This window comes from Eulemur rufifrons, chromosome 17 (genome assembly GCF_041146395.1).
Source record: "Eulemur rufifrons isolate Redbay chromosome 17, OSU_ERuf_1, whole genome shotgun sequence".
Taxonomy (NCBI): domain Eukaryota; kingdom Metazoa; phylum Chordata; class Mammalia; order Primates; family Lemuridae; genus Eulemur; species Eulemur rufifrons.
The window spans coordinates 95,780,668-95,852,756 of NC_090999.1; the positions used below are offsets into that span (position 1 = coordinate 95,780,668).

Consider the following 72,089-nt stretch of genomic DNA (forward strand, 5'->3'; position numbering starts at 1 on the left):
ACAGAAAATAAACAAAGACATAATGGACCTAAATAGAATGCTAGAACAAATGGGCATGGCTGACATCTATAGGACATTCTACCCAAAGTCCACAGAATATACATTCTTCTCATCAGCTCACGGGACATTCTCTAAGATTGACCATGTCCTAGGACATAAATCATGTCTTCAAAAATTCAAAAAAATAGAAATTATACCATGCATCTTCTCAGATCACAGTGGAATGAAAGTAACAATGATCACAAACAGAAACCCTCACTCTTACTCAAAGTCATGGAAGCTAAATAACCTTCTCCTGAATAATTATTCTATAAAAGAAGAAATCAAGATGGAAATCAAAAATTTCTTTGAATTAAATGACAATGGAGATACAACTTATCAAAATCTATGGGATGCAGCTGAAGCAGTCCTGAGAGGAAAATTCATATCCATAAATGCCTATATCCAAAAGACAGAAAACATGCAAATAGACAACCTAACAAATAGACTCAAAGAGCTGGAGAAAGAAGAACAGAATGATCCCTAACCCAGCAGAAGGTGAGAAATTACTAAGATCAAATCAGAATTAAATGAAAAGGACAACAAAGAAACTATAAGGGAAATTAATAAAACAAAAAGTTGGTTCTTTGAAAAGGTAAACAAAATAGACACACCCCTGGCTAGACTAACCAAGAGCACAAAAGTAAAATCTCTAATAACCTCCATTAGGAACATGAAAGGAGAAATCACAACCGACGCTACAGAGATACAAGATATCATCTATGAATTCTACAAAAATCTTTATGCACACAAACTGGAGAACGTGGAGGAAATGGACAAATTTTTAGAAACACATAGTCTTCCCAGGCTCAACCAGGAAGAAATAGAGTACCTGAACAGACCAATATCAAGAACTGAAATCGAAACAGCAATAAAAAACCTTCCCAAAAAGAAAAGCCCTGGTCCAGATGGGTTCACACCTGAATTTTACCATACATACAAAGAAGAACTGGTGCCCATCCTACATAAACTATTCTCCAATATTGAGAAGGATGGAATTCTCCCCAACACATTCTACCAAGCCAACATAACATTGATACCAAAACCTGGAAAGGACACAACAAAAATAGAGAACTACAGACCAATTTCCCTCATGAATATAGATGCAAAAATTTTCAATAAAATACTAGCAAATCGAATCCAAGTACTTATCAAAAAAGTAATCCACCCAGACCAAGTGGGCTTCATCCCCGAGATGCAGGGGTGGTTCAACATACGTAAATCTATAAATGTAATTCACCACATAAATAGAAGCAAAACCAAAAACCATATGATACTCTCATTAGATGCAGAAAAAGCATTTGACAAAATTCAACACTCTTTTATGATAAAAACGCTTAACAAAATAAGCATTGATGGAACCTACCTAAAAATGATACAAGCCATATATGACAAACCCACAGCCAACATCATACTGAATGGGGAAAAACTGAAAGCACTCCCACTTAGAACTGGAACCAGACAGGGCTGCCCATTGTCTCCATTACTTTTCAACATAGTATTGGAAGTCCTTGTGAGAGCTATCAGGCAAGAGAGCAGAATCAAGGGAGTCCAAATAGGGAAGGAAGAGATCAAACTCTCACTTTTTGCTGAAGATATGATGTTATATCTGGAATACCCCCAGTATTCAACCATGAGACTCCTGGAATTGATTAACGAATACAGCAAAGTCTCAGGCTACAAAATTAATATACACAAATCAGAGGCGCTTATATATGCCAATAACAGTCAATCGGAAAACCAAATTAAAAACTCAATACCCTTCAAAATAGCAACAAAGAAAATAAAATATCTAGGTATATATCTAACTAAAGAGGTAAAGGACCTCTATAAGGAAAACTATGAAACACTGAGAAAAGAAATAGCAGAACTGCAAATAGATGGAAAAATATACCATGCTCGTGGATCGGAAGAATCAACATTGTTAAAATGTCTATACTACCCAAAGTGATCTACAGATTCAATGCAATCCCTATTAAATTACCAACATCATTCTTTACAGACATAGAGAAAATAATTATACACTTTGTATGGAATCAAAGAAGACCCCGTATAGCAAAAGCAATTTTAAGCAACAAAAACAAAATGGGAGGTATTAATTTGCCAGACCTCAAACAATACTACAAGGCCGTGGTTCTTAAAACAGCCTGGTATTGGCACAAGTGCAGGGACACAGACCAGTGGAACACAACAGAAAATCCAAATATAGAACCATCCTCATATAGTCACCTAATTTTTGACAAAGCGGGAAAGAATATACTCTGGGGACAAGAATCCCTATTCAATAAATGGTGCTGGGAGAATTGGTTAGCCACTTGTAGAAGACTGAAACAGGACCCACAGCTTTCACCTCTCACAAAAATCAAATCACGGTGGATAACAGACTTAAACCTTAGGCGTGATACAAACAGAATTCTAGAAGAAAATGTAGGAAAGACTCTTACAGACATTGGCCTAGGCAAAGAATTTATGAAGACCCCCAAGGCAATCATAGCAGCAACAAAAATCAATGAATGGGACATGATTAAATTAAAAAGCTTCTGCACAGCCAAAGAAACAGTCCAGAGAATAAACAGACCACCTACAGAATGGGAAAAAAATTTTGCATACTACACATCAGATAAAGGACTGATAACAAGAATCTATTTAGAACTCAGGAAAATCAGCAAGAAAAAATCAAGCAACCCTATCAAAAAGTGGGCAAAGGACATGAATAGAAATTTTTCAAAAGAAGATATAAAAATGGCTAACAAACATATGAAAAAGTGTTCAACATCTCTAATCATCAGGGAAATGCAAATCAAAACCACAATGAGATATCACTTAACCCCAGTGAGAATGGCCTTTATCAAAAAAACCCAAAACAACACATGTTGGCGTGGGTGTGGAGAGACAGGAACACTAATACACTGCTGGTGGGACTGCAAACTAGTGCAACCCCTGTGGAAAGCATTATGGAGGTATCTTAAACAGATTCAAGTAGACCTGCCATTTGACCCAGCAATCCCATTACTGGGCATATACCCAAAGGAAAAAAGGTCATTCTGTAACAAGGACACATGTACCCGAATGTTTATAGCAGCACAATTCACAATAGCAAAGATGTGGAAACAACCCAAATGCCCATCAATACATGATTGGATTAGTAAGCTGTGGTATATGTATACCATGGAATATTACTCAGCTATAAGGAATGATGAAGATACGACATCTCTATGGTTCTCCTGGAGAGAGTTGGAACCCATTATATTAAGTGAAGTATCCCAAGAATGGAAAAACAAGCAACACATGTACTCACCAGAAAATTGGTTTCCCTGATAATCACCTAAATACAAATCTGGGAACGACACCAATTGGACATCAGACTGAGGTGGGGGGTGGGGAAGGGAATGGGGGTATGCCTACACAATGAGTGCATTGTGCACCGTTTGGGGAGTGGTAACACTTGAAGGTGCTGACTCGGGAAAGGGGGGGTGGGGAAAAAATATGAAACTGTTGTTTTTAACTTGCATTGTTCACTTAATAATTTATCATGAATATTTCCCATATTATTTCATATCATTGTATAAGAAATAATGTATACATTATGAGGACATACTGTATCTAACAAGATATACTGTTAGACTCTTTGATTCTGTAAAATTAAATTGTTATTAATGATAAAAAAACTAATAAATAAAAAAAAAAATAAAAAATTCACCAAATTGTATGCTAAATATGAGCTGTTTATTTTATGTTAATTATACATCAATCAATTTTTCTTTTCTTTTCTTTTTTTTTTTTTGACAAAGCATGTATAAAATCTGGAGGAAAAACAGTACTCGAGTGGAATGAGGTAAACAGGTATTTGTCCTCAGGGTCCTGACGCCCCAGGTACATGGGGAGCCTTGCAGGACGCGTCTGAGCACAGCCATTCCTTCCAGGCTGCCCATGGCGCGCTCTCCTCAGGTCCTAAATGCTCTGGTGTGTGTAGTGCTCACAGCAGTCACCTCAAACTTGTGTTTCCACACACAGCGTGACTTTGGTTTCCCTGCGTGCTGCGGCAGGAGCAGGGCTAGAGCGTTTGACACTCGGTGTTTATGAACGTGTGTTCTGTGGGCTCAGTCCCTGCACCACGAGGACGTCCAGCTGGGACACAGGTTTGTCAGCAGCAGGGAGGATGAACGCAGACAAAAGTGTCTGGAAGAAGGGGCAGCAGGGATCCAGTCCCTACTGGGTATTTCTATAAACGTTCCATGTTGGTGCAGTGAAACGTGGAGAGGACAGATGCCCAGGAGCTTTGCACCGAGGTGGGTTTGCTGGTGAAAGAGAATTACTGCGAGAGCGGGGAGCGAGGGCTGACTCCAGCCCTGGGTTCTGCCCGCTGCTGTTGGAGAAGAAGTAAACTGCATTAAAGCCTTGAGCCTCAGTTCCTCTATCTGTAAGACAGCCACAGCAATATCATACAGGGTTGTTGGAAGACTACAAAAGAAAATGGCTACAAAAGGTTTTCTTTTTTTTTTATTTTAACTATTCTTTGCAAACATTGGTGTTTCCAGGGGAATGTATTAGTTTGCTGGAGTGCCCATAGCAAAGCAGCGCAGCCTGGGGGCTAAAGAATAGAATTTCTTTCTCATGGTCCTGGGGGCTGGAAGTCTGAGATCAAAGTGTCAGCGGGGTTGGTTTCCTCCGAGCCCTCTCTCCTGGGCTTGAGGATGGCCATCCTCTCCTGGGCCTTCACATGGCCTTCCCTCTGTGTGTCTGTGTCATAATTTCCTCTTCTTACGAGGACACTGTCACATGGAATTAGGACCACCCATATGACTTCATTTTACCTTAATCACCTCTTTAAAGACCTTATCTCCAAACAGTCATGTTCTGAGCGGCTGGGGGTTAGGACCCTAACACGTGAATCTGGGGCAGGCTGGGGACACAACTCAGCCCCTCACAGGGAGACAGGCAGGGGGGATGGGCATCTGATCGCAATATTTTTTCAAGTCACCAATCGTGTTGGAAAACAAACAGCATCAGATACAGCAAAGCCAGCGTGATGTGCCGAAGAGGAGGAGGCCGTCCGTCACCACGTCTCTCTCACTCTGTCTCCATTTCTATTTGCGCCTCTGTCCTTTCCTGTGGAGCCACCGAAGCCATGGCGAAGGGCAGAGGCAAGTCTGATACCACCTACAAGGACACTTTTGACTAAGCAATATCTCAGTCCCTGAAGACTTTGTCCCCTGCCCCGCCAGCCTGTCTTCCTGAGGAGCAGCAGGCAGCAGCAGGAGTGACGCGGAGGGGCTGTGGGCACCAGGATTGGGTGCAGGTGTGGGGCCATCAGCCTTCCCTTGAGGGAAAGCAGTGTCGTGCAAGCCAGGGAATGGTTTTATCTGTTGAGTTTTTTCTGCTCTGAGGGGCAGTGAGTGTTTTAGGAGGGGGCTGCTCCAGTTCAGGCTCTGCCCCTTCCAGAGAATGTGGCAAAAACCCATCTGTCCACAGGCACCTGCAGCAGCACAGCCTGGTGTCTGCAGATGGGACAGGTGAGGAAAGCCAGGGAGTGGCCGGCTGCGTGACCCTCTAGGGTGAGTGCCCCGATCGTGGGGGTAAAATGACTGGGGTGCATAGGGGAGTCAGGGGCCCAAGCCAATCTCCATGCTGGATGTGCAAAGTGCAATTGCAAACTGTCAGTAATAAGAACTCCACACGGTCAGTCGTGTTGACGGAAGCTGTGTAGTGATGTCACAGGCAGTCAGCAAGGAAGGCCAGGCTCCTGCTGTCTCGCCGCCTGCTGTAGAAGAAAGCGGTGAAATTTCTTGACTCTCATGAGTCTCCCTTTTCTTCTTCCTCCCTCCATTCACACATGCCTGCTGCTCCATTTTGAGCTCGAAATCCACTTCATTCTGTTTAGAGAAAAAAGTCTCTGGTGGATGCTGGTCATTGAATTCATGTGCCACTAAACTCAGGAGACACGAATGAATAGGAATCCCTCTGTAGGGAAGTTTAAACTTTCCCTCTGAAGGTTCGAGTCTCAGTCTGCAGAAATGAATTGGCAATAGACCTGCTAATAGGAAAAAAAGACATACAAATTTCCCAGCACACGCACGGACGTGGGAGTCCCGCGCATTTGAGACTCACGGCAGGGCCAGGTGGTTGAGGTTCATACACGCTCTGCTCGGGGAGAGGACGCTGTGGGAAGTGTGGGCAACGTGAGGGCTGTAAGTGATTACCAGGGGAGTTGAACAGACGGGAGGCAGACAGTACCTGGCAAACGCTTCTCATGGGAATGAGGGGGGCTGGCCAACTAGGGAGAGGTGAGGGGCAAAGGGCACTGTAACAGAGGCTGTCTTGTCACGTAGATGACCTCTAGGTGCTGCCCTGGGAAGAACAGAGAAAAGTCTAGTAGGATGGAGATGACTTTCTGTCTCTTCTCTTCTCCTTAGTCAGACAGGGAAATCCCAAAGAGAGTCCCTCCCTGTGCCGAGGGCCGTGGGGCTGGGGGAGGCGAGAGAAGACTGGAAAGTCCTGGATTCTGCCAGGCGGCTTCCGAGGCCTTCCCACTTCTCCCAGTCCGAAGCGCTCAGCGTGTCAGAGCACCATACTTTGGGGTCTTGTTCTCTGTGCCCGAATCCCCCGACCCCCAAATTTGATACTTTAGTGTAGGTGAATTTGTTTCTATTTTTCTTCTCAGAATTTTAGCTTTAGTATCCACTAAATCCACAAGTCATTCCCGCTGGGGATTACTGAAAGTACGAGATAGGAAGGAGTTGAATGAGAAGACAAGGTAAGGAAATGGGTTTGGCAGTGAAATTTAGGGACAGAGATCGGGGACTGAGGAGGGTAGGGCCAGCCTTGAAATCCCCCTCAGCCTCTGATGGGGGCCAGGGTGGCGGGGAGCAGCCCCCAGGGCAGCTTTTGGGTGAAGCGAAGGCAAAGAAAGCTCAGCCAGACACCCTGGCACTGGGGAGAGGCCCTGAGAAACACCCTCGCCCTGGCTTGGTGGCCGGGAAGGGCCAGAGCCGGCTCCTTGGATGTCCCCTCTGCTGTTTCTCTGGCTCCACGTGGTCGGAATGAGTCGGGACTTAACAACTCTGAGTCACAGTCAGGGAGCTGTGGACCCACACGCTGACTTAGCAACAAACACGGAAGGGGGAGGGAGGGAGGGAGGGAGATTTCCTACCCTGCCCTGATCTGGAACAAGGCAAACTGAATATAAATATCAATACAGAAACACGTTGCAACTAAAGGAAAGAAAAAGCCTGAAAGTTTTTAACAGATAAAACATGACAAATGGGGAAAAGCCATGATAAATGGAAATTAATTGTAAAATAAGTATTTCTTATAATAAAGTTATGAAACATTATTTATAGACTCTCTTTCTTACCCATAATATGTGTGTGTTAATTTTAGTGAATGTTAAAAAAGAAAACACGTTCTCTTTCTGCCTCGGGCTCTCGGGCTGTGACCAAGGCGGCGGGTGCTGGGCACAGAGAGCTGGGACAGCCCAGCCCCCGTCCTCACGGAGCCCCGGTCCTCACCAAGCCCCCCCCCCCCGTCCTCACTGAGACCCCCTGTCCCCACCGAGCCCCCATCTTCACCGAGCCCTCCCTGTCCCCACCGAGGCCCCCGTCCTCACCGAGACCCTGTCCTCACCGAGGCCCCCTCCTCACCAAGCCCCCCTCCTCACCGAGGCCCGGTCCTCACTGAGCCCCCGTCCCCGTCCCTAACGATCCCCCATCCTCACCGAGCCACCGTCCTCACCGAGCAACGGTCGGGCGGCCCGCATGGCTGGCTTCAGAGCCGCCCTGTGACCGTGCACATTTTTTAAAATATCAAAATTATTCTACCACGTAAGTATAAGTATACTCTCATACTAGCTAACAACTGGGAAGGTGGAAAAAATGTGTACCTCAGACTTAGCACACATTAAAAAAAAAAAATCGACAAGTTCAAGTGGTGAATTCAAATATACTTAGTGTATTTTGCCAAAGGCTTCTGCTTACATAGCCAAAGACACCTAATAGTTCATTAAAACAGACAGGTTTGCAAATTCATCAATAACATCCTGCATGTAATTGTTTGTGTATGAGAAAGAAATGGATAAGATATATGGACTCTCTTACGAGAGCAAATTATAGGCCCCGCCTGTGACCAGTGACATGTTTATCCCAGCCATAGTTCTGAGCTGCAATTTCATATTATGACATTACAAAATGATGACCCTGGGTCATTAAAACAAAGTCAGAGGGCAGCCAGTATGCGTTGCTTATTGTAACACTCTTCCCAGCTTTCTTAGCTAGCAGAGCTTTATTTTTTAGTTCATGTATGGACTACTTTTGCTTAGTTGTTTATTTTAAATTACTTTATTTAGTTGTTTTAGTAATTAAATAAGAATTTATGAGCCCACCGTACAAAGCAAAAGCTAGTTTTATTGTGAGCTACATTTTGCTATGTGATTTCCCCATCTACCTGCTTGCTACAACCCAAGTTAATCAGCATCTTGAATTTTCCTGCTTATCATTGCCTTGCTTTTTTTTTAAAAAGCATTTTATTGTAAGTTCTGTATATAAAATAGGTATCACACCAAGGATAATCTCTTAGGAGTTTTTCACTCAGTGTTATGTTGTGAAGATTCATCCATATAGTTATTTGCTTGTTGCTGTAGTTCACTCACACTGACTGCTATGAATACGCTGCAGTTTATTCTTCCACTCTGCCTGAGTTGGCTGTATGTGCGTGAGCCAGTACCAACACTGCTTCATAATGAGTCTTGATATCTGCTTTTTTTTTTGTTGCGCAGATATTTTTGGCTGCTACTCATATATTCAAATTTTATAATCACATTATCAAATCCCACTTATAAAAAGCTCTGTTGGAAATAGCACAGCATTTTAGAGATCTTGACACCAAGAAACCCTTAGGATATCCTTACTTAAAGAAAATTTTAAGCACTTTGTATAATTGCCCATTGCCACAATAATACTGCAAAACCAACTACCTCAAAATATAAAGGTTTAAAGCAACAACCCAACAGCTGTTTATTTTCCCCCAAGTTCATGTGTCAGTGGGTGCTTCTGCTGCTCTGGGCTGGATTAACTGTTCTCAGCTGGCTCAGGCAAGTGTCTGTGGTCAACTGCTGGGTTGCCTGGGATTAGTGGGTCTAGGCTCTACTCATCCTGGACTACCCACTTCATCCTCTAAGCAGACAAGCCCAGGCTTGTTGTCAGGGTGGTATCAGGGGTCCAAAGGAAGAAATGGAAATGAGCAAGCACATTTTACACTTCTGCCTTGTCAAGCTTGCTGTTCCCATTGGCCAAAGCAAAAGTGACTGGAAGAGGGGTGCACCAACAAAAGGTGTGGTTACAGAGAGGCTTACAAAACTGCAGCCAGCAATGCAATCTGCTACACAGTTTTTATCAAGTATTAGTTCTCATTTACCTTGTGCATATGTGAATTAAAAATAACTCATTTCCCCCAGGGGTTTTAGAAAGTTGACTCAGATTCTAGAGATGAGCAAAAACAGAACAATATTTAGTCCCTAGATGTAACAGCCAACTCACCTGTGTGGTCAATGGTGTTTTGATTCACAACTTATGGTAATGATCAGTATGATTTCAGCTGAAAGTGTATATGAGCATTTATGTACCAATGCTCATAATGTCATAGACTTAAGGGTCCTAAAGCAAAATGCAGTTTACAGGTGTGTTTTATAATCCCAGATAGAGTGATACAAAACCTTCAGTAGAGTCCACAGGTGTAACATAAATTATCCTAAAGTACCTCAGGAAAATTTAAGGGACAAAATTTGTTTACACACCAAGAGTTGCTTTTCTTTATAATATTACAATATTCTGTTTTTTCATTTCTTCTCAGAATATAAATGAAGGAGTTACAAATTAGTGTAGAAATTGGCATTTCTCTCCTAGAAAACCCAAAATACACTTACATTCAAAGAAAAGTTTCTTTTTTTAAACTTTACATAAAATAAATAATGCAATGATGATTCCTTACTGGTATTCTTCAGTTGGATTATCTATACAAAACTTAGGTTAACTGCAATCCTGTTTGTGTACTTTGTTTAATTGCAATTAATTACAACTATTTACTATGTACAAGCCTTTTTGTTGTATTTTTTAATTGCAATACCGATAGTGCTAGAAAATTATTACCATGAACTGTCTTCAGCTGCAGCTTATAGAGTAGAATGAATCCCTTTTTATGCTAATTTGTGAGGATAAAACTAATACTGGATTATAAAATAATGACACTACATCATCTCGTTATGCTTCCCCAAACATGATTTCACATATAGAATGTACAAACATTTGTAAAAGCCAATGTTGTGTGTGATATACTTTTTCTATACCTATTATTCCTTGATTTGAAAGAAAGAGAGTTGGAGCTTTAAAGAAAAAGATAAGGAATTAATATATTTTTTATTTTCATGTATTATGCAACTTGTGAACAAAATATCAAGTGAATTTCAAAGATGCTTTAGTATTAGCTATTTGTATGCATATCTCATCCAAACGCATACATTTCTGAAAGCGGAAATACATATTTCTAATCTCTAAATATCCTGGTAAAGCTTTGGACAAAATTCAACACCTGTTTGAGGAAAACAGAACTCAAAATAGAAATTAGTGAGCACACTATGTGATAAAAAATATATATAAACTGCATTAGCACAACAGAATTTTACTTGATGGGGAAACACACTAGAGGTATTTTCACTAATATCAGAAATAAGTCAAGATTTCCTCCTATATCTACTATTCTTCAACATTGTTCTAGAGGTTTTCTTTGATGTAATTTGAAAGAGAAATCAATGTTGGGCATAAGAACTTGAAAAGAAGAAGTAAAACTATTTCTATTTGTAGATGATGATTGTATGCCTAGAAAACCTTAGATCATCAATGATAAAACTAACTCCAATAATAAAAGAATTCAATAAAGCAGCAGTCTATAAAATTAACATACAGGAATCAATATCTTAATGTATACAAACAATACTTAGAGAATATAATTGCAGAAAAACTCCATTTATAATAGCAGAAAAATAAAATATACAGGAAAAAGTTTAACAAGGAATGTGCAAAAAAGTTAATTGTGGTAAATTTTGATACACTACTGAAGCACATAAAAGCAGATATAATAAATGAAAAGATACAACTTGTTTTGGTATAGGATACTCAGTGTCAGGTGTCAGTTCACACTAAGTTAATTTATCCATTTTTTATGTTTTATAAATGTAATGACTCTCCAAAATCAATATTAAATGTATTTGGTGGGACTAAACAAGCTGATATCAAATGTCATGTGGCAAAATAAGCATGCAAAAGGAGAAAAAAAATCCCAAAAATCCAAATAGTAAAACATACAAAGGGTGAATAACCCTACCAGACATTAAAATATATTATAAAGTCTCTATAATTAAAACAGTATGGTACTGACACGTGAATGTAAATATAGACTAATGGAATAGAGGAGGAAATCTGGAAATGGACTCAAGCACATATGAATGTATAATAAAGGTGCCATCTCAAATCACTAGAGTAAAGATGAACCCTTTTAATAAATGGGGCTGGAGACCCTGGAAAATGTTAAGAAAAAAAATGAAAGCATACAATACTAGATAAAAACATGGATGAATTCCTTCTTAACTTGAACTTTTAGGGAAAGCTTTATAACTATGACTCAAAATCCAGATTTAATAAATGACAAGATAGACAAATTTTATTGCCTACATGTAAAAATATTTTTATTGTTTTTATCTCAAAAGTGATTTAAATAAAGTCAAAAGACAACTGGGAGAAAATATTTGCAATATTTATCAAAGATAAAGTGGTACTATTAAAAATATATCAGAAATGTTTAATAAACGAGGCAAAAAGATTTTTTAAAACCTGAGAGAAAAATGGGCAAAAGGCATGAACAACTTATATATACGTGTGTATCAATATACATACACATATGTACATATAATACATATACATATATGTATATTTACAATATTTACATTTGTTTCTTAAAAACATATAAAGATATTGAGTGCAACTTATAGGAAGGGAATTTAGCAATATCCAACATATCTACATATTATGTAAAGATGTTCAGTTTAACTTATAGGATAAGATTTATTAATAGTAATATCTAACATATCTACATATGCATTGCATTTGCCCTTTTACTCAGCAGTTTCTTTTTCAGGAATTTATTCTGAAAACACACCTTCAACAATAATGCAAATGTATACGCACATGTTATTCATTTCAACATTATTTGTAATTCCATAACATTGGAGAGATCTAAGATGTCCATATATACGCAGGTGGTTGAATAAACTATGACATATTCATAGAATTGAGTTCTGTGCACCTGTAAAAAAAAAAAGAAGAAGAAGAAGGATGATGTCTATGAACTGATATGAAGTTATTTTCAGAATATATTATTATATTAACTAAAAAATTAAAGTACATAAAGGATATCTATAGTATTCTACTTTTTTAATAAGAAAGAATAAGAAAAAAGAAAATATAGATGTATTTCCTCATATGAATAAAGAGAAACACAGGAAGAAAATATAAGAGACTAATGAGGTTACTTAGAAAGAATGAGTGAACATGAGATGGACAATTTTAAATGAAGAAGTGAGGGATGAGATTGTATCCTCTTCGAATATACCTTTGTGTATAGTCTTGACTTTTGGAACCGTGTTAATATTTTATACCTAAAAATAAATGAAAAACAAAGAATGGCAGAAAATTCTGAAACTGAATATAAGGAGAAAAAAATAGATGCAATCATTTTATAAATGAATAGCATGATTTCACCAAAGACAAAACAAGCAATCAACCCAAGTAATCTTGAACACAGTATTTGCTCTTTTTCCTTTGGGAAAAAAAAAAAAAAAAAAAAAAAAAAAAAAAAAGCTCTAAATGTGTGTTGAATTCTAGTAATTCTTTTAGAGGCATGTGTCGGTAATTCTGAAACTATCTTCTATTCATTCTGTGATTAAGACATTATATCCATATCTCTTGTGGATAATGGGAGCCAGGTTTCTCACTGTTGGAGAAGACAGTTACAGTTACAGAAAGAGGGAAGGATAGAATGACCCTTCAGATGTTGGATTTGTATTTGATGTGCTGGTATGAACTAAGGGTTTGAAATATAGATAGCTAGATACAATCTCTTCCCTAGCTCTACTCTATGAGGTCTAGCATCCATGACACTGTATTAGGAATACACCTAGTACCTAGATTTTGGTTACTAAATACGATTCTCTGCTAAAAGGACCAAGACTTCTTGGAGAAATGGCTGATTTCAGGGCTGGGCAGGGAAAGTCCAAGATTATCCTGTATGCTAAGGAAAACTTTTTGTGCTGAAAGATGAGAAAGTGTTCAAAGAATGATGAGGATATGTCAAAAGGACACAGGGGACAGCATGTAGGGGCTTCCACTGGCCAAATCTTCGATAACATGAACATCAAAATTATGATAGCAGAAGATTATAACTATTGAGTAAGGTTAGAATGCATGAGCCCATAGTGGGGAAGCTCTTGTTTCAGCAGAAAGTCATCTGATAAATGTAGAAGGAACGATGGAATTAGAAAAGCACCGTTTGCCAGCCGTTGTCCTAACAGTTGATTCAGGCAAGAAACATCAATGGATGCTAAAAGAAATGGGTGAAAGTTTAAGAAGTAACAGAATACTCTCTTTGTTCAGAGATCTCTTTAACAAGTTATTTATTAATTAAACAAGGTAAAATAATTTTAAAGTGGAAAAACATGGCAGATACCACCCTAACCAAATAATCAAAAATAAGGCCGGGCGCAGTGGCTCACGCCTGTAATCCTAGCACTCTGGGAGGCCGAGGTGGGCGGATCGTTTGAGCTCAGGAGTTCGAGACCAGCCTGAGCAAGAGCAAGACCTCATCTCTACTAAAAATAGAAAGACATTATATGGACAGCTAAAAAATATATATAGAAAAATTAGCTGGGCATGGTGGTGCATGCCTGTAGTCCCAGCTACTCGGGAGGCTGAGACAGAAGGATTGCCTGAGCTCAGGAGTTTGAGGTTGCTGTGAGCTAGGCTGACGCCACGGCACTCACTCTAGCCTGGGCAACAGAGGGAGACTCTGTCTCAAAAAAAAAAATAAATAAATAACTGCCAGTTGACAGCATGTGCCTTGTGATAACGATGTGTTGAAAAGGACACAGTAGTACTTCTGTGATATTCCTTCCAAAAGTGCACAAACTGGATCTAATCATGAAGAAAATTCAGACAAACCCAAATTGATGGTTGTTATAGAAAAAATTATAATAGGCCTTTACTCTTCAAAGATGTCAGTGTCATGAAAGAGAAAGACTCGGAAACTATTTCAAAATAAAAGGGGCTAAGGAGACATGACAGTGCATCTCATGAATACAATGCATGACCTTGGGTTTTCATTTGCTCTTAAAGACATTATTGGGACAACTTAAAAACTGCCTAAGTTTTGTAACATCTGTGGATTAGATAACAGTATTGTATCAACATCAGTTTCTTGATTTTAATGATTGCATCTACGTTATATAAGAGAATTCCTTGCTTTTAGAAAATACACATTGAAATGTTTAGGTAAGAGAATATCATGTCTGCAACTTACTCTGAAAGAATTCGGGAAAAAAATACACACACACAGGCATATGGGAGAAAGGGAAAGAGAGAAAAATAAAAACCAATGTTATAAAATGTCAAAATCTTGGTAAAATGTATTTATAAATTCTTTGTACTATTCTTACAATTTTTAAATTATATCCAAATATTTATAAAATAATAGATCCACAAATACACAAATAGGTATTTGGTCACATTGCTCATCAATATCTTTAATGAATTAATTAGTATTGGTCAATCCTAACTTAAAACCATATGAAATGAAGAACCTATGTATATAACAGCTGTGATAGCTATTTACTAATCACCAGCAATATTACACTGGCTGTACATAGTGAAATCTTGAGACATCTCTTTTAAACCTAAATTACAAAACTACAGCAAGAAAGGTAGTCACAGCAAAAGAAGAAAATAATCATTATTGTTTTACGTTTTAATGAAAATGTATTTCCTCATTTGAGGTTAAGCATGTGTCCACTGCCTGCACAAAGTAGTCAAGAAACAAAGCAGTTTGGTGGTTAGTTACAATAACTCTGGAGCTCGACAGATTTTGTTGCCAATCCTGATTCTGTACTTAATTTTTGAAATGTAGACATTGATCTCCACCACATGGGGTATGGATGTGGTTTAGCAAGATAACTTAAGGAAGTACAGGGTTGCCATTCTTGTTATTCCTTCAGTTTTCTACATATAGAAGTGATACAGCCCAACCAGCTGCTTTCTGATCTCATATGTTAAAAACAATTACATAGGAAAGAAATTTACTCTTTAATGCATTAACATTTTAAGTGAATGATAAGGTGCTATTCTCTTTCACTTAACTGAAATGTTCATGGCAGTTTCACACATATAATTCTCTCTCCCCTGCAATCTTATTAGCATTATTCCCATGAAACAACCAGAGAAATAAAGCAAAAGCATTTTAGTTAACTGAGCTTTAATACCTTTTCCTTATCTGCCATTGCTGCAAATACCAGATGAGCATAACTGCTCTATGTATTCAAAATCTTTTAGTTGATTAAAGAAAGCAGTCTGCAGGAAATCCAAGACTAGAAATTCATTTAGTTCTAGTTAGATCATAAGCATGAACAGAGGCCATTTATCCTTCAACATATCTTAAAATTTCTGGTTTTCTACTTGAATCTAATAATTTTTAGAATTTGCCTGGCTTGCTACAGGAAACAAATGCACTTGGCCAACCTCATTGTTTTCTTCCAGTCTTGTTCTCTTACTAAAGGAGGTCCTTTATGGTAAATTTGGAGATACTTTGACTAGACTTTAAATGTATGTGTGTATGTTCATGTGTGCTGAATATGATTGAATTCTAATGAAAGATTTTCAAATTTGAGGTACCTTTGCTTGTTTCTTCATATATATGAAACAAGAAAAAATAGTCAATACATCTTTAAATGACTATTTAATAAGGTCAGAATAGTTATTCAATCCATTAATAAAGAGTTAGCAGTTATCTACTCTTTGAAAAGAAATGAGTTTCAAAGTGTAATTCAGAAACACCACAAGGTCTTGATTGACCTTGCCTCAAAAAACACTCCCCAGAATGTCCACGGATGGAAATAGCTCCTTTAGTATTTACATGGATACTCTACTTACCTGGCAGGGAAGATGCCATGGTCACGAGGGTTTCCCAGGGCAAGGCTTATCCATTGCACTCTGAGTGTGCTGACCCCTCTGCTGTCCCCAAATGTGGAAAACTGGACTGCTTAATTTTTGGTAGTGTGGGAACTGTGTTCCAACTTTCCCCTGTGTTTTAAATTTTTTTAAAAAAGTAATAATAATAAATAAATAAATAAAAATATGCAGATACTGAGAGTAGGTGTATAATCATGGGAGCTGACTTGACACAAAAACATACATTGCATTTCATTTACAAATAATGTATATATTTAACGTATCTAGGGAGAAGACTAAATGAATGCTACAGTGCTTTCCTTCAGAGTCTTGAGACCTGTCATCTTCATACTGTACTCACCTGTGTCCACCAGCACCTAGCACAATGGCTGGCCCATATTTGGTCCACAGTTACTATGGGAAGAATTGAAATATATGATTTAGGGTGGAGAGTAAATATTTGGAGATGTTCAAACCAAATTCTCCAGGAATTTGGTCATCTAAGTACTTTTACTTTAAGACTTCAAGGAAGAATAATATTGGAGCTAATTCTCAAAGGGCGGGTGTGATTTGATCATGTGATTTGTTCAGATGAACTATGTCAATACTATCTGGGCTCGATCAGTAATGCTGACTGAGCCCAGAGCTGTAGACAGTGACACCAGGGGATTTTCTATCATTACCTTCTAAAATATGTTTATGAATGTGCTCAAAATACCCTCAGGATTCTTTTATAAACTCCTAAAATTATAACAGGTATTAATTTATCATAACACTTTTTTTATACTGGGGTAGCTCTGGGTGTTAGGTCGGGGAATTTATTCCCTACTGTGTAAAGTGTTATTTCTCATTACTTGTCTGAAAGCTACTATGACAGCGTTACATCGTCTCACTTGGAGCTTTACTGAGTTCTCACTCCTCAGATTTTACAGTAATGAGACCAGACCCACCATAGATCCCTGAAAGAAATACATTGTTAGCACTTCTTTATCCCTTAAAGTATCTCATCATTTCTAACCTCTCTGACTATATATGAAAAAGCATTCCATCCAACTTAATTCAACTGTGTTTTTTGGTATTTTTAAAATTTATTTTTAAGTTTTTGTTATAGAGCCCCAGAAAAAGGATTTTTAGTGATTTTTAACAAATCATGGCTTATAATTCCCATCAGAGTATATCAAAAGCTCTTGAAGATGAGGAAGGTATGGCATTGCTTTATAAAATTTGGTCATTTTCCTCCATTTTTACTAGGCCATGTTGCTGCTGCTTCTTTATGTTTCAACAATAAACATACTTGCAACTTTATATCTTGTCAGTCCATGCGAATTTTTATATAGGACACTGAATTTTCCAAGTAAAAATTAAAATATCTTAGTTAACCAACCAGATATTTTATCCATAATGATTGGAACAATTCAGGTAACTGTATTTTTACCCTTTTACTTTGAAAGTGTAGTTCATCCAGGATGTTTATCAGCACTTCCACTGGATTGCCTTGTAAGCCCGGTCGAGGTATTCATCACCTGGTAATTTAATGAATAAACCCAGCACACCAACATAGGTTTAGGTGATGTCTGTGAAGTGTTTGAGCTCAGTGGGAAAGGACACGCTGTAAAGACAACACTATTTTATTTTCTACCTTATGAACACATTGTGAAATTGACCCTAAAGGGTCTATTTTTGGATCCTATGCATGTCCTTGTACTTCGATCACTGACTTCATGTGCAAGATCTCAGAGTCATGGTCTGCATGGGGTAGGTTCACAGTGAAGCCTTTGAAGCTCAGTGGGTTGGACCCCCAAATCCAGACTCTGCTATTTACCATGAAACCCTGAATGAGTTCCTCACATTTTCTGAAGTTGTCTGCTTCTTTCTTCATTCTTCTCCCTCCTTCCATTGGTCCTCCACTCTCCTCTTCCTCTGCCTTTTGAGGTAACATAGAATTTTTGATGGGGTTGCATTTAGTGATTTTTTAAAAAGTTACTCTCTAATTTTTAGGATGAGGAGTCTGTGATTCAATGATGTTCCCAGAATCACTTGTCTGATTATTACAGAACCCAGATTCATTACTTTCCCCCTCTGCTTGTTTATCAAAATAAGTATTCTCTCTCTCTCTATCTCCCTCCCTGCCTTTCTCCCTACCTCCCTCTCTCTCTCTCTCTCTCTCTCTCTCACACACACACACACACACACACACATCTACAACAGCATCATAGAGGGGAAGATGAATCATTAAAGGACTCTTCCATAAAGGACTCTTCAAGAGGTTTCCTGTTTTACCTTAATATTCATGATAATGGTGTATTGCCTGAGTATGTGTATTTGTAGAAAGTTCTCAAGATCTTTTGCTTTAGGAGAAAACTACCTTTCTTACCTCAAATGCCTGTCCTCATTCTGTAATATTTAGCAGCATAATTGAATGGATGTCTGTTAGTCCTTTCCAAAGCTTGGAGCCTGGGGCAATTGCCCTAGTTTGCTGGATTTCAGGGGAAGCTCCTCAAAGTATTTATATAACCCAAAAACTTCAAAATTAGAGCGTTTTTTAATTTTATTTTGTTGTAGTTTAGAGGAAATAGACATTCACAAAGTTTCTAAAGAATAAAATTAATAGCACTGACAGATACTCTGTTTGTATCTCTACAGAATGTTGCATATCTAATAAGTAAATTCATTAGCAAATCTGTTGTGGATAATGGTGATTAATCTTGTTAAAGATATGTTTGTTTTCTCCCCTTAACATGAACTTTTCAAACATGCCCCCTTGTCAGTAGGAAGTAGCTTTGAATTTACTTTTCTTTTCTTTCTTTTTTTTTACTGCAGCCATTTAGAGGATGTTTGTAAGAACATAATAATCTATTCTCTTTGTGTGTCAATTCTCAATTGGTTAGTGTTGTAAATTGAAGATTTAAGTGGGTGGATAAGCATATTTAATTTATATCAGTTATTATTTCTAAGACATTCTGAGGTATTGAGCTGCCACCTGGATATTTTTACAGCCTAACAAAGATAATTTATTTTTTTATTTCAGCTTATTATGGGGGTACAAAAGTTCAGATTACATACACTGCCCATGTACCGCCCATCCCCCCGAGTCAGAGCTCCAAGCGTGTCCATTCCCCAGACGGTGGGCAATGCACTCCTCATGTAGGCATACACCCATCCCCTCCCCCCACCCCCATCTCAGTCTGATATCCAATTGGTATCATTTCCAAATGTGCATTTAGGTGACGATCAGGGAAACCAATTTTCTGGTGAGTACATGTGATGCTTGTTTTTCCATTCTTGGGATACTTCACTTAATATAATGGCTTCCAAGTCTCTCCAGGAGAACCATAGAGATATCATATCTCTGTTATTTCCTTTAGCTGAGTAATACTCCATGGTATACATATACCACAATTTACTAATCCATTCACAAATTGATGGGCATTTGGGTTGTTTCCATATCTTTGCAATTGTGAATTGTGCTGCTATAAACATTCGGGTAGAGGTGTCTTTTTTATAGAATGACTTTTGTTACTTTGGGTAGATGCCCAATAATGGGATTGCTGGATCGAATAGTAGGTTTACTTGAATCTGTTTAAGGTATCTCCATATTGCTTTCCACAGGGGTTGCAATAGTTTGCAGGCCCACCAGCAGTGTATGAGTGTTCCTATCTCTCCACATCCACGCCAACATTTACTGTTATGGGACTTTTTAATAAAGGCCATTCTCACTGGAGTTAAGTGATATCTCATTGTGATTTTGATTTGCATTTCCCTGATGAGAGATGCTGAGCATTTTTTCATATGTTTGTTAGCCATTCTTATATCTTCTTTTGAAAAATTTCTATTCATGTCCTTTGCCCACTTTTTGATAGTGTTGTGCGATTTTTTCTTGCTGATTTTCCACCAGTTTTAGAGAAGAGTGAGGAACGTGGAAAGTGTCGGAGTAGAAAGGGTGGGAAGTGGCACTGACAGTGAGGAAGGCTGGAAAGCCCAGGTCACGCCCAAGTCTGGGTTCGTTCCTACTCCAGTGATGTGAGCTCTGACAGGGTAAACTGAAAGGCATACAGGGGGCCTCTGTCCTGTCTTTGGAACTTTTCTATAAATCTAGAACTATTCAAAATACGAAGTTTATTGAAATTTAAAAAAAAAAACTTTCTTAGTGGCACAGTAAGGTTAGAATCTGGCAGAGGGATAAAAATGAGTCCTGAAGATATCAAAAGGTAACACACCTGGGCTAAAACCTTTTTTCCAAGTCCCCCAGAGGGGTGCACACAGGGGTAGCATGGGGAGGCTGCTGAGCTGGAGTGAAACGTCTGGAGGAGTCCAGGGCTCAGGATTCTTTCACCCAACAGAACCTCAGGTCGCTAACCGCAGCCTGGGTGCTCCCAGCTGAAAATGCCTCCTACGAAATGCCCCAGGCCAAAGCACAAGGCGTCAGAAACCGAGTTCCCATGTCCCCCAGCAAGGACCTGAGGCCTCCCAGGGCTGGCTTGGCTTCCTTGGGGGCTCTAGGATCCTCCCGCTTGTCCTCTGGGCCTCCTCCCAGATGGCCAGGATCAGGGCCACCTGAGAAGCTGCGACCCAGGACACACTTGTTCCCCTATCCATGGCAGTCTGGACTCAGTTTACCCTCTTGCCTCCTTGGCCCAATCGGGAGGTAGAGCAGCATAGTGCTGATAAGTCTCAAAATTGAATTAAAATGAGAAGGAACTGAAGTAACAACACAGCCCAGGGCACATGGCAGCTCCACAGAAGCACAGTCCCTAGTCCGGCCTCCGGGGCCCGCTGTGTGTCTAAGTTTCTCCGTTTGGAAACCCCTAACAAGGCAGCGGCCTTCACGTGCTGAGGTGAAAACACAGAGTGTCTTACTAGAAGGAGGATCACTGGAACCCAGGAGTTCGAGGCTGCAGGGAGCTATGATTGCACCACTGCACTCCAGCCTGGGTGACAGAACGAGACCCTGTCTTTAAAAAAAGTAAAAACTAAAATAAAAAATTTGTAAGAAGTGGTCCCATAAGGTGGAGCCAGCCCGGAAAAGAGAAGGCTGCGGAGGGAATGTCTTCAGTCCACCAGGGACCCTCCCCACAGTGCTTCTCACCAGAAGCACACCCGTGCGTTGACTTGCGCACACACACACACACACACACACACACGCGTGCACGCCCCTGCTCACTGCCGGCTCAGTGTGCATGAGCCAACCATGCTGGCCATGCAGAGAGAGGCCGGCCAGCCCGGGGCCTCCCCTCCTCCGCCCCGTGGAGGTGCTGCACGCGTGCACGGCCCACAGGCTGCACCTCCAGGGCCCCCCGCTGCTCACCAGGTGTTTGCCTTCCCGTTTCTCGGAACCGGAAGGGAGTGCAGCGCTCTTCAGCTGCAATCTGTGCTTCTTTCTTCCGCCTGACTAGGGGGCTTCCTGAGCACCCCGTGCCCAGCAGTGCTCGCTGGGAAGCAGTCAGGGACTCTGAGCAGGCACGCAGAAGCCCGCCATGCAGGGAGGCTGCCTGCGGGTGATCCCAGCAAACAGGCCCACCTGCTTTCACAACAGTGGGATGGGGACAAACTACTCAACTCAGCCAAGAGCCTGGCGAGTGGCCACCTGCCATCTGCTGGTCGGGGCATGGGCAGCCGGCGGAAACGTTCTCAGACCAGGCACTTTAGGAGCCAGCGGGTTGGTCAAGACCCACAGAACCAACCCAGTGGGCCCTGTCCTGCTGCCCTCACCCCTGCATTGTCACGTTGGGGATACACTGGTATTAGTGCCTCACTGTCTGCATTTTCCCTCAGCACCGCGCCTCTCACCAGCTTCAGTTCTGTCTTCCCCAGTACTAACCGAAGCTTTTCCTCTCTCGCTGCCAGCAACGTCTTTCATCTGCCTGTCTTACTGCTTCTGAAGCCACCAAATAGTGAATTTATCCTGTGCAATGTTTGAGAGTCCCTTGTGGACTGAAGAGACTCCCTCCACAGCCTTCTCTTCTCCAGCCTGGCTCCACCTTATGGGACCACTTTTTAAAAAGTTTTAAATATTTATTTTTTACTTTTTTTAGAGACAGGGTTTCATTCTGTCACTCAGGCTGGAGTGCAGTGGTGCAGTCATAGTTCCCTGCAGCCTCGAACTCTTCCCAAGTAGCTGGGATGACAGGTGTCAGCCACCATGCCCAGCTCTGTGACCACTTTGTTTACCTGCTCTGGATGCTTTGATTTATCAACATCCCTTAAAATTAAGAACTCTGTTCTTAGAGCACAGTTTGGAGTTTAGAATAGGATTAGCACCAAGGTAATTGATCTATCCCATTGCTATAGTTTGGACATTTGTCCCCTCCAAATACCATGTTGAAATTTGATCCCCAATGTTGGAGGTGGGGCGTGATGGGAGGGATTTGATTCACAAGGGCAGATACTTCCAGAATAGATTAATGCCCCTCCTTGAGGGTGAGTGAGTTCCTCAGAGAGCTGGTTGTTAGAAAGAGGCTGACACCTTCCCGCTCTCTCCCTTTGTCTCTCACCTTGTGATCTCTGCACACACCACTCCCCTTCACCTTCCCCCAAGAAGCAGCCTGAGGCCCTCACAGATGCCTGTTCAGTGCTTCATATATACCCTGCAGAAACAGGAGCCAAATACCCCTCTTTAAAAAAAAAAAATATATATATATGTATATATATATATACATATATTTTTAGGTATTCTTGTATAGCAACACAAATGAACTAAGATACCCATTCTGACTTTTTTATTTTTTATTTTTTTTATTTTTTTTTTGAGACAGAGTCTCACTCTGTTGCCCAGGCTAGAGTACCATGTCATCAGGCTAGCTCACAGCAACCTCAAACTCCTGGGCTCAAGAGATCCTCCTGCCTCAGCCTCCCAAGTAGCTGGGACTACAGGCATGTGCCAGCATGCCCAGCTAAATTTTTCTATATATATTTTTAGTTGTCCATATAATTTCTTTCTATTTTTTAAGTAGAGATAGGGTCTTGCTCTTGCTCAGGCTGGTCTTGAACTCCTGAGCTCAAATGATCCACCCGTCTCAGCCTCCCAGAGTGCTAGGATTACAGGTGTGAGCCACCATGCCTGGCCTGACTTTTCCCTTTTTTTTGTTTTTTTTTTGAGAAAGAGTCTTGTTTTGTCATCACAGCTAGAATGCAGTGGCATCATCATAGCTTACTCCAACCTCAGATTCCTGAGCTCAAGTAAACCTCCTGCCTAAGCCTCCCAAGTAGTTGGGACTACAGGTGTGCACCACCACACCCAGCTAATTTTATTTTAGTAGAGATGAGGTCTGTCTCTTGTTCAGGCTGGTCTTCAACTCCTGAGCTCAAGTGATCCTTCTGCCTCAGTCTTCCTGTGCTAGGACTACAGGTGTAAGCCACAGTGCCTGGCCATTTTAATGCTTCTTGATAATGATTTCCTTAGAAATTTCAAATCAATGATTTTTCTAATTCTATCATTCCTTCTACATTTATTGCCTGGCATTCTTCTGTAAAGCTGAGCTTTCCTTTATCAGCTGAAGTTATTGGGCTACCATGAAATATATTTCCTATTGGAAGGGTAAGATTAATGATTATGCTTTAATGAATTTCAAATAAGTTGATTATTGCTGCAAAAAATAGTGAAAATGGAGGACTTTCTTCTTTGCTCTCTTTTAATCATTATTAGGAATCCATAGATTTTTTTTCCATTTTAGAGATTAAAGACATAAAGCTAAGACATAGCTTCCTTTTCTTAATGTTATGCAGCTAATAAGTGGCAGAGCTGGGACTAGGACCCAGGCCAGGCTAAATCCAAGGCCAGTCTCCTAACCATGATACTTTACTGTTTCCCTCTGGCCCACGTTTTTTTTTTTTTTAAGTTTGCAAATACTGAGTTTGATAGTACAAATTCTTGCAGTTCAGTTGGTTAATACTAGGCCCAAGGCTTATGGGATTATAACAAAATATCTAATATTCATGTCATCAGAGTTTTGGAAAGAAAGAAGGAAAAGGGCAGGATGGGAAAATGTACTCAGAAAAAATAATGGCTGCAAAATTCCCAAATTTGGCAAGAGACGTAACCCTACAGATTCAAGAAGCTGAATAAACTCCAAGTAGAATAAAAACAGTGAAATCTACACCAAGACACACTGTAATTAAATTTCTGAAAACTAAAGATTATACATAAAACAAATGACAACAAATTTCTAATTAGAAACGAAGGAGGTCAAAAGGAAGTGGCACAATATTTTTCAAATGCTGAAAGAAAATCAGAATAAAGAATTCCCAGCCAAAAAAAAAAAAAAAAAAATCCCTAACCAAACAAACAAAAACACCCATCAAGATTAAAGAAAAGGTCGGGCGCGGTGGCTCACGCCTGTAATCCTAGCACTCTGGGAGGCCGAGGTGGGTGGATCGCTGGAGGTCAGGAGTTCGAGACCAGCCTGAGCAAGAGCGAGACCCCGTCTCTACTAAAAATAGAAAGAAATTATATGGACAACTAAAATATATATATACAAAAAATTAGCCGGGCATGGTGGCTCATGCCTGTAGTCCCAGCTACTCGGGAGGCTGAGGCAGTAGGATCGCTTAAGCCCAGGAGTTTGAGGTTGCTGTGAGCTAGGCTGATGCCACGGCACTCACTCTAGCCTGGGCAACAGAGTGAGACTCTGTCTCAAAAAAAAAAAAAAAAAAAAAAGATTAAAGAAAAAATCAAGACACTGTCAGATGAAGGAAAACTAAGAGAATTTTTCACCAGCAGACCTATTCTAAAAGAATGGCCAAAGGTTTTTCTCTAAATAGAAAGAAAACAATAAAAGAAGAATCTTTGGAACATCAGGAAGGTTGAAAGAACACAGTAAGAAAAATGTAGATTTTCCTCCCCTCTTGAGTTTTCTGAATAATGTTTGACAATTGAAACAAAAAGTATAGCACTGTTTGATGCGACTCTCAATGTATGTATAGAAATATTTAAGACAATTATATGACAAAGGGCCGGGGAAGGAATGTAAAGGGAGGTAAGGTATTTATGCTTCACTCAAGCCGGCAAAATGATGACGCCAACAGACTATGATAAGTCATATATATGTAAATGTAATACCTAGAGAAACCATTAAGAGCTAGACAAAGAAATACACTCAAAAACACTATAGATACATCACAATGAAATTCTAAAAAATGCTCCAGTAACCTACAAGAAAGCAGGAAAGAAAATATCGAGAAAAGAGAAGCAGAGAGAACAAACAGAAGACAAAAAATAAAATGACAGACTTAAGCCCTAACATATCAATAATTACTTTAAACACAGATGACCTAAAGTTACACTAATTAAAAGACAGAGATTGACAAGTTGGATTAGAAAACATTACCCAAATATAGGTTTCCTACAAGACATTCCCTTCTAATGTAGTGATATAGGCAGGTTGAAAGTAAAGGAATGAAAATGTATCATATAAACATTGACCAAAGGAAAGCAAGGGTGGTTATATTAATATCAGACAAAATAGACTACAAAGCAAAGATGATTACCAGAGACAGAAGGGGAAATTATATAATGTTAAAAAGGTAAGTCCACCAAGAAGACATAGCAACCTATATGTAAACACACCAAACAATGGAGCTGCAAAATACAAGAAGCAAAAACTAACAGAACTGAGAAGAGAAATAGACAAATACGCAATTACAATTGAAGACTTCAACATCCCTCTCTCAACAATTTGACATAAAATTAGCAAGGCTCTAGAAGAATTCAATAGAATCTAACTGACATTTATAGAACACTCCACTTGTGATGGCTAACATTAGACGTCAACGTGACTAGATTCAGGGATGCCCAGATGGCTGGGGAAGCATTGTTGCTGGGTGTGTCTGTGAAGGTGTTTCCGGGGGAGACTGGCGTGTGAGTCAGTGGACTGAGGGAGGAGGCCTGCCCTCGGTGTGGGTGGCACCATCCCACCGGCAGGGGCTGGGACAAAGCAGGAGGGAGAAGGGAGATAGATATTCAGCTTCCTCTTGCCTCCTCTCGCTCTCTCTTCCAGAGCCAGATGCTTTTTCTCCTCCTGCCTTTGGACATCAGACTGCAGGTTCCTTGGCTTCTGGACTTTGACACTCGTGCCACAGCCTCCCCGTGGTCTCCCGGGGGCTCTCCTGCCTTCAGCCTCAGCCTCAGACTGGGGGCTGCTCTGGCAGCTTCCCTGGTTCTGGGGCTTTGGGACTTGGACTGAGCCAGGCTACCAGCTTCTCTGGGAGCCACCCCACCAGCTCCCTTCATCTGCCAGCTTGCAGATGGCCTGCTATAGGACTTTGCCTTGGTAATCATGTGAGCCAATTTCCCCTAGAAATTTCCTTTCATATCTATATATTATTTATTATGTTCTTCTGGAGAACCTTGACTCTCCGGCAGCATCAGAATGCACATCCTCCCCAAGCACCCGTGGAACATACACCAATATGGACTAAATCCTGTGCCATAAAACAACCTCAGCCAACTTAAAAGAGTTGAAATAACACAGAGCATGTTTTCTTACCACAATGAAATCAAACTAGCAATCAATAATGGAAAGATAACAAGGAAATCTCCAAGCACTTGGAAACTAAACAACACACTCCTAAATAATCCACCGTTCAAAGAGGAAGTCTCAAGAAATATTTTTAAAAATGCATTGAACTGAGTGAACAATAAAATACACCAAAATCTGTGGGGCACAGCTACAGTAGTGCTGAGAGGGCAAATTCACAGCACTAAATGTGCACATTTGAAAAACAGGAAAGTCTCAAATCAATAATCTAAGTTTCCAAAATTCAACACCCTTTTATGATAAGAACGCTTAACAAAATAGGCATAGACGGGGCCTACCTAAAAATGATACAAGCCATATATGACAAACCCACAGCCAACATCATACTGAATGGGGAAAAACTGAAAGCATTCCCACTTAGAACTGGAACCAGACAAGGCTGCCCACTGTCCCCATTACTTTTCAACATAGTATTGGAAGTCCTTGCGAGAGCTATCAGGCAAGAGAGCAGAATCAAGGGAGTCCAAATAGGGAAAGAAGAGATCAAACTCTCACTCTTTGCTGATGATATGATGTTATATCTGGAAAACCCCAAGGATTCAACCAAGAGACTCTTGGAATTGATTAATTAATTCAGTAAAGTCTCAGGTTACAAAATCAATACACACAAATCAGAGGCATTCATATATGCCAATAACAGTCAATCGGAGAACCAAATTAAAGACTCAATACCCTTCAAAATAGCAACAAAGAAAATAAAATATCTAGGTATCTATTTAACTAAAGAGGTAAAGGACCTCTATAGGGAGAACTATGAAACACTGAGGAAGGAAATTGCAGAACATGTAAATAGGTGGAAAACCATACCATGCTCATGGATCAGAAGAATCAACATTGTTAAAATGTCTATACTACCCAAAGTGATCTACAGATTCAATGCAATCCCTATTAAATTACCAACATCATTTTTCACAGACATAGAAAGAAATAATTATACACTTTGTGTGGAATCAGAGAAGACCCCATATAGCAAAAGCAATTTTAAGCAATAAAAACAAAATGGGAGGTATTAATTTGCCAGACTTCAAACTATACTACAAGGCTGCGGTTCTTAAAACTGCTTGGTATTGGCACAAGTGCAGGGACACAGACCAGTGGAACAGAACAGAAAATCCAAATATAAAACCACCCTCATATAGCCATCTAATCTTTGACAAAGCAGACAAAAACATACGCTGGGGACAAGAATCCCTATTCAATAAATGGTGCTGGGAAAATTGGATAGCCACATGTAGAAGACTGAAACAGGACCCACAGCTTTCACCTCTCACAAAAATCAAATCACGGTGGATAACAGACTTAAACCTTAGGTCGGAAACTATTAGAATTCTAGAAGAAAATGTAGGAAAGACTCTTACAGACATTGGCCTAGGCAAAGAACTTATGAAGAAGACCACTAAGACAATCACAGCAACAACAAAAATAAATGAATGGGATCTGATTAAATTAAAAGGCTTCTGCACAGCCAAAGAAACAGTCATGAGAATAAACAGACAACTTAAAGAATAGGAATGGGAAAGAGAGCAGCAAAATAAACCCAAAGCCAGCACAAGAAGGGAAATAATAGAAATAATAACAGAAATTAGTGAAACTCAAAACAGAATAGTAATAGGGAAAATAAATGGAACAGAGAGCTGGTTATTTGAAAAGATCAATAAAATTAGCAAACCTCTAGCAAGACCAACAAGGAAAAAAGAGAGAGGATGCAAATTACTAATATCAGGAATAAAACAAGGTATATCACTATAGACCTCAAAGATACCAACAAGATAGGGGAATACTATGAACAACTCTACACACATAAATTTGACAACTTGAGAAAATGGACCAATTCTTCAAAAAATACAAACTACCACAACTCATCCAATATAAAATATATAATTTGAATGATCCTATCACTATTAGGGAAATTGAATTTATAGTTCAAAACCTCTCAAACCAAAAAATATCTCAGCACAGATTATTTCACTGGAGATTCTACTAAAAGTTTATAGAAAATTAACAACAATTCTCCACAGTTTGTTCCAGAAAATAGAAGTGGAGAGATCACTTTCTAATTCATTTTTTGAAGCTAATATTATCCTGGTTTCAAAAGACAAGTACAAAAAGACAGTACAAAAGAAAGGAAACTACATACCAACATCATTCATCAATATAGAAGCAAACATCCTGAACAAAATATTAGCAAATAGAATTCAGCAATATATTAAAAAAAACCATATATACACCATGACCAAGTGGGCTTTATTCTAGGAATGCAGGGATATTTCCATATTTGAAAATCAGTCAATATTAACATAAACATATGAACTGGCTAAGAAGAAAATCACAGGATGTATAATAAAAATTTTGTCTGGTCTTTGTCCTTGGTTCCTGGGAGGGAGCGTCTATCCCCAGTGGTAAGAATGTCTTTGTTATTAATTGTGGGCCCATGCCTGCGTGTATGCTAATGAGGTAACCCATAGTGAGCCCCTGGATAGTTTCAGGATGGGGGCTGGCCATGCCAGAAAGACAAACCATTTGGTTAGAGAGTTGGAGCTTTGAGATATGTGATATCCAGCCCAACCTCCCAATGTCCAGGGAGGGAAGGGAAACTGGAGGTTGATTTCAGTCCCATGGCAAGTAATTCCATTAGTCATGCCCATATAATGAAACATGGACACCAAAGCTTGGATGAACTTCTTGGTTAGTGAAGATATTGATTTCCTGTGTTGAGGACACAGAAGCTCTGTGCTAAGAACCCTCCCAGACCTTGCATTCATTGGCTAGTCCTAATATGTATCTCTTATAATAAAATTTTAATCATAAGTATAGCACTTTCTTGAGTTCTTTGAGTTGTTCTAGTGACTTATCAAACCCGAGGGAGTAGTGGGAAACCCAAAATTTATAGTCAATTGGTCAGAAGTACGTCTGGTTTGGGAAACCCAGAACTTGTGGCTGGCATATGAAGTGAGGACAGTCTTATTGGGGACTGTGCCATAAACCTATGACGTTTACACTAACTCTAGGTAATTAGTGTCAGAAATGCATTGTAATATTGCACATGATCATATCAATTGATGCTGAAAAAGCATTTGACAAAATTTAACACCTTTTCATGATACTCTTTGAAAAACAGAAGTAGAGAGAACTTCCTCAACTTGATAAAAAGCATCTACAAAAAAAGAAAAAAACAAAATAAAAATGCTATAGCTAACATAATACCTAATGGTGAAAGATTGAATGCTTTTCCTTTAAGACTGGGAGTAAAGCCAAGATGTACATTTCCACTACCCATATTTAATATTGTGTTAGAAATTCTAGCCAGGGAAGTAAGTCAAGCAAAAGGTATACAGTTAAAAAAGGGAAGAAATAAAATAATACCTATTTGTAGATAATATAGTTGTTTATGTAGAAAATTTCAATGACTCTGCATACCCACAGAAAAAAACAACTCCTAGAATAAGTGATTTCAGCAAACTTGCAGGATACAAGATACATACAAAAATTAATTTCATTTTTACATAGTAGCAATGAACACATAAACACTTAAATTAAATATATAATACCATTTACAATGACTCCAAAAATGAAATCTTAGGTGTAAATGTAACAAAATATGTACAGGACTTATATACTAAAAACTAAACAATGCTGATGAAAGTAATCAAAGTTGATCTACATAAATGGAGAGACATACCATGTTCATGGATTAAAAGCCTAAACACAGTAAAGATGTCAGTTCTCCACAAATTGATATACAGGTTTAACATCATTCCTATCAAGATCCCAACCAAATGTTTTGTAGGTTTAGACAAGATTATTCTAAAATTTATATGGAAATGGGAAGGAACTGAAATAGTTAAAAGAATTTTCAAAGTGAATAAAGTGGTAGAAATCAGTCTATCTGATTTCACAACTGTGAGGTATAGTCAGGTGTGTAGCTCAGTGATAGACCATGCACCCCTCATGTCAGAGGGGTAGACACATACATCAGTGGAACAGAATAGAGAACTGAGATATAGACCCACAGGAAAATATGCTTAACTGGTTTTGACAACGGTGGAAAAGTGATTCAATGAAGGAAAGATAGCTTTCTCAACAAATGGTGCCGGAACAATTGGACATTGTAGGCAAATAAATGAACCTCAACTAAATTCTCACACCTTATACAAAAATTAACTTAAAGTTAAGTATTACTTAAGTTTAACACATTGACTGCCATGTGAGTTGTATTTAACTCAGGCTCATTTTGAGCCCCTGGGCCTCATGAAGCAAAATCCTGCAACTGGTTCATGCAACTCTTACTTGTTGATATTCTTATTGTTGCAATTAATATTGACAGTTTAATTCTAAAAATGTGTACTACATTGCATATAAGTCATGCACAGTAAACAATAAAAATTAGAAAGGATCCTTTTGCTTTAATAAAACACCACAGCCCCAGGGAGAAAAAAATTTTTCTAGTGTGGCAGTCAATGTGTTAAAACATGAAACTATAAAAGTTTGAGGAAAACAACTAGAAAAAACTCATATCTAGGGCTACACAAAGAGTTCCTAGACGTGATGCTGAAAGCACAGTCCATAAGAGAAAACATGGATAAACTGGACTTATGCTCTGAAAAAAACCTTGTCGTGATAAAAAGACAAGCTATGGAGTAGGAGATAACATTGGCAAAGCACATATATATAGCAAAGGCCTAGAATCTGGAGTAAAATAAATTCTCAAAACTCAATAGTAAAAACAATCCAGTGAGAAAATAGGGAAAAGATGTAAAGAGCAGCCATGTTAAGGTCGCCTGCCCAGGTTTGCCCTATGGGCTGTGAGCAGAGCTGCCACGTCTCTTGCAGTCAGAGGAGTTAGGAGTAGCCATGTGGGTTCTCATGTTTCCCCTCTTCCCCTTCCTGGAAACCACATACTGGGATGACAGAGTAGAGTCGCCTGGATTCCCGATTCGCTACAAGAACAGATGCTCCGGTGAGTTTCCCAACTTAACACTGGATGTGAGTGAGTGACAGATAAGGTCATAGCGTTAGGGGGCTGCAATTTCTAGAGTCATTTGTTACCAAAACCATAACCCATTCTATTGCACGCAGTGGATAAACTATTATATGATAGATCAATTTAATAAACATTTCTGTATGGTTGGACAATTACGTGATTTTCAGTTTTTCACAATTATTTATAATTAATGATGTTGAAGTGACTCTTCATTTATGCTACACATTTAGTGCGGGTGTTCTTTGGAGAAACACATTACTGCATCTACCACAAAGCAGGAATGGAGATTATTTCTTTAGAAGATTCCTAAAAGCAGTATTACTGGGGAAAGGGAATAAAGGTTTTTATTATTCTGCATATCGGTGCCTTTCATAGCATCCAGTACACAGAATTTGGTCATCAGAACTTTGTTCAATGAATTCTTTCTAATATTTGTCACCACCACGCTTGCCAACTGGTACTATTACCATGTTTTTGGCAAAGTTAGTGAGCATAAAGTGATTTTCTTCCTGATATTTTCATTTGCATGGCCTTGGTTAGAATTGAGGTTGAGCATTTCTTTATATGTTTGTTTGCTAATTGTGATTCTTCCTTTATGAATTTCCAGAAGAGAAGGTTTATAGTTGAAGAGCAAAGCAGTAGGTTGGCCTGATGACGTTGCTTCTCTTTGTTGGCTTCCCCCAAGTAGCGCCCACTCCTACGGAAAGGGAAAAGCAGAGAATCACTTTCTCTATGATTCCTGACCTGGAACAAATGCTGCTCTTTCAGCTGAGGTTAGCTTTAAGTAACCCGTTCAGCTGAGAGTCTCCAATGTTCTCTCATTGTGTTCATCCAATTGTTTAATGAACTGTGGTGATGATTAATTAATAGACACCATTTCTGCCATCTGGAACAAGCTCCCTCTACCTCCTGGCCTTCTCACTTCTCCACTTCAGTCACAGTCTCTGTGAATGCATTTGTCTTCTTTCTCATCCAAACATCTTATTTTTCTTCCTCTTTTCTTTTTAATGTTTAATGCTTGAGAGAACTCAAGGCAGGCAAGCTGCTGCCCAGGAGGAGCCTAGAGAGAATTCAAGTGGATTCTACACTTGAATGTATGTGCATCAATGCTACATCAATGCTACCAAGTTTTGTTACCCCACAGGGTGGGCCAATACTTGTTGCCAAGTACCCAAAGTCATACATTTGCTCCTGCTGTCTACGAAGCCACAGGAAAGTGTTCATCTGCAGACGTGAAGGCCTGCACAGGACCAGTGAGGCCCTTCTGGCCCCGGCGGCTGTCTGCTTTCCCAGCCCTTCTGAACACCGCGTTCCTGTCCGGCCAAAGCTGCCGGCATTTCCCAGCCTGTACCTGACCTTGTGTCACCATGTGTCTTTGTATAAGCTGGTCCCTCTGCCTATAACCCTCCTGGAGATTTTGTTCCCAGCATCCATCATGGTGCAGAGTGAGGGCTTTCCTGCCCCTCCCGGCCCCGGGGCCCAGAGCTCCTCACTTCCTGTAGGATGTGCTACTGCTGTGGCACCTTCCTCGTGGCATGGCTCTCTCTTTCTCCAGATTACAAGTCACCGAGAACTTACCTTCTGTCTCTTTTTGTTCCTAGCATCTACCACAGTGCAGAGTAAAAACATACCAGGTTTTTGATCAATGCATGGCACTAAGTCAAACCAGTTAGCAAAATTTTTTGCTTCCAACTTCTGACTGGGCTCTAAGAAGTCATCAAAAATAAAACTGGAGGGACACTTTTGAAGCCAAATCATCTCGAAAAGCATCAGAAAGCAAGGGCCAAATTATAAATGCTTCAACTTGGGGCTCAGTATCAGCTTTCTTGCAAATTCTTGCAAAACTTGAATAACTTTCCAAAACCTGAGGAAATTCTTATGCATGTATAGCATGGAATACACGATTGGTCTTTTCAGTTAAAATCGTATGTGTTGGTAAGGCTTTAATAATCTGTAGTATTTCCCTCAGATTCATTTGGCTGATATTGTTGTTTTAGCTCTGTCACGTTGGAAGCATGTGATGTGACCTGTGCTGGGGGCGAGGCTTACTGAGGGTCCCCGTGCTGCCTGTTTGAACAAGACAGTTATAAAATGCTGCTCTTTTTAGCTCATTAACTGCTTAGACTCCTGGTTAGACTGAAGAGGGACTGGAGGGAGGGAAAAAGAAAGAAGAGAGAAATTTAGCCCCTTTGCAGGAAGCAAGGCTCCACCTAGAAACAGACGTGAGGGGAAGATTAATAGGGGCAAATTACCACTCACAGTCTCACCCAGAAGACCAGTGCCTTAACGTCCTTGGTTGGAGTTTCAAAATCTCCTCTGTACAAATGGAAAGCTTCAGCGACGATGATGACGATACTGCCCTTAAGTGGCCCGCGCCCCAGCAGGAGACTGCAGGGAGCACGGTGTCTCTCAGCCCAAATGAGGGGACTGAGTCGCACTCGCTGTCTCATCCCCTGTCACCTTTCAACAGCCTCAGTCTCGAGCAGCGAGACTTCCCACAAGCCTCTTGCCAGAAACGGGGTGCCTTATGTTTCAGGCGATTCAAGTCAATCTGATGGACTGTTATGTTTTTGTTTAAAGATGAGTGGGGATGAGTGAGTAATGTCCTTCATCCAGAAAGTTCTCAGAACACAGACTGCAGAGGGCATTTTGAGCGGCCACTGCCTCATGTGAGAATCGCTCCGCTGGAGACTGTGTCGCCGCGGACTCTGGGCTCTGACGTACCAGACAGTCACGCTGATGAGATGACGTATTGAAAGAAACATGGAGCTTGAGATGAGGAAACTTTACAAAAGTAACAAAAATTTTAAGAGTTCACTGGCAACAGGATGTCCAATTAGCAAAGGTAATTTTAAGTGTCACTTTGTAAGAGTAGAGTCAAATAATAGAACAGCACTGAGCAAATGTGAGAGAATCTGAGCATTGGATGGACTAGAACATTCGATGACCCGACTGTGTCACTGCTCAAATCTCAGGCGTTTGAATACTAAATAAAAAATGCAACAACAGAATCCCAGATTATCTCTGTCCTAAATAAATCAATCATCTATCAAGTTGTTATAGAGCGGTAGGGTGTGACCGCACACACCTGCTGTAAACCTCCTCTCTCACTTGGAATCCCCAAGCACCCTCAGACCTCACCCGGCCTGACCCGGGCCCCTTGCAGCTACCCACCCAGCGGCGTGGGTAAAGGCCTGCCCAGGAAGGACAAGGGTGACAGCTGGGGTTCTGCTGCTGACTCAGGTCAATGACTTTCCTGTCTAGTGTGACAGGAAGCAGAGTTGTAAGTTACCATCTTTCACCCATGGAGCTGACAGCAGCTTCTCCATTTATCTCCAACACGCTTTTCTGAGGCTCAGAAGTTAGAGGTGCCCCTGGCTGTGATTTATAGAGGGTCTAGAGAGATGGGGGAGGTTTGGGGCCAAAGTCTCTTAACAAAGCAGCAAAAAAAAAGCAGGAAAGACAAGAAGTGGTTCAGTTCACTTTCCATTTGCAGCTCAGAGAGCCCAGCTGCTCTTTTTGTTTTAAGCAGGCACTGAGTCAGGGGCCAGCTCAGCAGAGTAAACCGAAGCAAGTAAGGACTCTGCAGTGCCATCCTCCTCCTGGCGTGCCCTGACTCCATGGAGCACAACTGCCCAGGGCTGGGAGGAAAGAAGAAAAAAGGATGAAGCCATTCTTTCCACATAAGCAGATGAGGAGAAGACCAGGGACTGTGGTCTGAATGTGTACGTTCCTCCAAAAGTCGTATGTCGAATGCTCACCCTCCAAGTGGTGGTATTAGGAGGTGGGGCCTTTGAGAGGGGATTAGGTCATGAGGGTGGGGCCCTCATGAATGGGATTAGTGCCCTTATAGAAGAGGCCCTGGAGAACTCACTCACTCCTTCTAGCATGTGAGCTCACAGCAAGAAAACGCCATCTATGAACCAAGAAACTGGGCCTGAACAGACACTGAATGTTTCGGTGCCTTGATCTTGGACTTCCCAGCCTCCAGCGCTGTGAGCGATAAATGTGTGTTGTTTATAAGCCACCCAGTCTATAGTATTTTGTTATCACTAGTAAGCCTATGTGCCAAGGACCATATCAAAAAATATAAAATATGTATATTATCTCTTTCAATTTCCAAAAGAATAATATATTTCTTTGAGAAACAGATAATACTATCTCCATTGTATAGATGAGAAAACTGAGGTTTAAATAGATGAAGTGACTCACCCAAGGTCATGGAACAGCTCTGTTCTCCCACAGTTATGCACTATTAAGCATTTATTAGGAGCTTCTGTATGCAGAGGTGGCGTGGTGGCTGTGGTCACTGACAGCCGCCTTGCCCTTTCATGGCTGTTCCTAATAAAGCCCATGGGGATCAATAAAATATTATTTTACTTTCCTTTCTTATGCAGAGATGTATTAGAGTTTTCCAGAGGCATGAAACCAACAGGGTATACATGAATACACAGAGCCTTATTTTAAGAAATTGGCTCCCGTGCTTGTGGGGCTGGTCAGTTTGGATCTGCAGGGCAGGGGCAGGCTAGAGATTCCAGCAGCAGTCGACATTGCAGTCTTACACCCAAAGGCATTCTGGAGGCAGAATTCCTGCTTCTTTGGAGGACCTCAGTCTTTGCTCCTAAGACCTTCAACTGATTGGATGAGGCCCACACACACTAGGAGGGTGTCTGCTTTTCTCACAGTCTACTGATTTAAATATTAATATCATCTCATAGATACCCTCACAAGCAACATGTAGGTGGGTGTTTGACCAAATATCTAGGTACCATGGCCCAACCACATTGACGCATAGAATTACCCACCACCGAAGGCTGCAGTTAAAACAGAACCAGCCATCTGGGGAGCTCTAAGTGGAAAGGGAGCACTTTGGCGAGACCTGAACCCCACCTGCAGCTCTCTCTGTGGTCCGGCTGAGCCCTGGCACGGCCTCGCCACCTACGTGAGAGAAACCTTGGTACAAATCAAGTTGACTCTTCCTCCAGCTGGCGCGTACAGCTGGGGCCGGGAGCTCTCACAGGTCAGCCGGTAACTTTGTGATTTGAGGAACCGCGTCTGGCTCAGACTTACCTTGTCTACCGATCACCAAACCACTCCAGAATCCGTGGGCACAATCACAACATGTTTTCTTAGCTTCTAGTGAGGCATCCCCTGGTTTCCTTTCAATAAATTAGTAAATGACAATGTGAAATTTGATGAGTAGAAGGAGCTGTGAGAGAAAAAAAGAAAAAAAAACTTGAACTCTTCTAGGATAGGATTCCAGCTCAGCTGCCACCAGCATGGGAACTGCCACCAATTAAATGGTGATACCTGATCCTAGTCCAGTTATGAATAACCAAGACAAGCAGAGTTATTAACTGACTATTTCATTTCCTGCTTGTCAATTGGCTAGAAACTGTAGGCTTCTTCTGTCCACTTCTTAGAAACTGTCCAATACAGGAGACATCCTTGTCCAGAAAAGGCTCACATTATCTTTTGTTAGGATTAGGTTAGCTGTGTATAATGGAAAGCCAAATATAATAGTGACTTTAACACACAGTGATATATTCTGCCATGCAGAATTCTGGACAAGGGAGCCCAAAGCTGGTACAGTGATTTCAAGAAGTCATCAGGTACTTTCTTTCCCATAATACTCAGCACTTAACTTCCATCTTCAGCATTACTGCAAGGTCCAAGGTGGCTGCTGGGGCTCCTGCCATCAAATCGACCTTTGCAAAAATGAAATATAAGAGGGAGACTCCTAAGGGAGTCTTCTCTAAATTGCTGTTCCCCTGTGAAGAAGGCTTCCTAGAAGTCCTTCTCAACAACTTTCACTTATACAGTGTTGGCCAGAACTTAGTCACATGTCTACAACTAGCTGGGAGGCAGGCTGGGTATATTGCCACCTGAGTGACGCAGGACTTGTGGCATGGATATTGGGGAGCAGGTTGCAGTCTTGATTGTACTTTTCTTCATCCTCTCTGACCCGACCCATCCTGTCTCCTGGGCCCACTGTACTAACTTACATTTCCACAACTTGAACCATCCTGTTAGTGAAATATTAAGGGTGAAATTATATGATGCCAGAGATTTGGTTCAAAATAAACAGCTGAGGCTGGTTGTAGCTGGCGAGTGAATAGAAGCCACAAGAATCATGATCCAAGCATATCATGGGTCCTTATCTTACTTCTCCCTATTTTGTATATGTTTGAAATTTTCCATAATAAGGAGTTTTTTCAAAATCACACACCTGCCAAGTTTTCTTGCTTTTATTCAGGCTCCACAACACTGCAAACCCCTACGCTACATAGAACCAAGTTCCCATCTGGTTTTGCTCCCTTTTTACCATAGATATTTGTGAGTGAATGAAGTGATGCTCTTTCTTCTTCCTGGAAGTCCTCTGCCTTCTTGCCCTGCTGAAATTCCTCATCCTCTAAGGCCGGGTGCAAAAATCACCTCATCTGTGCAGTCCTATCCCATGTTCCTCCCTCCTCTTTGCTGGCCTGGCATGTTGTTATATGTTGCTATGGGGTTTGTCACATGGATTGTCATCGTTAAGTCATTTGCTCATCACTGATAGTCGTTGATCGTGGTTGGATTGCCGTGGTGAAATCCGTCTCCCCAGAAAGCCTGTGAATGCCTGGAGGGTGAACCCTGCTTCGCAGCCACGTCTGTGCCTCCTCCGCCCGCACGGTGCCCGGCACACGCAGACATCCATGCATAAACACCTTCTTTAAAACCGGCTTGAAAGCAAAAGCTCAGGGTTAATTGGGCTTTAAGATCGCTTTGTCCCCTTGGCGGACACGACCGATGTGTATTAACAGTGAAATTCAGAATTACAGTGTGGGGCCCAAGCCTCGCTGGTTTAGTTATAGACACTGAAATGACACTGAAAGTCAGTCACCAGAAGGAAGGGAAGCGGCCAGGGAGAGTGGCGGCCGCCGAGCACATGCAAGCTGGTAGAGGAAGGGCTCTCAGCGTTCTGGGAGGGGATGACACAGCAAGTGAAGACAGAGAGAGACAAAGCATCTCTTGATTGTTTCGGGAACACTCTGTGCCTGAGTGTTCCAGGAAAGTGCACACAGGAGACTCGAGGGGTCCTGAGGCCTGACCTGATCACTCTGCGCCTTGCAGGAAGCAACCTCGTCACGTCGTCACCAGTGGTGCTGCTGGTTGGGGGCGGTCAGCTCCTTAGAGCATCTGCACCGACACCAGCCTGCGGTGCGAGAGACTCAGAGGGGCGCCTTCTTCTCAGTGACAAGGCTCTAGGCTCACCGGGACAGGCGGAGGAAGAGGAAGACAAGACGGCAGCCCGGCATCCAGCTCCTGGCTCGGTGCCTTCTTCCCTCCTCCCTCCCTCCTCCCTCCCTCCTCCCTCCCTCCACCCAAGACTGGGAAAACTGACCTCTGCAGTGGGTCTGGCTCTTCTGAGGTCAAGACAGTGGGGGCTCAGGGGGACCCGGTGGGACGTGAGCAGCCACAGTGGGCACTGAGGTGAAGAACGGGAAGGGGGATGAGGAGGAGAAGAGGCCACCACGGCCTTGCACCCAGCTGGGTAGGACCATGCAGAAGCCTAGGAGCGAGGGGACGAGGCAGCGTGTGCAGCCCCAGCTGCAGGAGAAGCGCCTCCGCCCTCCACACTCTCCACCCGCCGCGTCTCTCCTCACCCTCCAGTCTGGCTGCCGTGCTTTTAGCCCCAGAATGGGGGCAATTAGCTACCCATTAGTTTACTTTGCATTTATGTCAATATTATTATAAATCATGTGTACACACACACACAATGGACTACTCTTCAGCCATAAAAGGGAATGAAATCCTGTCATTTGCAGCAGTATGGGTGGAACGGGAGGGCATTACGTTAAGTAGAGTAAGCCAGGCACAGAAAGACAAACAGTGCACGTTCTCACTCATCTGTGGGAGCTGGAAACATGGATCCCGTGGAGATGGAGAGGAGGGGGCGGTGCAGACACCTGCAGGGGAGGGGAGGGGCGTGAAGGGAAGGTGGTCAAGGGCTGCGAAACCCAGCTAGGTAGAAGGAGGGAGTTCTAGCGGGATTCAACAGCACAGGAGGGGAATTACAGTTTAAAATAATTTATTGCATGTTTCCAAATAGCTAGAAGAGAAGAATTATAATGTTCCCACCACAAATAAAAGACTAATGTGTGAAGTGATGGATATCCCAATTACCCTGATTTGATTATTATACACTGTATACATGTATCAAAATATCACATGAATCTCCCAAATATGTACAACAATGATATGCTAATTTTTTAACACTCCACCCCAAATACATGTATTAAATATCAGAGGAGGCGCTGAGGCAGATGAGTCTTACTACGCTCATCCACAGGAGTAGGCGTTTCGGGGAAGAGACACTGAATTGGACCAAGGAAGTGTGGCGTGAGAAAGCCGCCTTCTTCCTGAGCGTTAAGGACTTTGCAGTTTTCCTGTGTCAAGACACACGGTTCTGCTTTTGGAAAGGACCCAAGTTCTGAAGACCACTGTATCTAAGGACAAGCTGTCAAAGAAAAGACGGGCTGTGGATGGGTAAGGCGTGGAGTGCTAAGTCACTGTCTTGTAATGCCAGCTCCAGCAGCCGCAGCCAGACCGCCAGGAGGAGGGCACCCTCTGCAGTGGAGGGTCCCCCGCACAGCCGGGGCCTGGCTCCTGGGCCGCAGCTTTGCAGAGAGCACGAGAGCAGAGCTGGAGGGTGGAAGGAGGTACAGGATGAAAATCCGCATCGCTTCTCCTCTCCAGAAAGTAATCACTTCATCTCTTTCATTCCTCCCAAGAGAGTACAAATCAAGATGTAGTTCTAATCACCTTGTGTTTACTCTAGCTTGGCAACGGAAAGCCGAGTTTGGTGGGGGCGGGGAGGCAAGGCCTCTGTCCTTACCAGGGAGTGGCCCAGCTCCAAAATCAGGGATTCCAGAGGATCTGGGCACTCACGGACGTGCAAAAAACACAGTTCAAAATGTTCCTTGCTGTGTGGACGTGAGGGCCAGGGACAGAGGGAGCTGTCTTGGCTGCTGCTGGGATGATAACCCCATGTGCCAAAGTCTGAGCTCTGATAGAGGAAAAAGGCTTCAAAGCAGTTTCTGGACGGGATTCTCCTGGCAAGAAGCAGAGCTGTGCTTCTCCATCGACTGATCCTCTGAGGAGGCGAGGCCTGCCCCTTGGCTTTCTGATCTCATGTCTGATGGGAGGTGTTTATTACACTTCAAAGCCAGAGGCACAAAACCCTATCTGGGGGATAAACTGGTCAAGCGGCTCACGATTGTCCCTTAAGGGCAGCTGCTCCGACCTCAGCCTGAGGCCCAGAGGCTGGTGGGTGGACGTGAGAATGTGCGGCAGCCGTTTCCCCTCCAAAAATGAGGCTCATGTTTCATCAGCAGATAGAATATTTATTCCTGTAAGTAAACAAAATGTTACATTTTGAGAATGATTCCCAAGTTGGGTATAAGGAAACTGATGTCCTTTGTTGAATCAAATCTGAAGTTTCCTTTTATTGTACAGGAGAGACAAGGAATCCCTGACTCCCTTACTGTCTGAGGGCGTTGGCTCAGTCCCCCCAGCGCAACTCCTGATGCGTTGGACACGATCTCAAACGGAGCTCTAGACAGCTGCCTGTGAACCAGGGAGCAGGCCTTTACCAGACACTGACTCTGCCGGGCCTTGATCTTGGACTTGCAGCCTCCAGAGCTGTGAGCCATAAATGTTTGCTGTTGGAGCCATCAGTTCATGGTCATGAGCTACAGCAGCCTGAGCTGGCTGAGACAAGAGAGAGTAATAGTATCCACATACAGGATTGTGGGGACAGTTAAATGGAATAATGGTGCACATGCAACCCACATACCAGTGGGTCTATTCTCATCTTTCTTCTCCTTCTGACCAGTCTCAACAGGTTGTCACAGATGAAGAAAACACACACATGTTAAGAGAAGAGGAGGCTACTTCCTTAAAATCCTCCTTAATCTAAATTTCTCTCTTCCTGACAATGGCTACATCTCTTTCCACAGCCCTCTTCTCCAACCTCCTCTTTTCCCAGCAGTGAAAAACAGACTAAACGACTAAAGAAGTACAGAAGCTGATGTTGCCTGGCTGGTTCCAGAGCAACCGCAACCTGTTGGTCCAGCAGGGACGGTTTGCTGGGATGGCCTGAGGCAGGGAAGGAGTGGATAAAAAGAAGTGGACAAATCTCAAAGACTTAAAGGATGTAGCCGGGTGTGGGGGTGCATGCCCACAGTCCCAGCTACTCGGGAGACTGAGGCCAGAGGATCGCTTGAGCCCACGAGCTTGAGGCTACAGTGAACTCTGATCACACCACTGCACTTCAGCCTGGATGACAGAGTGAAACCTCATCTTGAAAAAAAAAAGGATATAAAATTAATAGGGCTGGTGATTGGGAATGGGATCAAATATATAGTGATCTTAATTGTTTCTAGATTTTGTATTTGCAAATTCATTTGTTCACTAAAATTTACTTGTGACCCTGAAGTCTGTACTCACAGTGCTTTCATGGCCATTCATGGAAATACACACAGCTGTGAAAAATCGGATTCACCTGCTGCTCACATTCCCAGATGAGGTGGTACAAGGTGACACCCTGCCTCATACTGTGTCAAGTACCCTTTTCATGGTCTATTTAGTTACACTTTTTTTGCTTTTTTGCCTTTTGCTGTATAGAGTGGCCTCCAAGAGCACAGCTGAAGTGCTGTCTATTGTTCCAAAGTGCGACAGGCTGTGATACCTTGGGGAGAAAATACCTGTGTTAGGTAAGTTTCCTTCTGCTCAGGTTACAGTGCAGTGAGTTTAATGTTAACGAATGAACAATATACATGGAATAGGGTGTCTTTAAACAGAAACAAATACACAACAAGGTTATGTATGGATCAATTGATAAAAATGTTGTGACGCGTTGCTTACAGGAACTTAACCCTGCAGCCCTTAAGCAATGGTTCAGCATTCACTGAGTCAGCATTCCCGGTGGCGTCACAGAATGTAACTGCCATGAAGAAGGAAGAGTCATGCAACTCCCAGCAGGTTCTGGCTGGAGCAAGTGGGTGGATGGTGGTGTCATTTGCTGAACAAGAGTTCACTGGGGGAGGACAAGATTAGACAGGAGCACATGATAAAATCCTGAAATTGTCCTCTTCTCCTAAGACTCCTGGGCATTATTTTGGTATGGTGAGCACCCTTGTGGCTGGACAAGTCCCACCCTATTCTGTGATGTTACCTGTAAATTGAAAGACCATTTAAGATACAGTAGTTTCCCGTATCTACAGCAGATAGATTCCAAGGCCCCCAGTGGATGCCTGAAACCTCAGATGTACAAAACCCTATATATATATATGTACACACACACATGTATACACATACACATACATACCTATAATAAAATTTAATTTATTAATTAGTCATAACATACATAATGACATTAACAATAATAAAATAGAACAATTATAACAATATACTGTAATAAAATTTATGTGAATGTGGCCTCTCTCTCAAAATATCTTATGTGCTCACTTATTTTTGGACCAAGGTTGACCGTGGACAACTGAAACCACAGATAAGGGGGTACTGCTGTACTTTATTTGGTTCAATAGCTAATATTTCCCCCCACGCCTTCCATCTCTTTGAGCTCCCCAATTTAATCCTCCAAACTCAAAAGGATGTAAACTGTAGGGAGATGCTCTCAGCAAAATGGGAACTTTGCACATAGAATTTCATAATGAGCCCAGAGTTTATCAACAGCAAATAGAACAAAGATATGTTAGAGAGAGGAGGTGACAGAAATGTGTACAAGACTGTTGAGAGGCCGGGCGCGGTGGCTCACGCCTGTAATCCTAGCACTCTGGGAGGCCGAGGTGGGTGGATCGTTTGAGCTCAGGAGTTCGAGACCAGCCTGAGCAAGAGTGAGACCCCATCTCTACTAAAAATAGAAAGAAATTATATGGACAGCTAAAAATATATATAGAAAAAATTAGCCGGGCATGGTGGTGCATGCCTGTAGTCCCAGCTACTCGGGAGGCTGAGACAGGAGGATCGCTTGAGCTCAGGAGTTTGAGGTTGCTGTGAGCTAGGCTGACGTCACGGCACTCACTCTAGCCTGGGCAACAGAGTGAGACTCTGTCTCAAAAAAAAAAAAAAAAAAAAGACTGTTGAGAAAGATGATAAAAATGAAACTGTCAACCAGGCCAGCATATTATGGAAATTAACCCAGGCTGAGTGCCTGGAAGATAGACTAAGAGAAAGGATTCCAGGAAAAGTGAGCATGAATTTGAGATATTAACGAAAAACTAAGGGAGGAGAGAGGGAGAGAGAGAAAAAGAAAGAGTAAGAAAGGACTTACAAAGAGACTCAAACCTGCCTGTCATGCTGGGTGCAGTTTTGTGATGAATCCAAGCCTTGCCCGATCTGTGTCCAGTTCCTCACCCTGGGCTTTCTTTCCATGCTGCAATAAAATAGGCCAAGTGCTGGACCAAAGCCATGGGCCAAACCTGGCCCACCTGCCTTCTGCTTCTGTGTGGCCCAGCAGCTAAGAATGTATTTTACACTTTTAATGTTTGAAAAAAAAGTCAAACAAAGAATAATATTTCAGGATATGTGAAAATGGTGTGAAATGTAAGTTTCAGTGTGCCTAAGTGAAGCTTTATTGGAAACAGCCACGTTCATTCACTTATGTATCGTCTGTGGCTGCTTTTGTGGCACAACAGTGGAGTTGAGAAGTTCAGACAGAAACCATGTGGCCTGAGAAGCCTGAAACATTTACTATCTGGCCCTTTCCAGAAAACATTTGCGGACCATGAAACTGGAGCTTGCCTTTTAAGCAAGGCACTCAGCGGTGCTTTGGATGCTGTGCACAGGAGAGGACGGGACAGGCCAGCAGGGCCCCGGTGGGAGCTGAGGGCCCCATACACAGTTTGAAGTTGGAATCGCCCTGTGATTCCTTAGGTATCGGCCACAGAGTCAACACTGACTATACGAACTGGTGTCTTTGCCTTTGTTATGACCAAATGTTATTGTTTTTTAAAAAGCCACAAAATAAAATAGAATCTCAGGACTCCGTGCAACATGATAGGATAGACACCCATCTCTAAAAGTCCCTCATTAATTGCTCTTTTAAAGAAAACTGTTCATCATTCTTTAATCAACCCAGGTGGGAAAGCCGAGGCCCTTGCCGAACGTCCAGTTGGGAAGTTGTCTTTCCCCCAGACTTCCCTGGAGGGCAGGCTGGCCCTGCCTGGTGGCAGCCGACCGGCTCGGCCCGGGCTGCTCCAGTGGGAGGACTGCACTGAGCCGGAGCCCTGAGGCCCGGGCAGGCTCACTCCCACCGTCCCGCACTCACCGCCTGCCCGTGACCTGCTCTCCGTGCTGCTTTGACCCTCCTTTCCTTGTTGTGGAGGTCACAGGCTCATCTGAATTCATGCTCGTTCTCAGGCAAATAGAAAGCCTAGCAGTGTCTCCTACAAGCTCCCCCTCTGTCCTGTCAGTCCCTGCTTACAGAGTTGGCCACACAGTCCCCTTTGATTTTCTGTCTTGCTCCTTTTTGTCACGGGGTTAACTTTATCTGGCATCTATCAACTTTCCAGGCCTTCCCTGGTCTCTTTCACATGTTCCTGTAGCCCACGCTCATACGCAGCACTTGTAATTTGTGGATTTCCCTCTTTTGGGAGCTGTGCCTACAAAGGTTGTAGTTTTACAAAATGAGCCTCCAACGTGGAGCACTACCAGGGTAGTGATGACTTTATCTGCCTGTGCAGGTGTGTATATCCACATACACCGAGAGCCCATGTGTGCTGGGATGCACACACATGCATGTCCGTGCACAATAGACTCACACGGGTACAGCTCACCTGTCGGATCAGCATGTGGGACAGACAGTCTCAGCGGCCAGGCCCAGCTCTACCTGCCCATGGTACAGGTTTATGATTGATTTGTACACATGGGAAAAAGAAACCTTAAAATTACCTTATAGTTTTCATATTTTTATAATAAAAATTACATTTTTAAAATGATATGATAGCAAAACTCCCTGACTGGTTGGCAGCATTGGTGTCCTTCTTTACCCTCAAAAAGAACAGAAGGAATTACATAAAGCAGAGGTCCAAATCAACCACTTTAGCTCCTAAGAGCTGCAAAGCAAAATAAGAATTATTCCTTTCTAGACCTATGTTTTCTTAGTGGCTAACAGCTCGTATACGAGTAGAAGCCCACACACAAAGAACGTCTCCTGCAGCTAGCGTCGCAGTGCGCACAGCTGTAAGTAAGCACAGCAGTGCAAGTGCATACGCCCTGGGACAGCCAAGGCACATTTCTTGTGCTTTGAGTCTGTTCTGCTAACCAGCACGGACCCGGAAGCTGGCGCACTGCCTGACGAACGGGGAGAGCGCATAGGAAAGTTTTTAGAACGCATAGTGCGCAGTGTTGGCCTTGGAATCAACCCAATCTAAGGGAGGTCTCACAGAAACCAGTTTGCGTGAAGGCTTTTTGCTGGTGAAATAGGCTGTAAGGGATGGTGGGAAGGGGGATTTGTACCCCTTAGCAACAGGTGGGGAGCTGGGAGGGGGAGGAAGCCTGGCATCTGTTCAGACATTGGTCCCCTGGCCCTGTTCCCTGTGCTTAGGTCTCAGCCCCACAGGGAGACGAGCTGCAGGCAGGGGAAGAAGCCACCGAGTCTACCCGATGTGGGTGTGGTGCCAAGGGACGTGGCGCAAGGGCTCCCGCACCAGACAGAGCCTGCCCTGCACCCGAAGGGCCTGAGGCAGACGGTGCCTCAGGGGAGCCGGACTGTTTGGGAGGACAGCGGGCCAGCCAGCTGGCAGGCAGAGCAGGGGAGGCAGCAGCCCCGGGAGACAGCATCAGCTGGGACTCGGGGGCAGAAGTCCAGCACCAGACAGGACCAGATGGTTATTCATGTGACCCCCTCTGGTATGCAGAAGCCAATGAACCCACAGAAACTCAGCTGTCCCACGCCTGTGGGTCATGGAGATGCAATTCTGCATGGCTTTAAGTGCAAATGACACAGCTTCATCAGGCCCCAGGGTTACTGCTTGGCCCCTTGAGGCGGGAAGTCCGGTATTTGGACTTTTCTACTGCCCAGGAATTACTGGACTCCTAGAGTGTCTTGCAGGGCAGGGGTCCCTGCAGTTCAGTCCTGGCCTGTGGCACTGGATGGAGGGTTTGGTGAGTCCTGGTCACCTGAACATGGGAAAAACAGCATTTGCAGAGGGCTGCTTCCCCATTCCCACCTGGAAAATAACTTTGGGATCCAAATCACCTATTTCCGGGCCTATATACAAGCAAATTTCTTAGATGGGATTTTTTAAGGCTCAAAATTTCAAAGAATTTTTAGCCAATTAATATCTTTTGCTTATCTGCTCAATGGTTTCCAGTTGCACTGATAGAGCAAAAACGCCTCAACCTACAGTGATTTCTTCAAGGATGCTCAGGAGTTGGGGAATCTGTATCTCCGCCTCCTTTTCCTTTCTGGCACTGTTTTTGAAGTTCCATCCCATGCTACCGAACACATGCAGGCTCGTCATTGCTTTTGACAGCTAGCCCAGTATCCGGCGGATGATTGAAAAGAAGTGAAATCCCCCATCGCTTTCAACCCGTGTGGTTGGGCTTCTGTCCCCAGAACCCCACTGAGACATCAAGAACTACCCAGCCCATCTGCCATTTTCCACTCAGATCTTACTCCCTCCCCAGCTCCAATGCTCCATACTGCAGGCCTCGGTCACCTCTCACCTGTATGTCTTCAGGGACATCTCGAAAGTGACCATGTCTGACTCTAGTGTGGCTCTCCAATCCCTTCTGCCCTCCTCTCCCAGGCAGGTGTTCCTAAACGCCAACGCAGCCAGTTTACATTCCTGACTCCAATGGCCTGAATAATCGCCCCCAGAGATTCCATGTCCTAAGCCCTGAAACCTGTGAATCTCACTGTATATGGAAACAGAGGCTTTGCAAATGTGATTAAGTGATAATCTTGGGATAAGGAGATTATCTTGGATCATCCAGATGGGTCCCAAACACCGTCACAAGCGTCCTTAAGAGAGGGAGGCAGCGGGAGACCACGGTGACGGACAAGGGTAGGTGATGTGGCCACAGAGGCAGAGACTGTAGTGACGCAGCCACAGCCAAGGCCACCGGAAGCTGGGAGAGGCAAGAAGCAGAGTCTTCCCTAGAGGGTCTGGAGGGTGTGCAGCCCTGCTGACAGCTCAGACTTCTGGCCTCCAGAGTTGTGAGAGAATACATTTCCCTCATTTTAAGTCACCCCATTTGTGATTTGGCACAGGAAACTCAGACACTGATCAAAACCCTGTTGCTCCAAATTGTAAAGCCCTAGTAGTCTGGGGCCTGAACACTCTTCAAACTCATGTTTCTCACTGCCCCTTGTTTCCGCCTGCCTCACAGCCATGCACACCAGCAGCGCTGCGGGAGCTCAGCCTCCTCTGCCCGCAGCTCTGCTCGTCCACCTGGGGCGGTCTGCACACGGCTCCCGACTGGCCTGGAACGCCATCTCCGCTCTGAAGCCGGGACAGTCTGTTTCGCCAGTTCTGCAGATGCGGCGTGAGCTCCCTGCGCACCCTGCCCTTCAGTCCGCTTTTCTATTCGTGCCTCGCTCTTCCGATGGTCCTCGCGTGCAGGGACTGAGCTTCATTCACTTCTGGTCACCCCTGATCTTGGCATAGTGTTTGCCACGTAGTGGAAGGCTGATAAATGTTGTAATGTCTAATATTTAAGTAAAATTACTTCTGCACGACAATCTTATACTGATGCTCATTCCTCCTTCTTCAAATGTCCCTCTGCTGACTCTGCCACATCACCTTTCCTTGGTCGACAGTGACCTCTGTGACTGCCTCTCCTTGTTCTTGCTCCCTGGCTTTTCACGCCTGAGCCACCTCATGCCAGCAGCCTTCAGTCTTCCTTCTCTTTTTTGCTCTCCTGCTTATGTCTTTCTGAGTGATTTTCATCATTATTCTATGTTGTTGGCTTCTAAACATAGCTCTCTCCTCCCCTGAACTCTTTCCCACCCACCGACTGGAAATCTCTGCACAGACGTCCCACAGACACCCTGAGCCTAACATGTCAGACAGAGTTCTCTTCTCTTCTTCCCTGCCTATTAATCTGGATGAGCAGAGCCCATGGGCTCGGGTTCTGGAAGCCAAAGTGCAACACAAGGAAGAGAAGGATGGGGCCAAGCAGGGGCTGGAGGCCTTGAAATCAAGGACATCCAGTGTCGATGTCCATGAGGATGTTGGAATGAAATTTCTCTTTGAAAGGCCCTGGCAGAGATGCCCAAACCAGGCACGAGGCCACAGCCAAGATGTCAAACCGGGCCAGCAGGGAGGGGCACCTGGGAAGGAGGCCGTGCGCGGACACGTTCTGCAGACACAGGAGTCCGGGTCCTCTAAGGGGCGCTCTGGGATGTCAGTCTGGGTAACACCCACCTCCACATTTGCTTTTTCCTCTCACGCAGCTGTCCACACTGGAACTCTCAAAGTCATTCTGGATTCTACCTCTCCTTTAACCCACCCCCGTCAGCAGGTTTTGTTGAAGGGAGCTCCTAATGTCTGCCTTTGGACTCTTCCTCCCCACCCTCATTGCCTCTTGCTGTCTCCTGCCTGGGGTGCTTCAAAGACCTCCAAAGTCCCCTGCCCCCTGCCTGTTCCTGCATCCATCACTTCCAACACTGCCAGGATCCAAGTGCACGTTAAAATCTTTGGTGGTGTCCTGTTGCTTCTGGGATAAAATCCGCACTCCTAATTCAGGTCCCCAAATCCTTCACACACACCAGCCCTGTCCTCTCTTCAGCCTACTCTGTTGCCAGTCTCTGGCTGGACCCAAACCCAGTCCTGTCCAGCAGCGCTCCGGCCCCCAGTGTGCAGCCCCGTTTCACACACCGGAGCACACGCCCCTCGCCTCTCCTACCCGCACTTCCCCGCTCCAGTGCCACTCATCCTCACAGCCCTCCCGAGGGCCTCCTGGTCCGGCTCCATTTTCTGGGCTCCCGGGTTTCAGTCACCCCCAATCACTCACCACACTCTTCAGGGACACTTGTTTCCACACCTACCTGCCCTATTAACCAACGAGCTTCTGGAAAACCATGATAGCTTCTTAGAAACTGTCAAATTCTTACTAATGAGCTTGGAACCCGGCACATGTGGATACGTCAATAAATACTTGTTAAGTGAATTAACAGAATGTAAGCAACGACCATGACAACTAAGAACAGGCAGGAAAAAAGCACGCCATTATGAAGCAGGCCCCAGTGGCTCTGTGCCTTCCTGAGAGCTCCCATTCATGTCCGCACTCAGGTAGAAAAGTTTTCACGCTAGCACTCTGGGAGGCGGAGGAGGGTGGATCATTTGAGCTCAGGAGTTCGAGACCAGCCTGAGCAAGAGCAAGACCCTGTCTCTATTAAAAATAGAAAGAAAATTAGCTGGACAACTAAAAAAATATATATAGAAAAAATGAGCCGGGCATGGTGGCGCATGCCTGTAGTCCCAGGTACTTGGGAGGCTGAGGCAGGAAGATTCTTTGAGCCCAGGAGTTTGAGGTTGCTGTGAGCTAGGCTGATGCCATGGCACTCTAGCCTGGGCAAAAGAGTGAGATTCTGTCTCAAAAGAAAAAAAAAAAAGACTAAAATATTAAAAAAAATAAAGAAAAGTTTTTGTGGCTTGTCCTAGGAGCAGGACAAGAGGTCAGGGAGTGAGTGACTCCCGCGATTTATCCAGAGCTGGACACCAGGGAGGGTGCCAGAGAGACTGGCGAAGGGTCAGCGGGGAATGTGAGTCTGGGTCTCAGCACATCACAGCTGGGAAAGTCTTAGCGCTCACCCCCCTTACCGTGCAGCAGAGAAGACAAGGTGCGGGAAGCCACGCAACTTGCCCTGCCACGTGACAAGGCCAGAGGACAGAGCTAAGAAGGCAGCTGCTGGAGAGGGGAGTGGATGGAGGGATGGAGCCAAAAGGAAAATGAAGTGGATTTAAGCAAATCTGAAGCACATGAGTCCTCTTTCCTCTCTTGGGTAGATTCAGGTTCTCCATGCACACATATATTAAATTGTGGGTCTGTGCTTCTTTATAGTTTTTTCATACGTATATTCAGTAAACAAACGTTTATCTGTCTCTGATCAGATTAAGAGTTCCAGAGGAAGGCGGCTTCTCTGTTCTCAGGGTTCCCATCTCACTACTCTACATGCCCCTGTGAGACGCACATGGCCACACGGGCTCCTAATGTTGGGCCTGTTTTGGCATCTACAAACACAAGGTCGACTTATGGATGACTGTCACTGCCAGCTTGGAGTAACTCATCTAATCCTGCCTAGTCAAAGGATTTTTCTTCTGTTCCTCTCCTAACTCTGGTTCTGCTGTCCCGACTGGCCTAATCAGCCTGCTGTGGCCCCGCCCCCATTCCCTGGCTTCCATTTTGAAGCAAATTTCCCCTGCCCCCACCCAGGTCTTCTGTCAAGTCTTCCAACGTTGCCTTAGAACAACGATGCTTTTCCAACTACTCTTCCAATAAAGGATGGCACCACCACTGCCTGGGCTTAGATAACCATTCCTGGGTTCCCAAATTTTCTTGTCCCCATTATTGGGGAGAACTTCTGCAAAACAGATAAGCTCTGCAGCCAAGAGCTGGTACCGCACTGGCCTGGGGTGCATTTGTTTGCCTTTTGCTCTCGGATTCATTCCTCATCCTTCTCCTGCCAGCTCCCCCTCTCAGGGAATTGAGCAGATAACTTAGAGGGTTTTTGTGTGTGTTTTTGTTTTTTGTTTGTTTGTTTTGAGATAGAGTCTTGCTGTCACCCAGGCTGGAATGCAGTAGTCTCGTCATAGCTCACTGCAACCTCGAATTCCTGGGCTCAAGCGATCCTCCTCCCTCAGCCTCCCAGAGTTCTAGGATTACAGGGATGAGCCATTGCACCTGGCCTGTAGAGGTTTTTTTATGCCTACAGAGGACATAACATAACCCGGGCACTGAGCCTTCTTGGAATATATTGAGAGCCATAAGCCGCTGTTTCATGGCTCATGGATGGGGTAAAACATGTGGCTGAGTCCAATGTGCCCCCTAAGAAACCACCCAGCTTCTTCAGTCATGCAGCCTTCTGGGCCTCTGGACAGTCTGGACACAGACGTCCTTTCTCTCCCCCACTTTAGACTGGAGAGACACAGATAGTGGCAACCTCCCCAAACAGTGACCAGAGCAGCAGACCACACCCTGCCAGTGCAACTCCATATGGATTCCAAGATCTTCATCACACAGGTGAGTTTCCTGGGGGATAACCACGCCATCCGCATGGCTGGCACTAGTTACCTTCTGTGGACACCCGGCTGGAGCCACTCAGCCCCCCGCATCAGACCTCTTCAGCACCTCTTTACAGGGGGAAAGTCAAAGGATGCTCCCTGGATTGTGCAGGTGTTCTGGATCAGCAATCAAGGTGAACAAGTACACACTCTGTGAGATTCACACCTGCCTAGCAGGTGCGAAGAGAGTCCCCTGCCCTTCCTTTGCCATTCTAGTCAACCTTTGCCCCAGCACGAGGGGAAACTCACGTCACCGTGTTTTAAAAGAATTGGAAAATGGGGAAGGAGGATGCCGCCCCAGAGGATGGAAGTGGAGATTCCATCTTACATTTGCATAATACCAAATAGCTTACAGAGGGCTTGTGCACACATTATTTAATATAAGCTTCCCCATAACCTGCGAATGAGCTAGGCCAGTCCTGTTACCCCCACCGGATACGTAAGAATGCCAGAGCCCAGAGGAGGGTGCGACTCACTGAGAGCACTGCTCGCTTCCGCAGCAGCTCAGCAAACGTGTGGCGAAGGCGCCCTAAGTACAGCTGACCCTTGAACAACACAGGTTTGAACTGTGAGGGTCCACTTATATGAAGATTTTTCCCCATAAATATATTTAAAAAATTTGGGGGAGATTTTCAACAATTTGAAAAAAAATACAGGCAAACCACTTGGCCTAGAAATGTTGAAAAAATTAAGAAAGTTAAGTATGTCATGAATGCATAAAATATATGTGTTAATTGACTGTTTAAGTTATCTGCAAGGCTTCCAGTCAACAGTGGCTATTAGTAGTTAAGTGTTTGGAGAATCAAAAGTTATACTTAGGCCAGGTGTGGTGGCTCGCGCCTGTAATCCTAGCACTCTGGGAGGCCAAGGTGGGAGGATCGCTCGAAGTCAGGAGTTCTACACCAGACTGAGCAAGAGTGAGACTCTGTCTTTACTAAAAATAGAAAGAGATTATCTGGACAACTAAAAATATGTAGAAAAAATTAGCCAGGCATAGTGGTGCATGCCTGTAGTCCCAGCTACTCGGGAGGCTGAGGCAGAAGTATTGCTTGAGCCCAGGAGTTTGAGGTTGCTGTGAGCTAGGCTGACGCCATGGCACTCTAGCCCTGGCGACAGAGTGAGACTCTGTCTCAAAAAAAGAAAGTTATACTTAGATTTTCAACTGTGCAGAGGGTCGGCGTCCTAAACCCCACTTTTTTCAAGGGTCAACTGCACTCGAAGTACTAGGAGGCAAGGATGAATAAAACAAGGTCCCCTTGTCCCACTGGTATTTATAGTCCAGTCTGGAAGACACACAAGTAAATAGAGCATTTGGCTATGGGCTGCAGGTGCCGGGAGAGAGGCCAAGCTGGGTAGGGGGCCAAGGGTCCTCCCTGGACAAGAGGACTCCAGGACCCAACCTAAAGGACCAAGGAGGTGAGTGGACAAGGAGGGCCCAAAAACACCACGTGCAGGAGGCACAAAATCCAGACCGAGGGGATCAGAGAGGGCACTGCTGTGCCCTGTGGAATCGGGACCCTAAGCAGTTTTCTGTCCCCAGCACAGCGGAGTGCAGAGAGCAGAGGGCAGCTGGAGAAGGCAAGTCGGCACAAGGCAGGGGAGCTGAGAGGTCACGGTAAAATGTTTGCTGAGGACCAACTTTAAGGCTTTCAGACAGGGAGTAACTTGGTAGATTTTATTTGGGATACAGCCACCATCACTCAGATAACTGTTTGGAAAATGGATTTTGAAAGAGAGCAAATCAAGAGATAGACTAGTTAGGAGGCAAGAGGGAGGGAGGGAGGGAGGGAGGGAGGGACAGGAATAGCGGATAGTTAGAAGGTAAAGAGTGAATGTGAGGAGCAAGATCAGCGCATGGTCCAAGATCACCCGCGTTTGTGATGTGGAGCTGCCTTTGATGGAAGAAGCGCGTCATGGGAAAATGGGGCTTGGGTTTTAAACACACTGCTTTTGGGTCTAGGGGATGTGAAAGGGGTTCCGGATGCAGCTAGAGGGAAGTATGAAACTCAGAGAAGAAACAGCACAGACAGAAACCCAGAGATGGACAGTGAAACGGAACATGAGCACCGGGGCCCCGGGAGACGGCACCGTGAGCAGAGCACGGGCCACACCCGCGACCCGGGGAGAAAGGGCGGAAGCGCAGCTGCAGAGGCGGAGGGGACGGCGAGGCCGGGGGAGGAGGGAAGCGGAGGACTGAGAGGCGCCCCCGACTGGCCAGCAGGGAGGTCACTGCTGAGCTGGCACAAGCAGGGTCGGGGCAGGCGCTGAGCGTACTGTGGGTGGGTGGCTGGGGGGGCCCTGAGCTGGGGGTGATGGGGAGGAGGGAGCAAGGGTAGAGTAGTTGTTCTCAATGCTTGGTAGGAAAGGTGAGTCCACAAATGGAACAGGAGCAGCGGGGACACCTCTGTGCTGCTACTTGTAGGATAAGAGAAATTTGAGCATGTTCATACTCTGAAAAAAGCTAGAGCCAGGAATGAGTGGTAAGGTTAGGGCTAAAAATCCAAACCCGCTCCTCCCCCACCCCGTTTCCGGGAGGGAGCAGCGGAGGGCAGGCTCCCACCACAAGCAGGCTGCATGGCCATAGCCACATCCCGAGCAAAAGCGCGGCTGCGCCATGCTCCGAAAACGTTGTCTCGATCTGGGTTCTCAAAGAGTGGGTGGTGCCTAGCTCCAACGGAAGCCGAGTGGCAGGCTGGTTTCTCATGCCGGGATCAAGAACTCGCTGGCCTCGCCCCGTGCGCACTCACTGGTACAGAGTGTGACCTCCCAGCCACCCCATCCGCCAGGGTGTTGATCTGACTATGTCAGAATGGGGATAACTTTAAAAAAGATTTTTTTCCCTAATACTGATTGTCTTTCCTTCTGCTACCATCCCCTCTGTCCCTCACCCCCGGGGGGAATGTCTTCGTGTGGTGCCCTGTAAGAACAAGCAGTGCCACATGGTGTCTGCGTGCCTGTGTCCGGGAGCGGAACCGCCCTTCTGCACCCTGGGCAGGGGCACTGGCAAAGCACTGAAGCCTCCTGTGCCCTCCCCGGGGATCGCTGACACCGCTACATGGAGAGTACCTGGGACACTGTCTGGGTTAGGGCTCGGAAGAAGTGCTGTGTCTGTACTGGTCTGTCATCCTCTGGATGTCATTCAGTCCCTGCCTGCCCTTCCAACCTACACCTGGTTAAAGGAGAAATCAGATAGCAATTTTCAACTCTGCTTTGATTTCCTAGTACGGACATTGTCCTAGAACTGAGATGCTGGTAGGTGAAATATAACCAGACTCCTCCACAATTAGGCTCAATTATTATACCATTTTTCTGGGTAATGAAATTATTTTTTGTCCTTATGGTTTTTACTGACAGCAGTTAAAAATTATCTTGGGACTTATTGGGAAAATTCTTGGAGTTTCATCATAGGAATAAAATTAATTCCCAAGACTAACTCAAATTAATTCATTTTCTCAATACTTTATATGTTTTTATGCTGGGGGCTATGAAATTATTGTTATTTGACCATTTCTGGCCTACAAAATGAATATTTCATGTGGTTCAAACTAGTATTTCAAAGCACTGATGGAACTCCTATTTATGCGGGCAGGGTAGAGGAAGTGAGTTATTTACTGTCTAAGGTAACAACAGAATTCCTCTTGGGGAGGGAACTATTTTTTTCTTTAGGGAAACATCTTAGTGGGCATTTGGATTTTGCAGAAGATTAAGATGAGAGAAAACTAAAGGGAGCTGAAATTGCTCTGCTTGATCAATAATAAAGCTCTCAGGGGGTTTTGTTTTGCTTTTGTTTTGTTTTTTGGTGAGGAGGGGCCGAACAGTGACGCGTGCGTGGCATGACGGAGGCACGGAGGTGGCCAGGCCGGGAAACCCCAGAGCGGCAGCAGCCCCCACACACTTGATTGGGAGCTGAGTTGTGCCCTCCGCCATTTCCACACATACCCAGCTTTGCTTACTGAACTTGTATTCGTTGTGTCTGGCGGGTGTTAGTGCCAGAGCACTGTCCACGCTGAGCCAGGAGAAAGGGCCCCTCCCTGGACAGGGGACAAGAGGGGAGGCTGGAGAAGCAGAGGTTCACACTCAAATGCACATGGTACTTGGGCCCTCTCAGAAATGTTGGCTGACTAGGCAGGCATTGGCCATCCTGTAGCTCCGAGTATGGTTCTAGGAGTCTGGAGGATCTAGGGGCACCTGGAATCGATCATTCTGCAAACTCAAATCATCTGCACCCTCAGTGCCTCCTACAATATCTACATTAATATGACTTTGCTCCTATGGGAAACTTGTCCAGGAAAGTCAAAGCTGCAAATAACTTTGTTTCACTAATTTTCCAGAAAAATCCATTCAAATGAAAGTTAAACTATTAGACTTTTCAATAAATAGCATCAACACTGTTCATATCTCAAGGCCCTTTTAACCCCTTGCCTAAAAACCCCCACATTGCTCTGTCTGACAATCCCAATGATGCCATGAGCCCCACCCAGTCCTAACTAAACCCCCCACCCCTGCAGCATCGAATGACCTCCAAATCCCAACCCCAAGGCCTCGTAAGTGCCCCAACTTGGACGACCCCTCTGAGATGCTGCCATTCGGACTGTCAGGGCAGGGCTCTCCCCGACCACGCAGTAAACAACAAACGGCTTTGGCTTATCGACAGCTTGTGGGGGGGTATTTTCAGGGAGCCGGATTCTGCTCCCGGTAGGTATCGCCAGTGCCAGGGACACACAGGTGAGCAGATCCAAGTCCCTGACTTTGTGGAGCTGATCTTACGATGCAACAGGCATGCATGAAATCACTCATCACAAGGAAGGTTTTCAATAACAGATTTAATTATTTAAACACCATTGTGGTACGTGCTACACAAAACAAAAAGGACAGAGCGCCAGGGGAGTGCAGCCCTGCCTGATGTAGTGGGACGCAGGGGCTTAGGGAGGAGCACCAGGGCACCTCGGTCCTGCACTGCGACGCCACCCCCGTGGGGCAGCAGGGTGGCCTTAGGCTTACTGCAAGGGAACCTGAGTTTATAACGTGGGAAGGGCACTGCCCCAGCCCACAGGGAGGAGATTGCAAAATCTGGACTGTGCACCGGAGTGCCTCGAACGAGAGTGTGGTGCACAGATGTGAAATGGCTGGGGCACGAGGCTGACGCGGCTGCTGCTGAAGGACTAAGCAGACGTGAGTCATTAAGTCATGCTTACCTGGTCAGGGGGCTAGATGGCTGGAGGGGGGGCGGTTCTGGGGCCAAGTGAGAATTCATGTGGGCCTGGGCTGTGGGGGGAGGGCTCGTGGAGGGAATGTAGAGCAATCACCACATGGTGCCCTGGGAGGAGGCGGGAGGTGACAGCAAGGGAGGGTGTGGTTTCAAGTGGCTTGAAGTCACATCTGGATTCTAGACTCGAGGAGATCATAAAGGCAGCTCCTGGTGCCCTGGGATATGAGACGATATGGCGAATTCCTGCCGAGCATGCAGTATTGATCTCAGAAATGCAGAGACAGCCCATGAGTAGCACTGGACTGTCCGGTCTCGGCTGACTTGGATACAGCAAGGGCGAAAACCCCGTGCCGAAGGTGGGTTGTGGGGTAGTTAGAGTTGAGGGGGGAAATGTGCTGGGGCTGGAGAAGGAGACAGCGCCACACCTGTCTGTGGACCACAGCGTTGGGGCAGGTAAGGGTCACATGACAGGCCATGTCTGGCAGGGGTGGCCTGATGTGTGAGGTGCCTCTGGTCTTCCCAGGCTGAGATGAATCAGATCTGCCACAGGGCAGTGGTCACGGGGGACTGGGACAGGCAGCAGGCGACCCCATCACAAGCTGATCCCTCGAGTTCCCCGGCAGTGCAGAGGGTGTGAAGGAGAAGAGGGGCCACAGAGGCCACATGTAGAGCCTGGGTGATCAGGAAAGTGGAGGTACTGCTGACAGAACAGGAAGCCCTGGGGAAGCCAGCTTGGGGACTTTATGATGTCCTCGGCTCAGGATGTGCCAAGTGTGAGGTGGAGGGTGTGAAGTCCAGGTGGGGATGGACCATGCTGAGGCCCAGAGACATAACTGCTTCTCCACTGGAACAGATGCTGGTGGAGACCCAACACTGGCTGGCCTGCTTCCTGGTTGCCCCGCACCTGTTCAGTGTCCAGTGGCCTCAGTCAACTTCGAAGTGTGGCATTGGATGTCCAAAGGCAGCTGGAGAGGTAATCACGGCAATCTGGTTCCACCCGCCACACTAGCCACGCACGCATGTGATCCTCACACTGATGCTGGGAAGTCAGCACTTCCAGGCAAGCCCACTTACAGACCAGGGGCTAAGCAGGTTTCTGGTTAGCAAGTAGTAGAATCGGACTTTGAACCCATTGCCACTGCTGATGCCCGAGGCTGCTCCTGACTCAGTTTCCTGGGCTCTGTGGACAGAGCAGAGACTGCAGGCTGTAAACCACCAGGCGAGTGCGGGAGAGAGGGAGGCCAGACTGGCCCACTCATGGAGGTGGGGAACAGAGTCGAGAGGCCTCCGCACAGCCCCCTCCCCGTCACAGGCAGCAGAAGCGGGAGAAAGTGGGGTTCGTTCCTTCCCTGCCCCGCCCTGCAGCTATGGGACAGGGCGCCCTACCTTCCTCTTAGGAATTCGATCCTTAAGGGGCCCAGAAACTTGGAAGCGGTTATTGCGTTCTTATCCCAGGTGACTCATGTGGACTCTAACGACAGTCAGAAGTCCAAGGTGCTGAATGCTAATTCATCGCTGAGCCCCGAAATGAACCACAACACAGCGTTATTCCTATGGAGGTGACCTTCCAAAACCTCTCTCTCTCTCCCTCCCCACACACCACACACACCACACCCACACCCACACCACACCCACACCCACACCACACCACACCCACACCCACACCACACCCACACCCACACACCACACCCACACACCACACCCACACCCACACCACACCACACCCACACCCACACCACACCCACACACCACACCCACACACCACACACCCACACACCCACACCACACCCACACCCACACCACACCCACACACACACCACACCCACACCCACACCACACCCACACACTACACCCACACACCACACACCCACACACCCACACCACACCCACACCCACACCACACCCACACACACACCACACCCACACCCATACCACACCCACACACCACACCCACACACCACACACCCACACACCCACACCACACCCACACCCACACCACACCCACACACACACCACACCCACACCCACACCACACCCACACACACACCACACCCACACCCACACCCACACCACACCCACACACACCACACCCACACCCACACCACACCCACACACCACACCCACACACCACACACCCACACACCCACACCACACCCACACCCACACCACACCCACACACACCACACCCACACCCACACCACACCCACACACCACACCCACACACCACACACCCACACACCCACACCACACCCACACCCACACCACACCCACACGCACACCACACCCACACCACACCCACACGCACACCACACCCACACCACACCCACACCCACACCCACACCACACCCACACCCACATCACACCCACACACACACCACACCCCCACACACATCCCCACCTGAAAGAATTCTGGGAGTAAATAATAGCCTCCTCATCTCCGGAAGCCGGCTTCTGTCTCTGAAACATAAGCTTGGTTTCAAGATTTCTAATCAGCCCTATGTTTTCCTCTTCCAAGAGACACTGTGTCATTAGGCAATTGTCTGATGACCCGCACCTACCTCCGAAACAGATACCCGCTGCCACCATCAGCAGCACATAAACATTTAGATATAGGGGAATTTCCCACGAGCAGTAAGATTAAGCAGGGTTGTGGGGGGAGTGGACCACACCCCATCAGAAGAAAAGGTGGATATAAAATGTGTCTAACTCTCCTTTCCTCCCCCTCCGTGCTGCTGGAATCACAGCACAGAAGCACACGTAGAGGCCGGGCGCGGTGGCTCACGCCTGTAATCCTAGCACTCTGGGAGGCCGAGGTGGGCGGATCGTTTGAGCTCAGGAGTTCGAGACCAGCCTGAGCAAGAGCGAGACCCCATCTCTACTAAAAAAATAGAAAGAAATTATATGGACAGCTAAAAATATATATAGAAAAAATTAGCCGGGCATGGTGGCGCATGCCTGTAGTCCCAGCTACTCGGGAGGCTGAGACAGGAGGATCGCTTGAGCTCAGGAGTTTGAGGTTGCTGTGAGCTAGGCTGACGCCACGGCACTCACTCTAGCCTGGGCAACAGAGTGAGACTCTGTCTCAAAAAAAAAAAAAAAAAAAAAAGAAGCACACGTAGAACTCGGCAGGGGCTGTCCCCAGGGTCCTCACTGTCACCCCGTCAGGCTGTGCACCCTCTCACCATGCGGCTGTGGCAGCGGTAGGAGGGCTCCATCTTACACAGCCTGCCCCTGCCCTGGTGGGGACATCCTGGGTGAGTTGACAATCTTAAAGTGTAGAGAAGCTCACTTGATCAGATTAGTTTACGCAGAAGAAAAGGGAGACTTCGGAGACCAGTAGGATTTCATTGAGACAAAGAGCCTTTTTCTTCTTTGTAATTTGACTCTATAATTTGGTTGTTATTTTTGTTTAATTCTACAAGCAGCCGGTGACAGGAACTGACTCTACACAGGGCCATCTTGTCAATGTTAGCAACTCCCTTATTTATTTGCCTTGGAGAATCTTCCTCCCATTTTGATATACACCATCAGAATCATGGCTTATGTTTGCCTGGCTGCTGCCTGAGGCCTTACCCAGTCAGAGAGGCTCTTGTCCTGAGACCTCCCCAGGCAGAGTCTGCACCGTGAGTTGGGGACTCCAAGGCACAGAACCAGGTTCCACATTGAGCAGGCGCAGCTGTACTGGCATCAACCTCCTCTTCCCACCTTGCCCTTTCTTCCCAGGACATCCTGAGTCCTGGACACCGGACGGTCACAGTCCCACCTGCTGTGTCATTTTTTAGCTGTTTCCTCCATCTGATCCCTCTGCGCCCACTTGAAACACCCATGCAGCTGTGTAAAAAGACCTGCTTCCTCTCTGCTGACTTTCTACTCTTCCTTATTTAGCTTGTCTGCCTCACTGTGCTTTTGGCTCCCACTTTTGTCTTGCTCCTTTGAGTGGGCCACCTGACCTGGACCTCAGTTCCCTGAGGACCCTGCACTTCCTTGGACACCTGTCAGTCCCTAACTGGACTCCATCCTGGGCAGTGGGAGGGGAATTTTGAAACACGTAATTTAGTCTAGTAATAGATTTTTTCAGGCATTCACGAAGAGGAAAATGTTTCATACTGAAGACACAGAACGAAGCCCCAGGTTTTCCTTGAATGCGTATGAAAATGCAGATTCCTGGGCCACACGCCAGACTCCCTGAATCAGGGTCCCTTGGGAGTGAAGCCAGGGGATCTGCGTTTTATGACCTTCCCAAGTGTATCTTACGCCTTCTGACGTTTGAGAACCACAACGTCTGGATTTTAGAAAAAGTGATTTCTCAATTTTATGTCACATAGGATTTATGTCATATACTTAAGAACCCCAGCAAAGCCTTGGTCAAGCTTAGGACTGTCCTCACAACATTATTGCGGGGCCTGTCTCTAGTTATTTCTCTAAATAATGACGGATAATTTTTAAGCAGTTAACATGTCAGGTTAAATGCCAAATCCAATCTTCCCAACAATACTATGACATCAGTACAAGAAACTAAAGCTGCAAGGGGTCGAATGGCTTGCCCGAGCTCGCAGAGCCAGTTAATCATTCAGTTAATATCAAAACTAGATGCTGCCACACGCAAATACAGGAAGGTCGGATCAGGTGGGTAGCCTGGCTTAGGCCAGCCTCTGGGTCTGTAAATACACAGAATTCTGATTGCTAACGTGACACAGACTTAGCACAGAATTCAAAGCCAGGGAGTGACTGAGAGGCAAAGGACAGCCTCAAAAGGATGCTCATTTGGACTCAAAGCCACTGAGCAGACAGATACAGCGTGAGTTCTCTGATGAACAAAAAGGTCTCAAGTCCTACACGTGGACTAGATTCAGGCTGGGCTAGGGGCTAACTCCATGACCAACCTCTTAAATTGGACTAAAAGGCAGGGAGAAGTAAATGTCCAGCGATGTCTAGCAAATTTGATCAGGGTAGATACCAAAATCAGAAAATTCATTTCAAATAACTGCCCCTGCCATTAAAATATTCCATATTTTGTACCCAAATGATTCAGTTATTCAGGTAGTCAGTCCACGGTATTTAATGACCTCAGTGTATATCCCTTTGGCTCTCAATACACATCTAAGCCACTCTTTTCCAGCAACCCAGTGAAAAACAAAATAGACGGGAGAAGAAAAATGTGGCCTCAAAGAAGTGCTCAGGGAAGCTGGAAGGAAAGTGTGAGCCAGCTTCTGTTTGGCCTTACACTTGACCGTCCCCGGGAGACCCATAGGTCTACTTTGTAATGTCACCAGCGGGTCTCCATTGTGCACATCTGATCTACATTTGGGACTGAGACACAGCTGCTACATGCACAGGAGAAAAAACTTTAATGTTCTTTTAAGTTTTTTAATTTGTATTTTTATCAAAGCAATACACCTATAAAGGTTTCTACATTCAAATGTACCAGAAATTCCTAGAAAGGAAAAAAGAAGTCTCTTGCCACCTTTTCTTCGATTCTGAGTCCCAACTCCCAGAGGCAACTCTCTTAGCTTTCCTTCTGGAAATTTCCTCTGTATTTTTGAATGATACACTTATATGGCTTTTTTTTATTTTACAATTTTAAACATCATCTACTGATTTCCTGTGACACAATATTAGAAGCTCACTCTCTTATGCCAATTTAGCCCTCTCCCACCCCCACACAGACTTTCTCACCCCTGTTCTTTTAATACAGCTATGTCATCATTTTTTGCCCAATCAGTACGTAATGTTTACATTGTTAAGAGCATGTGAACATGGCTCAAGGTTGAGCGGTATAATACGCTATGATTACATTTTATTTCTAGAGCAACGATGGTTTTCTGGAAATAATAAGTACATTCTCTTTATTTACATAGTTTTCTGTGTACCTATTACTTAGTCTAATTCTCCAAACAAAGCTACAAAACTCCTCTCAGTATAGACAAAGACATCAGGTATTGGACCAATATTTTTTCCTTGGAAATGCTCCTCCTGCAGGGGCAGTTCCCAGGCCTGTCCCACACGCCTGGGCTCCTTCCGCCACAACCCAGGAGCCCCCTGTGACTCTCACCTGTGTGAGACCTGAATCCCAAATCGTTTTTCTCAATTGACTACTTCTTTCAATTAAGTTTATTAAGAAAGGGTGCACGGCAAATGCATGTTTTTGAGAGAATGCCCGTCTGCACCCGTCTTCATGATGCCATCTGACTGCACTCAGACGCCTGCACATGGAGTCCTAGGATAGAAATCATTTTCTCCAGGATTCTGAGGACTTGCTACTGAGTTTTCTAGCTTCCAACAGGACTGTCGAAAAGTCCAATAGCATTTGAATTTTCATTCTCTGTATGTGAGCTATTTCCCTCCTATAGAGTCTTTTTATCCCAACCTCTGAAAACGCATGCCCACAAACCTTGGTGAGGGGGTTCTCATTTGTCACGTGTTGGTGTGCGGGAGGCCCCAGGGCCTCCTGTCTTCTAATTTTGAGACTTTGAGTTAAATGACACCTTTGACAAACTTCTCCCTCCATTGCTCTCATTCTCCCCTGGAATTCCTGTTAGTGAGGTGTGGGGCTTTGTAGATGGATCATTTCATTTTCTTGTCTTTTTCTCATATTTTTAAAATTTCTTTTTTTTTTTCCAGTTCCTGGGAGGCTTTCTCATCTTTATCCTATAGTATTTCTTTTTTCCCACATTAAATTTTGTTTTAATGATCTTAAAATTCTGAGACCAATCTTTGGTCAAGTTGTTTCCATTTTAAAATATTGATTTTAAAATCTAAAAACTTAAAATTGCCAGAAAAACTAGTCCACTGAGCATTCTTTTCCTTTTGAAGCTTTTTTTAAAAAATTTCAGAATATTATGGGGGTACAAACATTTTGGTTACATAAATTGCTTTTGTGCCGTTTGAGTCAAAGTTATAAGTGCGCCCATCCCCCAGACAGTGAGTATTACGCCTGTTAGATGTGAATTTCCCCGTCCGCTCCTCCCCTCCCTCCTGCTTGGTGTCCGAGGAGCGTTATTTCCAAGTGTGCACACGAGTGCTGCTCGACTAGTTCCTATGTAACAGTGAGCGCGTGCGGTGTTTGCTGGCTCTCACTGTGCATTGCTGTCAGTAGCCAGTCTCCTCCTCTCCAGCACAGATAACTCAGATGCTCTATCGGGACAAACGGCGCCAAGTCAGTTCCACCGCAGACTGAGATTGGGGGCGCGTGTGGAACAGAATATTCTTTTAGCCTCTGAGATTTCTGGGCAGACATTTTGCCTTGCTGCCCTCATTCGCCTTCTTGTGAACTGTCTTGCTGACTCTCACATGCTGGACAGCAGAACCATCCCAGGTCTGAGAAGCTCTTGACCCAAGTGACCCCGCTAGGAACCACAGCAGCTGCAGTATCACAGCCAGATTTCCAGACTTGGTGCCTCTTCCAGCTTCTTGCCAGATCAAACTTTTCGCAAACGCTGGCGCAGCCTGGCCACCCAGCCCCAGGCGTGGCCGAGCTGACTCGGCCTGGAGGGACCGGGCTTTTCCCCCGTGCGACAAACGGTGCAGCTTCCGGCGGGGTGGAGGCCTTCTCTTCTGTGATGAGCACCTCTGATGGGCAGGTTTTTGAGGTTGAAGCTCTGTCGTGAGGCAGAACTGTTTTTAAGAGAAGCATTCCAACATAAGCTGCCTCAGTTGTTGTTTCGATTGGACAGAGGTGACCACCAGGTCTGCTCTTAGAATACCAGTCACCGCCTGCCGCACAGGGACAGACCGGCAGCCCCGGAGGAGCCCACAGAGGCCCCGCCAGTGGTGCCGCCAGCAGCGCCGTCCCGCTCCGACCGCCGTCCCCGCGAGCACGCGGCTCCTGCATGCTGTCACCTGAAAGTGACGCAGATGCTAGTGTGTGGGTTTTGGCAACTTTTTAAAAATGTAAGTTTGACTGCTTTAGTGACTTCCTCGTATCTCCCCTGACTCAGCAGAATCTGTGTTTTAACACCGGCAATCAGTCGTTTCACAGCGCAGGGCGGAGGCGAAGAGCGCGCGTGCAGCCCGGCTGCGAATCCCTCAACACGGCGGCAACACGCGGAGAGTCCGCCTGACGCGTGGGTGCGATCATGCTTGGGGTAAAGGCGAAGTCGCCTTTGGTATTTGGTTCTGAGGTGTGGTCGGCCAAATAGCCCCCAAAGATGTCCGCACCCTGGCCCCTGGGACCTGTGAATATGTCACATTACACAGCAAAGGGACTTGGCAGATGCCGTTAAGGTTATGGATCTTAAAATGGGGAGATTATCCTGAATTATGCAGGAGGCCACAATCTAAACAGTAGAGAACGCTGGCTGACGTCAGAGAGAGGAGATGGGAGAAGAGGCAGGAGAGATTCCAAGCACGAAAGGGACTCAATTCCTTTTTGCAGGCTTTGAAGATGGGGGAAGGAGCCAAAGTCAGGGATGGCATCTAGAAGCTGGGAATGGTCCCCAACCAACAGCCAGCAAGGAAATAGAAACCTTGGTCCTACAATCACAAAGAACTGAATTCTGGCAACAACCTGAATACTAAAAAACAAACAAACGAAAACAACCAATGGATTCTACCCTCCAGCTCTAGAAAGTAATGCAGTCCTGAGGACACCTTGATTTCAGCCCAGTGAGACCTGTGTAGAACACATTTAAGCTAACATACATACATTTGCAGCCGGGCACATGGGCTCCCACTTATAATCCCAGCTGCTCAGGCAACTGTGGTGGGAGGATCACTGGAGCCCAGGAGTTCAAGTCCATCCTGGGCAACATAGCAAGACCCTGTCTATAAAAAAAGAGGGAAAACTGTAAAAGATAATATCTTAGTGTTGGTCTAAGCCACCAAGTGTGGTAATTTCTTACACTAGCAATAGGAAACTGATACACGAGGCATCGGTGGCCATCACGTAATACTTACTGGTTTTAGACTCCCACAAGGAGCCATCTGTAGGGACCAACCTTCCTGCTTAGCCTTGAGTTTATCTGCAGCCCGACTTGCATTTGAGAAGCTCTTTGCACATGAGCAGCCTTGCCGGGTCTTACTGGCTTGGAAACTATGCACCGCAGGCCTGGCTTTTCCTCATTAATGGGAGCGTGGGGGGCTGTGCGTGCCCCTCGCTTCTCAGCTGCGTCACACTCAGTGCCAGGACTCTGGCTTCATCCAGCTCCCCTGGCTTCACTGGCACGTCACGATGGGTGACCCCACCGGCAGGTGGTGGGGTGCAGGGCAGGGTCACACAGAAGACAGGTGGGCCAGAGGCTCTTAGTTCTCCAAGACCCCGAGCGCCTTGGGGGGCAGGGTCCTCACATCCCACATGCCTCCGTCACAGGTTGTTGTGAGGAAATGAAATGAAATAAGTTATGTGAACAGTGTCTCTCTCTCTCTCTCTCTCTTGCTCTCATGTGTGTGTGGGGGGGTGGGGGTTATTCCCTTTTTATTCATTTGTTTAACTTTTTTATTGAAGTATGAACTATTTACAAAAAAAATACACAACTTGTAATGACCTAATTCAAAGTGAATAGACCCAGGATCGGAAATAGGACAGTGTCAGCACCTCAAATGTCCCCTTCGTGCCCCCATCGTACCCCAAATATAACCACTCTCTGGTCTTCTAACACCATAGATTAATTTTGTCTATTTTTAATTTAAGTAATTATTGTATAAATAGAAAAATTTAGCATGTAATCTGTTGGGTTTCGATGCTTTTGCTCAACGTTGTATTTGTGAGATTCATCCACGTTGTCTATAGCTGTCATTCTGAATGTTTTAAAACTATAAAACAGTAAGTAAAATTAAGTTTTAGCTGTACAGTTCAAATGCCATTTACTGCTATCATTTCTTCTACTTGTCTTAAAAGCTACCAGCAGGAGCAAGAAATTATTTGTATGTTAAACATATTCATGTAATGGGTCTAAAATCTCTCCTTTATGCAAAATAAATGGCAAGGGAACCATGATTTGCCTATATCATCCCAGCCTGGCAAATGCTCCAGGTGTCTATTGGGTTTTGTTGGAATGTCTCTTGCCTGCTGCACCCCCTCAGATCCTGGGGGCCCTTGCTGGAGGCAGCCCCTCCCCACAAAGAAACATCCTGTAACTGCTCTAAGAACAGACAAGATAAATGACAAGATCCAATCTTAGATGCTGTTTTTTACCTGTATTTACATGTCTGTGTAAATTAGCAGGGCCATGCTGTCCATCTCCAGAGGAAACAAAGATTAAACTGAACGAGATCAGTGCTAACTAACCGCTCACACCAGAGTCTACCAGCCAGTATAATTATGAGGTCACTAAAATTAATGAAACTTTTATTTAGCTAATGAAATAGCCTGTGGCAGACCAAATACCAACAAAATTCATTAACTTCTAATCTCAGGAGCAGGAGAAATAGATCGAATTTTATGTGCTAATGTTTTCGGAAACAAAGCAAAATCAAACCACAGCAAAAGAAATGAGAGATATTTGGAAATTCATCAGCAGGTGGCTGATATTTCCTTTGTCTTTACCCTCGCACCATGTGCTGTTTCTGCCTCTGTACACAGTCATGTTCTCTGTTAGCAAAGGGCCCCCACAGACGTGACAGAAATCTCTGTAAAGGAGTGCGGTGCCTCGAGCAGTGATGTGGTTATTACCTAGATGGCAATCCATGGAAACAGCAGTTTTCAGCAGAGCAGATCGATGACCGTTTGGATGAGCACAGTCCACAGATTCTGTGTTGGGGTACCCAGGAGAACAGAGGCAGTCACCACTGCCCCTAAGCACTGGTTACTTTATTACCCAATTTCTACTTGCCCTTAAACACATTTGCTCTAGAAGTCAATGTGCTCTTATGGCAATGAAGCCAACTCAATGACTTTCTTTCATGAAACAAAACTTCCCATCAGGGGCAGTATGTGAGGAAATGAGAACGTAATGACACCGATTGCAGACCCGGTGCAGAGAAAACAGGACTCCCTCCCAGGAGCAGAGCGAGTGCCCGCGGGGGTGCCGGCCCCACAACAGGTAATTCAGCCCGGCAGACCCAACAAGGCCATTGTCAACACCGAATTGCATGATCTTGGCTCCTAGCCCAATCACTGACTTGTCAAAGGCAGAAGTGACCCCGTGAGCCATTCAAAGATGCAGGTTACTTTGAGAGGAGAAGAAGTGGAAATAAAACCTATAAAGTGCTCCAGAAATAATCAGACGAGAAAGAAAGAAAATCAATATCCTGTAGCGGTTTACTTATAAACAAAACATCTCCACCAGTGCCTCGGGGGACTCGCTTTCTCACACGTCTCAACAGCAGACAGTGTACAGCAGATAAGTGCAGTTTGGAGTTGAAACTGACAACTTCCATCTTACGCCTTTGAACTTGCTTTTATTGTTTTCCATTCCAGAATGTTCAAGGTAATTTGAATGAATGTGAGTTACATTGTTCAGACTACAATTTCTAACCAGTCCGCCATGATCCTTCCTGAGCTCTGTTATCAGATTCCTCTACCAAGAACGAGGAGCCCAGTGCCCAACACTTCCTCGTGGACGCGCTCCACACAGCAAAGTGCAAGCTCCTCTGCTGAGCACACGGGGCCCTTCGTGATCCAACACCCCATCTCCCGCTCCTGTACTGGCCCAGTGCTTTCCAAAGCGAGCCCTCCAGTCCAGCCAGCCAGGCCCTTCCGTGTCCCCTACAGGCCATGCTTGGTCCCAGGTTTATTCAGCTCTGCTCTCCCCACCTGCCTCGATTCTGTTGAATTCTGTTGACCTTCCTGTTGCATCTCAGAAGTTATTATCTCTGTCCAGTGCACTCCTGGAGCCAGGAAGATGTGGCAGAAACACAATACATGAAAAGGGACTGGGGTGTTCTGGGGTGATTCAGGGACCTGACTGGACCAAGGGAAATGTTCACCCAGGGGCAGAAAAGGAAATCCAAATGCAGCCAACGAGGAGCACAAGATTGTAGGAGCCTGGGAAGTGTCTCTAAGCTTCCGTGGTCCAGAGGGTGGACGAGAGCACCGTGACAAATAGCCTGGACGCATGTTGGAACACACTGGTTAGGTGTGGTCACAAGCCAATGAGATGAGAGTGGAAGTGATCATCCTGAATAAGTATTATTTCTCTCTGCTGTTTTGCTTTGTTTGACAGAACATTGGCATAAACCATTTCACTTGATTTCCTTTCTCTCTCTAATTGCAGTTGGTCAATTTATTTTGTATTTGGTCGCCGTGGCCACAAGCTATCACAAGTGAAATACAGACTTTATTTTTGTAATGTTGTAATGAGATTGAGTGACAGTACGTGGGAGGCAGAGTCTGGTGGGAGTCAGGAGCTCTGAGTTCTTGGGTCACTCATTTGGTGAGTGAAATGGCAAGAGCCTCTTTTTTTTTTTTTTTGAGACAGAGCCTTGCTCTGTTGCCCAGGCTAGAATGCCATGGCGTCAGCCTAGCTCATAGCCACCTCAAACACATGGGTTCAAGCAATCCTTCTGCCTCGGCCTCCCAAGTAGCTGGGACTACAGGCATGCGCCACCGTGCTCGGCTAATTTTTTTCCTCTATATATTTTTAGCTGTCCAGATCATTTCTTTCTATTTTTAGTAGAGACGGGGTCTCACTCTTGCTCAGGCTGGTCTCAAACTCCTGACCTCGAGCGATCCTCCTGCCTCGGCCTCCCAGAGTGCTAGGATTACAGGCGTGAGCCACCACGCCTGGTCATCTCTTTTTTTTTCTTAAGAATACTTTTGACTTACGGAGAAGTTTCAAGGACAGTACATAGAGCTCCCACACACCCCTTTCCCAGTCCCTCTGCGGTAACATCTTTCATTACCAGGCTACCTTTGTCATACTTAAGGGAACAACCTTACTTAACATCACTATTAACTAAATTCCACACGTTATCTGAATGATTTCACTAGTTTTCACCTTATGTCCTTTTTCTGTCCAGGATTCCACAGAGTCCCTTGCATATCACATTTGGCTATCATCTCTTCTTAGCCTCCTCTGTTCTGTGACAGTTTCTCAGGCTTTCCTTGTTTTTGGTGACCTTGGCAGTTTTGAGGAGTCCTGGGCGAGCGTGTTGTAGAAGGTGCTTCCGTCTGATGTTCCCGTGAATAGGCGAGGGCTGTGGGTTTGTGGGGGAGACCACAGAGGTCAGACGCCCTTCTCGTCATGTCCTTTCAGGGTCGCACTCCCGACATAGCTCATCACTGACGCCTTCGCCTTGATCACTGGGCAAGTGTAGCGTGTGCCAGGTTTCTCTGCTGCAGAGGGCTCCCGTGCTCCTGGGAAGGAACACGGGAAGGACACAGCAACTGTGAGGGCTGGGGGGGGCCAAGGCCGCCTCCTCACATGCACCGTCGGGACTGCGTCCACACAGCCAGTGCCTATTTCCCCTTGGGCCTCTCTGGGACGGAAGTTTCAAGTGCCCCAGGGGCTTTGCCAAGCTTTCTCTTCCTTGTGCGGTGATGACTGTGAACAGTGGCTCCATGGCCAGGACCCAGAGGAAGGACAATGATGACATGGACATGTCATGTGAACAAGAAATGAACCGTCACTGTTTTGAGCCATTGAGATTTGAGGGTGTTTGTTACTGCACCATAACAGAGCCTATTCTTTCTCAGGGAAAGCATCGTTGTAAGAAGAGATGACAGCCAAATGTGGCATGTGGGAACTCAAGGGCAGAAGTCAGCAGGGTTGGGGCCACGGAAGCCCAGTGTGTCCATTAGTGGTTTACAACTCAGCCTGGGACACAGCCAGACATGGGATGTCTGCTCTGATGTGATGTGGCCTCCATGGCTTGACGGGGGGCCAGGTACCATTAAATCCCCCTGTCACAGGGTGAAGCTCTCCCTTCTAGATCTCTCCTAATCACTGCAACACACATTGATTTTGTCATACATCTCATCCAAATCAAATCATCACCTCCCCTCAACCATACCCAAGACCTGCTCCTGACTTTGTATTTCTGACCCTGGTATAGTCCTCTTCTCTTTACCAACTCGAAATCTTAGTATTATTTTTGGGCACAGCTTCTGTTGTGGTCAATCACTTGTAGAGGTTCTGCCCACAATGTTACACTGACTTTCAATTTTTCAATCCTATGGCTCCCTGTCCACTTCAGAGCCTCCTCCCCTTCTGTCTGCACCATTGTGACAGATGCTAGTTAACTTCCTGCTCTCTCTTCACCCGTCCCTTCCTCCCTTCCTGGTATCTGTCTCTAATCTAAAGACCTGATTGATTCTTTCTACTATGTGAACTCCCTTCTTGGTCGACCATTGGTCTTCCACAGTCCAGTTTCAATCTACCTGCCCAACTCGTCTCCCGTTAGCCCTGCACCTCAAACTCACAGTCCAGATGCCTGCTGGGCCCATTTTCCAAGTGCATGTGGTTCTTTGTGAAAGGGTCACTCTTCTTCTTATGCTAATTTAACCTCTTTTGTCCTTCTCCAAGTGACAGATTCTGGCAACCCCTCAAGGCTTGGCTCAAATGTCATCTCTTCTGTGAAATCTTGATTCTTTTCCTATTCTGGACAGAATTAATCATTCCCTCTTCCTTTTCCAGTTTGGAAAAATCATATTTGCTCTTTGGTATTTGACTCAAGAATCACCTCTTATTTTCCCTCTTTCTGTATTAGTTTACTAGAGCTGCCATAACCAATATCATGGACCAAATGGATTAAACAACAGAAATTTACTGTATCACAGTACTGGAGGCTAGAAGTTTGAGATCAAGGTGTTAGCAGGCTTGGTTTCTTCTGAGGTCTGTCTGTTTCCTTCGCTTCTAGATGTCCATCTTCCCCTGTGTCTTCACATGGTCATCCCTC

At 44.7% G+C, this 72,089-nt stretch overlaps 1 non-coding gene across 1 annotated transcript; it reads left to right on the forward strand.

Annotated features, from left to right (window-relative positions):
• The first annotated feature begins 16,269 nt into the window (after positions 1-16,269).
• LOC138398564 (U1 spliceosomal RNA) lies at positions 16,270-16,430 on the forward strand. Its single transcript, XR_011236036.1, has one exon. It is a non-coding gene; the product is annotated as a U1 spliceosomal RNA (small nuclear RNA).
• The last annotated feature ends 55,659 nt before the right edge of the window (positions 16,431-72,089 follow it).